Genomic DNA, 72,089 nt, shown 5'->3' with positions numbered 1-72,089 from the left:
AAACTTCTATAAATTTTTTCCAGAATTCTGAGTACTGTCCGTGATACTTTTTTTATTTGCACTAACATACAATTTTTCAGGTCAAGCTTTCGGGGTATGTCCCCTTCAAGGTCCAAGCAGTACTGATTCACAGATTTTTAAGCAGAATGTTAAAGAAGAAAAAAAAAAAAAAGAGAAAACCAAACACATACAAATTGCACACAAACATACAAATTCTACAATCGCACTAATACGGCTACAATCAATTCCAGAATTCTAACACAGATTCTGCTGCCAAGCTGGTAGGGAAGATTTGTTGCTGCGTGTCTTCATGTGATGAGGTCCTTATCTGGTTGTGGAATATAAGGGGGAGGAGGTGGGGCACATGGTACAAGCATAGAGAAGGTTGATTTAACCCTCAACTTACCATCCCATGACTCTGCTAAACCCATCGTGGACAATGTTTGGGCTAGGATGCTATAGGGAGCCTCGGTCAAGCCGGGGATCTCCACAGCATGCATTTTTATTTTTATCTTTATTTTTTTTTCTAAACATTCTAATTAGATTCTTGTAGATACTGAGTCTTATTTTTTTCTTTTTTTTTTTTTCTTCTTGACAAAATGCCAATAAGCATTCCTTATGGCCAGAGGTTCCCCTGATCATAAGCAAGCTTTGTACGTTATTACTTTTCTTATGTTTATAACCAAACAATTTTTATTTTTCAAATTTTTGGCAGAGTGCCAATAGGTTCAAACAGTGCCTTCAATTGTGGTAGTAGTAATGCCGCAAACAATTCCCCACTATCTATTACAGTTAGTGAGATATTAGCACTTGAACCCTGTTGGCAAAAAGCCAAAAATCCAAATTTTGCACCTGACTTCCCCTTCGCAAGAGATGTCAGTAGCAAAAAGAATTATTCAAATAGCATGTTTTGATCAAAAGTTATCTTCAGAATATCCTGCCAACTACAATACAATACAGGTTATATCTTATACCTTAGAGTCAAAGCATTCATATGTAAATAATTAAAAGTAAGCATCAATACATCACCGGATAATGTAGCATCACTCTACGTTTCATTATAACACAGTGCAGTGGAAAGGTGTCGTCTTACCTTACGACACTTGACAAATTCCACACAGACAGATTACAAATTATCTTATGACTGCTACGCAATAGGAAGATAAGCAAAGAGATCGGGTTTTGTCCGGCACACCTTATCAGACTTTTCCTTATAATTACAGTACTGTATAAATCATAGATTTCTCAGAATCTACAGACTTCACAGAGCCCTTAAAAACTCTCCTGGAGTTTTTATCTCACTGTTTACCCAAAATAGTAGCCACTGCTACACAGAGCAGTCTTTGAAGCCCTCCCAGGGCTTATGTCGCTGTTAACTCAGAACAGCCTTATTATTGCTTCTCAGAGCAATTAAACTTATGAAGGTCTAAAAAATGAAATACAGGTCCCTTTAAAGGAATCGATCTCTAAATAAATCACGGCAAGAGAAAAATAGATATAAATTTAGCTCACCGGATGTATTATGATCAATTTTGGACGAGCACCCAAGCTGTTAGGAATGTAGATTGTCTAGGGGTATTTTTAGACCCTCGATAACTCTGCATAAGGTGTACTTTACAATCCCCAAAGGCCTGTGAGATTAGCCCATTGAGACAATGATAAAAAAAACAATGACAAATTCTCGCCGAGCAAATCTAAATCTTTATTCTGTCTCTGTAAATATAAAGGGGAGCTTTCAGAGGGTACAGCCCTTTTTACATCATTACAGATTGTCCAATCAAACACAAAGACATTTTATGACAAACCCGAAACTCATACAACGTCATTTCTGGGAAATCACGTGCTTTACAAGAAAAAGGAAGTATCATATGAAAAACGAATCTAGAAAGAAAGATAACAAGAACAATGAACAGTACATGCACACAACTGTTTGTGAAATAGAGTACAGGATAAAACACAAAATGGAAACTGAATATTGTAAAATGGATGTGGTTAAGCTAAATATGCCTTCAGTGAGAAGGACCATAATTCAGCTTTGCATAATGTGCAGCTAGAGTAGGGACAGCTCAGATAGTTTCACTGTAGTGTAGTGAGACCATGTCATTCATACATACATTAGTGTGGAGTAGGGACAGCTCTTATAGTTTCAGTGTAGTGTAGTGAGACTGCGTCAGTATTCTTGACATTAGTGTATAGAGCGTCAGTGTAGTTGAACACGTTTATTTGATTGCGTTAATGCCAGTTTAACGCCATTTACTTCTGTGTGCGTTACTGCCAGTTTAACGCCATATTGTTTTGTGTGCGTTACTGCCAGTTTAACGCCATATCGTTTTGTGTGCGTTACTGCCAGTTTAACGCGTATCGTTTTTTGTGCGTTACTGCCAGTTAAACGCTGAATCGTTTTGCGTGCATTACTGCCAGTTTAACGCCATATAGTTTTGTGCATTACCGCCAGTTTAACACCATATAGTTCTCTGTGTGTTACTGCCAGTTTAACGCCATATAGCTTTGTGTGCATTACTGTCAGTTTAATGCCATTTACTTCTGTGTGTGTTACTGCCAGTTTAACGCCATATAGCTCTGTGTGCGTTACTGCCAGTTTAATGCCATTTACTTCTGTGTGTGTTACTGCCAGTTTAACGCTATATAGTTTTGCGTGCATTACTGCCAGTTTAACGCCATATCGTTTCATGTGCGTTACTGTCAGTTTAACGCCATAACATTTGCGTGCGTTACTGCCAGTTTAACGCCATATAGTTCTGTGTGTCACTGTACGTTTGGCGCATTATATTGCAGTATATTATAGTGTATCCGTGGAGTGTGTCTGTGTAGCTTGAGTACTCAAATTAAAGTGCACCAAACACCTCTTTACATTGATTAAAGTGCATCTAAGTACAGATTTCAACTTCTTCTTTACATTTGCTTATAAGCACCGCCCCCTCCATCCCAATAATGTCTGGGAGGACAATAGGGAGAGGCAGACGTTCCCTTGGCACTGTAAGGGGGCCAGCAACAAATGTATCCACAGGCAAAGATGGACTTGGTGGTCACTCCTCAGGCAGGGCATCATTTCCTCTGTTTAGTGAGTTTGCCCGTGCTATCCAGCCACAGCATGCAGAGGATGTGGTGGACTGGCTTACTAAACCTTCCTCATCCTCCTCATCCACTTTCACGCAAGCAGAGACAGGTGTGCAATCCCCTGCAGTTGCCAGAGTGGATAAACCTGCCTCCTTGTCCACATCTATTGCCGCCATAGCCCCAACATCAGCCATTGAGGAGTCAGCTAAATTATTTGACCACAGCGTCAGCCACTTGCTCCTTGATGATGCCCAGCCATTACTGGATTCAGATGTTGGTTCTGAGTTTGAGGATGACAGGAACATGAGCCCAGAGAGAGGGAGGAACACTGGTAGACAAATTGGCATTCATGTTCCCCAAGCCGCAGCGTATTGCCAAGTTGTCTCCAGTGGTAACGATGAAGATGAAGGAGATGGAGATGATGATGATGATGAGGTCACTGATGCGATTAGCTAGAGCAGAGGAGGAAACTGACGGTGAGGCGGCACAACCCCAAGGAGGCCGACATCAAGAAAGAGTAGAGAGCAGCCACCCTATTCCATCATATTCTGCAGCTGTTATCTCCCGGCCCACTCCCCAAAGCTCAGCTGTCTGGACCTTTTTCAGCACATCTGCAGCAGATCACACTGTTGCTATCTGCAAACAGTGTCTCAGGCACATCAAACGTGGAAAAAACACCAACCATTTGGGTACCACATGCCTAACAAGATATTTAACGTCAGACCACTCAGCCAGTTGGCAAGAGCACCTAAAAGCCACACAAAAGGGGCACAAATCTGTCCCTCCTCCTCCTTACCCACTTCAGTCTGCCCCTGCTATACCAAGTCATTACCTCTCAGTAGCCTCCACTGACAGGGATGATGGTATAGCACAGGGGGTCCCAGGTCCAAGCAGCACATCTGTCAGCAGCACACCACCAGCTGTAGACTGTAGCCGTCAAATTTCTCTGTCCCATCTGCTGCAGCAGGAAAAAAATACAGTCCCTGCCACCCACATGCCCAGCATCTAAATGCAAGCTTGTCAAAGCTGTTGGCTCTCCAACTTCTGCCTTTCAGCCTGGTGGATTCTGCCCCCTTTCTGTGAATTCATACAATGTGCTGTACCACAACGGCAGGTTCCTAGTTGCTGCTACTTTTCACGTAAGGCCGTTCCATCTTTCTACCATCACGTGGAAGGGAATGTTCTGGCATCGTTGGGCAAGGCAGTCAGCCGTAAAATCCACCTTACTGCTGACACGTGGTCCAGCAAGCATGGGCAGGGACGATATATTTTGTTCACAGCACACTGGGTAACGTTGCTTGCAACTCGAAAGGATGCAGGACAGGGCTCGGTGCTGCAGCTTGTTGTGCCCCCATGTCTTCATACAGCTGGTGGTGATGATGCCAGACCTGTGAGATATACCCCCTCCTCCTCCGCCACCTCCATGCCCTCCTCTGCAGAATTGTCCTATGAACATCAGGTACCCCTTAGCGTTCAAAGGGCTATTCCATGAGTCAGGCTAAAAGGTGCCATGCAGTGCTTCAGCTGGTGTGTTTAGGGGACAGGAACCACACCGGAGCAGAGATTCTTGCAGCTCTGCAGGGACAGGCCCAGAGGTGTTTCACACCATGCCAGCTGGAGCCAGGAATGGTGGTGTCTGATAATGGCTCAAACCTCCTGTCAGCCCTTAGACAGGGAAAGTTGACACATGTGCCATGCCTGGCATATGTCCTCAATTTAGTGGTGCAGCGTTTCCTAAGCACGTACCCAGGGTTGCAAGATGTACTAAAACAGGCCAGAACAGTCTGTAGCCATTTCAGGCGGTCATACACAGCCAGAGCTCGGGTGGCTAAAATTCAGTGGGAATTCCACCTTCCCGTAAACCGCCTGATTCGAGACATGCCCACCAGGTGGAACTCGACTTTGGCAATGCTTCAGCGGCTATACATGCAGCAGAGGGCCGTCAACGAGTACCTGTGCCAGTACGGCACGACAATGGGCTCAGGCCGCCTTGGCTTTTTTTCCCCACGCCAATGGCTGATCATTAAGTATACATGCACTGTATTGTCACCATTTGAGGAGGCCACAAGGATGCTTAGTATTAACAGTGCATGCATCAGTGACACAATCCCTGTTGTGTTCCTGCTGGAGCAGACTCTGCGTGGCATTATGGACAGGGCACTGGAGGCAGAGCAGCAGGAGGAAGAGGAGGACTTCCTTTCCTCTCAAGGCCCACTTTATCCAGAAACCATCACTCCTATGTCACAAAACACACAGGAGGAGAGAGGGGAGGAGGATAGGGAGGAGGATAAGGAGGAGAATGAGGAGGAATTTTCTGGCACTTTCATAGGCTTCGAAGAAGAGGAAGACATGCGTCAATCTATAAGCAATGGCTTTCCAACCCCAGGACCCTTTGGGAGTAGTACGTGGCTGGGAGGAGGAAATTCCAGATGCTGTCATCCTGAGTGACCCCGAGGAGTCTGCTTCTCAAGCCTTGGCAAATTTGAGGCGCATGGGCAACCTCATGTTTCCAAGCCTGCGAAAGGACCCAAGAATACGTGGCATAAAGGAGAAGGATGATTACTGGTTGGCAACCTCCTTGACCACCGTTATAAGAGGAAGGTCTCAGAACTCATCCCCCCCCACAGAGAGTGCAGAAGATAAAATCTCTTGAGGACACGTTAAAGAGGATTTTATTGAATGTTTTTCCTGACTCCAGTAGGTTACAGTGTGGTGGAAAATGTCGTTTTGAGTCTTCTGTTGGTGAAGAGAGGAGCGTTGGAGAAGGCGTCCGCTTAAGTGAGGCATTTCTTGCCGCCCAGGGCTGTCAGCTTCCACATCCCATCAGCAGCGCCTGCATCACATGGTGGATGATTACCTCGTGGGCCAAAACAGAGATGGAGAGCTTTCCAGCTGACGATCCACTGACTTACTGGGTCATGAGAATAGACCACTGGCCAGAATTTGCCCAGTATGCTACTGAGTTGTTGGGCTGCTCTGCATCCAGTGTGCTTTCAGAAAGGGCATTCAGTGCTGCAGGAGATTTCATTACTGATCATAAAACGCGTCTGTCCACAGACTCCGTGGACCGTTTGACTTTTAAAAAAATGAATCAGTCCTGGATTACCAGCTATGAAGCCCCTGATGCTGATGTCACTGATTAAGTCTTTTTGGGATGTGGAATCTCTGCAGGACTTCGAGGCTGCCTAGCTTTGAGGGTGTTCAATCATTTCATCTGGAAGAATGTTTTGTTATAGGTTTCATGGGCACAAGTAACACCCAAAGACCAATTTTTCTGAACCTGTTTGACAGGTGCATATCATTGCAATTTTTTACAGCAAGGCCAATTCTTGCTTTCATCAAGAGTACCTCTATAGCGTTATGGTGGGAAGGCACCACCAACACCCAAAGACCAATTTTTCTGAACCTGTTTGACAGGTGCATATCATTGCAATTTTTTACAGCAAGGCCAATTCTTGCTTTCATCAAGAGTACTTCTATAGGGTTATGATGGGAAGGCACCACCAACACCCAAAGACCAATTTTTCTGCACCTGTTGGACAGGTGCATATCATTGCAATTTTTTACAGCAAGGCCAATTCTTGCTTTCATCAAGAGTACCGGTATAGGGTTATGGTGGGAAGGCGCCACCGACATCCAAAGACCAATTTTTACGCACCTGTTACTTCTATCCAAAGTCAAAATGACACCAGAATGTATCCAAAAAATCTCTAATCTTGTTCCCAGTGCACTACATTGTGGCCTCATGATTCACACTGGCTCCCCAGCTGTTGCTGAGCAAAATAAAGGCAGCTTGCAGAGAAAATGTCATTTTTTTGGCTTTATAAATGCAATTATTGCTGCAGATGACATGGTGCAGATCTGCCACTTTACAGGTAGACTAAGGGGACCCCACAGGCACTATATTGGAAGGATTTTTTTATTTTTATGCTTTCACTTTAACCTCCCTGACTGTATTCCCGAGTGTGGCTCGGGGTTAAATTTCAGCATTGCAGGATCCTGGTGCGGTATACTTACCTTGTCCCCAGGATCCTGCGATGTCCCCCCGCAGTGTCTGCGGGCTCTGTCCTCCTCCAAAGCCTCTCTGTGCCAGGCTCCGTTCCCTGCAAGCGTCGCGCCGCATGGGGGTGGAGCCTGGCGGCAAATTAAAAAAAATTAAAAAATCATAACACATACAGTACTGTAATCTTACAGATTACATTAGTGTATGAAATCATTTCACATCCCTTTTGTCCCCAGTGCTTTGTCCAATGCCCTGCATGCAGTTTTATTTTATATATACTGTTCTTTCTGCCTGGAAACTTGAGATTGTCCATAGCAACCAAAAAGTGTCCCTTTACGTCAAAAGTGGCTTTAGACCAGCTAGAAAACAGCGATAGTAAATTAGAACACTTGCAGAATTGAGCGATAGTGAATTGTGGGGAAATTTATTTTATTATTATTATTATTATTATTATTATTATTATATTATTATTTGTTTTAATTATTTATATTTATTTATTATATTATAATCTATGATTTTGTGTTTCAAACTTCATCATACCCGGGATATCTACTAGACTCTTGGTGGACAGATTTAAGTGTGTTATTGTTAAGAATTACAGGCCTACAATATAAAACGCCAAATTTCTATGCAAAATAATTGTACCGCTTTCAGCACCTAAAATCCGAAAAAATCATACCGCCAGGGAGTTTAAAAAAAAAAAAAATCACTGCTCATTTAAAAATGACGTTTTTTACAAACTTTTTATTGATACATGTCCCCCAGGGCAGGACCCGGACCCCTATAACCATTGTATGCCCAATTACTTGCATATAAGCCTTCAAAATGGGCACTTTGATATTTGATGTTCAGGCCCCATCGACTTTACATATGGGATTTTGCTACACACAATTTACCAAGTATTTCTATAAATTAGGACAGCGCCACACCCACACACTAACCCTTCACTTACCTTCTGTTTTTTCCACCTAGGTGGAAATCACATCTGTGGAGGCAGCAGTCCTTTATGCGATTTCTTCCATTGTTTCCATTTTTTTCCATTTATTTTCCATTTTCTCCACTTTTTTAATTTTCTGTTCCGTTGCGCGGATACACCACTCATATTTCATTAATATATTGTACTTTGTTATAATAGGATAGGATGCATTTGCATTGCTGTTGATTTTTCTCTTTCAGGTGTTGCTGTATCGGTGCATCTTCCTTGGCTAAGGAGAGATAGATAGATAGATAGTAAGGAAGTAAGGTTGCTACTTATGCCTGCCTTTAAAAATGTACATAAATATTTTGATACTTTGTCATATATAATTCACCATATTTTTCTTATATGTATATTTGATACCTATGTTTATTTAATGTGGTACGCCACATTTATATATTGTTAGATTATTAATCCTTTCCTGTTTCCCTACCCATCCCAGTTTTTGCCAGGACAATCGTTCTCAGGCTTGAGAGCTCAAATTGTTTTTCTGCAAACTCAGAGATGTAGTTTTGTAGGCAGGGGGAGGATGTAGCACGCTGGTGTTTAGGCAGGGTTGCTCCTAAATTTACCTGCCAGGTATTACCTTGGCTAATTGTTGAGGATCAATTGATTTCACTCTAATGCCCTGTACACACAGTTGGACTTTCCGATGGAATATGTGCGATCGGAGCTTGTTGTCTCCATTGGACTTTTTCCATCGGAATTTCCGACACACAAAGTTTGAGAGCAGGCTATAAAATTTTCCGACAACAAAATCCGTTCGCGGAAATTCCGACCGTGTGTGGACAATTCCGACGCACAAAGTGCCACGCATGCTCAGAATAAATGAAAAGACGAAAGCTATTAGCTACTGCCCCATTTATAGTCCCGACGTAGGGGTTTTACGTCACTGCGTCAGAACGATCGGATTTTCCAACAACTTTGTGCGACCGTGTGTATGCAAGACAAGTTTGACACAACATCCGTCGGAAAAAATTCATGGATTTTGTTGTCGGAATGTCCGATCAATGTCCGATCATGTGTACAGGGCATAAGTCTGTAATTGCTACACTTCTCTCTTTTGTTGCCAGGTGGTGGGGTACCTGGTGGTATAAGATATGAGAAGGGCACTGCAAGGTCAGATCATTGGTATATGGGGTATCTCAGCCAATGGGCAGGGGTTTTCTTAAATCCCTTGTCCTGCTGGCAGAACCTATATATTTGGGTGGAATCAAGTGATCAGGGTTCTGTGCCACCTGGACGGCTGTCTGGGTGGACGTGTGTTGTACTGCCTGGGCTGCTAGGCCAGAGATTGGGCCTATCCCGGGCACATCTGGCTGCTGGGCTGTCTGGGGGCCTATCCAGAAGCAAGAGAGCAGTGCAGGGTTGACATTGAGGCTTGCAATCCAACCAAAAGTGACAGTTCTGATGGCCAGAGAACCTATCGCGGTCAGAGGTAGAGGGGAATCTGTTGCCGCTGAGGGACCAACCAACTTATCATCAGGGACCACAGTGAGTAACTGAATCAAGTACCAGAGCAGTATTCTCACTAACTGGGGATGGTGAAGAATCGGGAAACTTCAGTGGGTATCAAGCCAGGAACCCAGCCAGCGGAGGTGACGCTTGAAGAGCAGCCTTGTGTGTTGAGCCAGGGACTGAGCAGGCCAGTGGGGTGAAGCTTGAAAGGTATCTTGAGTGCCAAGCTAGGGGCCCAGCAGAGAAGTGGGGGTGATGCTTGAGAAAGATACCACCGTGAACTTTGGTGGAGCTCAAGGGATTCAGTGTCGGTGAATCGTCTAGTGAGAAAGACTGGGAGCTCAGTGGGCTGAAGAACTACAAGAAGTGATTGTAGTGGAAGTGAAAGAACTGTTACGCTTTGTGTTAGGAACTGTTAAAGATTGTTGCCATAGGAGACAGCATTCCTACATATGCAGATCTGCATGGATGCCTTTCCCTGCATGGCTGTCCTCCTGTTGAAGTCTCTGAGTCTGTCAATTAATCTTGCAACTACCTAATCTGGCCCTAACCCTCTCTCCCAAAAGTTCTGTTAAGAGAAATAAAAATCTCATTTGCCTTCAAGAAGTGTCTGGTGCCCAATAACTTTAACTACCTTGCACCCACTATGCCTCACAACCCAACATATTCAGAAGGATGTCAGCTATTTCTGGCCCTGGAGGTTCTCATTAGACCGAAGGAGGCCTGGGACCTTGCTACATTTAAACCACTCCTCCAATTCTGATTCACCCTTCTGGGGGCACACCTCCCACCTCAAACTCCGGGGAGCCATGTTAAGCTATGTCTCCAAGAAAGCGATATCCCACTGAGTATGAATTTCAGAGATGGTTAGATTTTTTAACCTGTGAACAGCCCACCCAAATCACCCTCAGTGTCATTAAAGGTTTCAAAAACACCATCAGTGTTGACCACTTTCGTGGCCCGAAAATCAAAAATATCTATCTGGATAGAGGATATACAAGTGAATTCAAACACCTATATAAGTGCAAACGGCTGCTGTAATCAGATATCACATAACTTTAAAAACAATGGGTAATACAGTGCAATCAAAAGTCACGCAAAAAATGATCGCAATCAAAAAAACAGCACATAACAATAGATCAAAAATAAATTGTGCTAAATTAAATAAAAGGTTTTAAATTATTGATGAATTAGTGTTCATAAGCACATTAAAAAAGAGAAAAGAAAGTCCATAAAGTGACGTGAAGTCCAATGTATCCCTCAGTGTTTTACACTTTCACCAGAATATTCTCGAATTAGCAAGAAAAGCCTCCACCTCATAAAATTGGTTATTTTTTGTAATATAAATTACCAATTTTTATATGATTAGAATATTTTGCGGGTTTGTTTAGTCGATTTATTTAGTATAAACTATTGATTAATTTAATAAACTGCTGCTATTTAGGTTCACTTCTGCTAGTGGCCGCTATCCTGTCTTTTAGAATAGGTGTCCCCGTATGGGACTTTTAGGGTCTTCCGGTTTTATTAGGCTATTGATAGGAGACCGTTAGAACTATCTGTCTAAATATAGTGTTATATTTATACAATAGGATTGGTTTGACCCTCATAGATTGATACAATTTGAGTGGATGCCCACGATTTAGTTTACTGAGGCTATAATATTATATAGGTGCAGATATGTTCCTTTATATGAGGTTAGATGTATGCCAATTCAGCTTGTGTGTTGTTGCGTCTTGTAACAACTACATATTGTCGATCTTTCCTCTTCTTTGAATAGCGACATCAACGTTGGATCATTAGTTTTAGCCCTTTCCTAAAATTGAGGTTTTTTTAATGAAATTAGAAAGAAACCCTGCGAGCCACAATGATCTAATGCCTAGAGAATGTAACCACCTAGCTGCCTGCATAGATCACGTCTCATATACCGTGCACCAATGTGAAAAAGAAAAATACGCTGCGCTAAAGTGTATAAATAAATAACAAATGTATAAAAAACATATTTACTAATCTGAAAAAATTTTTAAAAATGCAATCATATATATTGTGCTAAAAAAACACATAGAATAGAATAATAGCGATACATCTAATGCAATATGAGAATAATGAATCAAAAAAATATATATTAAAAACATCAAATGTGACTTTACACAGTAAAATATAACACAACACAAATATAACACAGCAAATATACCATAGTGTGTTATATAATACAGTAAGTGCCCAGTGCCACACAATACACGTGATATACAATCATGAAATCAATACTGCAAAGTGATCCGTGAATCCAATAATTAAATTACATAAGTGTAATTAATAAACGTCCAGAGATGCAAATCCAACATGCTTCTAATGATCTTTGTGCTGTAAAACCATGCTCCGGTGCCATCCAGTGACCCCCCAGGTGTTGTGCTCACCTCAGAGCGTGTGACTCAGCTGTTAAACTAAGTCTAAACACGCTTAGGAGTCATCCCACGGCTCAGTGATGATTACCAGATGCACAGTTCCAATAGCATCTCCAGAGAATTTATGAGAGAAAAAAAACTTGATGGTGTAATAACTTTTAAAATATTTTATTTAAAATATAAAAATCCACTCCCCACAATGGGGTACTCACAAATTAGAGGTGCGTAAGTGCACCAATCTATCCAAAGACCTTGAACAGTAAGTGGCAGTAAGGGTAAAGTATGTGTCGCATCACAACAAACAGTCTGCTCCATGCTCCGTCCTGGCCCCTCCCCTACATGTGTTCGACACAGGGTCACGTGTCTTCAGGGCCGCCATCAGGGGGGTACAGGCATTACTCCTGTAAGGGGCCCCAGTGTCCCAAGGGGCCCGGTCCTCCTTCAGCAACACATAAAATTAAGCTGTCATGCGCCGGCCGGGCCCGCACGGCATCCGCTATAGAGGAGGAGAGAGAAGCCTTGCTATCGGGAAGGAGAAGGGAGCTTAGTAGTCAGAGCCACTGCCGCCTTTCACTAGCAGCAACCCCCTCCCCCCTTTCACCAGTAAAGCAGGCTCTTTTCCTTAGCTCAGTCTGCCCAGTGAATACAGGCAGTGCTGTGACAAGGAAGAAAGGTGAACTGCAGGATAGCAGTGTATCTCCCCCGCTCGCCCCCTCCTTTCTCCTGTCAGCAGTGGAGAAGAGAGAGCGGCTCTCACCTGGTTCGCCGCTTAGCTTGTTGCCCGGTCTGTTTCTCTCCCCATTGGCCACAGCAGAGCCAATCAGAAGAGACTAGGGTCTAGGGGAGCATCATGGGACATCAAGTCCCCAAAGATTGACTGCCCCATTGTTGTACAGGCAGCAAACTCTATAAAAAATGTAGCGCATAAAAAATCGTGATATTTAATAATCACAGACACCACAAATCTATCAACCGGGTGTAGTGAATACCACAGAAAAAGGGGGGGAAGTCCATATATAATAAAAACGTGAAAAAAGTAAAAAGTCTGCAGATAATTGTGCACATAGAAAAGTCACTGGCAGTGAGAATGTTCCAAATGTGGACAGAAGACTGGGTTGGTCAATACACGGAAACGGCTTCAACCTGCAACAGCATCAAATCAGAGAATGGTAGTCATGAACTCTTACCGGATCCTGTGGACTCCCCTGTCTTATGACATGGAGTCATACAGACATTATGCCACTCAGGGCATGTAAACTGATATCCAGACCATCAGGGCTCACAGATGTCAATTTCCCAAATCCTCACGGAGTCGTCAGAAGGATCTTCGCAATGGGTGTAGATGGAATTCTGCTGACTGGAATATGTTGTTGGTGACAACAGGAGATTTACAGCCCATATGGGGGGTCTTCTGAACCTGGAGAGGCTGAACCTGACAGGATGGATGGATGGATGTATGGAGAAGGAAAAAAATAAATAAATAAAAATAAACTTTAAAAGGCGTCCGGAGTGAGGACGAAAAAAGAAGAATGTACACAGGCAGCAGACTTCAGCCCCCAGCATGCACTCTGCTGGGGGAGAGAGAGAGAGTGTGGAACCCAGGAAGAAGCTGATGGAGTGATTGCTACAGGACACAGGAAAAAGAGAGGACTGTGCTGGGGAAAGCCAGAGAGGGAGCCACACTATATCATTGCCATCGGAGAGGGAGCCACGCTGTGCCCATGCCATCAGAAAGGAAGCCAAGCTGTGCCCGTGCCATCAGAGAGGGAGCCACGCTGTGCCCGTGCCATCAGAGAGGGAGCCACGCTGTGCCCGTGTCATCAGAGAGGGAGCCACGCTGTGCCCGTGCCATCAGAGAGGGAGCCACGCTGTGCCCGTGCCATCAGAAAGGAAGCCAAGCTGTGCCCGTGCCATCAGAGAGGGAGGCACGCTGTGCCCATACCATCAGAGAGGGAGGCACGCTGTGCCCATGCCATCAGAGAGGGAGCCACGCTGTGCCCATGCCATCAGAGAGGGAGCTACGCTGTGCCCATGCCATCAGAGAGGGAGCCACACTGTGCCTGTGTCAACAGAGACGGAAGCCACGCTGTACCATTGCCATCAGAGAGGGAGCCATGCTGTACCCATGCCATCAGAGAAGCAGCCACGCTGCCAAGCACCACCAGAGAGGGAGAAAGACTGAGCCACTGCCATGGTACAGACATGCTACACTACTGACCAGAGTCGGCCTGGGAAACCCTGAGTGAGCGAATGTCCAGCTGCAGTTTCGCTGGGTCTGGCAAGAGGGCCTGTTGGCCATTATCCATTACTGCTCCTGGGGTATTATCCATTACTGCTCCTGGGGACTGAGCCATTAGGAATTGCCTAACCCTTTGCTTTATATATATAATATCCTCCTCTTTGGATGGGACACCTGAGGCTGCCAAGCTGGCATGATGGAGTTGCATTGTGAAAATGGATGAGGATGACTCTGGGTGGAGATGAGTTTCATTATGAAGAGCCTCTTCACTATGTAACTCTCATCCCCACCCAGAATCCTCATCCATTTTCACAATGCAACTCCATCATCTTTATCCCCACCCAGCATCACCCATCCCTCTCTCCACAATGTATCTCCATACACACCCAGCATCACCCATCTTTCTCCAGGATGCTGGCCGTGGATGGGGATAAAGGTATTGTGCTTTAGTCTGTCAAGAGTTGTTATATTGATTTATTCATGTATCACACCACACCGAAGGACTCAGTGGGATGGCCAGTGAGTGGATTTGGTGGGATGGCCAGTGGACGGGCCATGGGAAATGTTAGTAGTCAGGCACCGGGGGGCCCAGACCTAAAGCTGTGTAAGGGGCCCCAAAATTTCTGATGGCTGCCCTGCGTGTCTTCATCATGGGAATAAGATAAGAGTTTTTTTGATGGTAACTACCTGAAGCTCAGAATAAGGTGTGGTTACTTCCTTTTTGTATTTAATGTGGTGAGTCAGTACGCCGCCCGTGCCCCAGGATGCCATCATCTGTGATGAAACACGTAGGGGGCTGACGTCACCCCATTTGCGCAAGTCTAATTCCACGGGCTGCTACTATTAGCTGGCTGGCTTAATATTTATGTTGATACATTCCTTGATGTAAGTGCAACCCAATTTTGACCACTTCCCGCTTGGGAAATGACGGCCAGGTGGTGGTTCAGTTATCCTGACTGGGCGTCACATGACGTCCTTCAGGATAACAGCCGCCGCACACCCGTTGGGGGTGCGCATCACGGTGATCGTGGTGCGGTGTGTCAGTCTGACACACCGCTACACCGATCTCGGTAAAGAGCCTCCGACAGAGGCTCTTTACAACGTGATCAGCAGTGTCCAATCACGGCTGATCATGATGTAAACAGGAAGAGCCAGTGATCGGCTTTTCCTCACTTACTTCTGACAGACGCAAGTAGAGGAGAGCCAATTAGTGGGGGGTCTGCGCTGATTGTTTATCAGTGCAGCCCCCCCTCAGATGCCCACAATGGACAACCAGGGAAGCCGCCAGAACCACCAGGGAAGTGGGCAACATGTGGATGGCCAGGTATGTACCCCATGGCAATTCACATGTGCAAATGAATGCCCAATCTGTGCCAATCAGTGCCCACAAATGGGCACTGACTGGCACCATTATGTAAAATTACATCAGTGATGCCCAGAAATGCCACCCATCAATGTCATCAGTGCCACCCATCAGTGTCCATCAGTGCCACCTACCAGTGCCCATCTGTGCTCACCTATCAGTACCCATCAGTGCCCATCCGTGCCACCTATCAGTGCCACTCATAAGTACCCATCAGTGCCACCCATAAGTACCCATCAGTGCTGCCTATGAGTGCCCATCAGTGCTGCCTATGAGTGCCCATCAGTGCCACCTATCAGTGCCCATCAGTGCCGCCTATCAGTGCCCATCATCAGTGCCCGTCAGTGCCACCTCATCAGTGCCACCTCATTGGTGCCACCTCATCGGTGCCCATCAATGCCGCCTTATCAGTGCCCATCAGTGCAGCCATATCAGTGCCCATCATTGAAGAAGAAAACGTACTTATTTAAAAAAAAAATTTAACAGAAACAAAGAAAAACGTGTTTTTTTCAAAATTTTCTGTCTTTTTTTATTAGTTGCGCTAAAAATAAAAATCGCAGAGGTGATCAAATACCACTAAAAGAAAGCTCTATTTGTGGGAACAAAATGATAAAAAATTTGTTTGGGTACAGTGTTGAAAGACCGCGCAATTGTCATTCAAATTGCTACAGCGCTGAAAGCTGAAAATTGGCTTGGGCAGGAAGGTGTCTAAGTGCCTGGTATTGTGGTTAAACCAATAAACACTGAAGATTTTACACTATGGAGGCCTTATCTCTTTCTGGGATTTACATGTGATCAAACCCATTTCGGGTGGTGGAAGCTTGACAGCATGATCCCCCTGGACGATCAAAGGCCCTGGCTGGGTATAGAGCCACAAGCGCGAAAGACCTCCTGTAACAGGAGGTCATGAGGAGCTGGTAAGCGGCCATTTTATGAGGTGGAGGCTTTTCCTGCTAATTCACGAATAGTCTGGTGAAAGTGTAAAACACTGAGGGATACATTGGACTTCACGTAACTTTATGGACTTTCTTTTCTCTTTTTCAAAGTGCTTATGAACACTAATTCATCAATAATTTAAAACCTTTTATTTAATTTAGTGCAATTTATTTTTGATCTATTGTTATATGCTGTATGTATCTCGCAGGATAATTACTACTTTTATACTCACATTTTTTTATTGCAATCATTTATTGCGTGATTTTTGATAGCGCTGTATTACACATTGTTTTTAACTGGTAATTTCAGAAGGAGGGCTTTTTAATGACAGTTTCTATATGTCTTCAGTAAAAATGTCCTGTATGATTGGTAGTAACAATGAAGTAGTGGGTGACAGTATGGGGTGTGTTCATAACAAATTTGCATAGCAATTCCCCAGTGAAAGTGCATGTACATTTGTGTAGAAATGGGTGGAAAAAGCCAAATATTATAAGGGTATTTTCTGTGCTGTTCAAATGTTTTTCCCTCGTTTAAAATGAAAAATATTGCATTTGGTCACTAGATGGCATTAAGTATCAAAAGAAAATTCCTATGATACTTACTACAATCTAGTGGCCAAATGTGGTATTTTCTGCTTTAATTTCATGAAAAACATTAGTCCAGCACATGAAATAGCCTAATAACATTCTTTTTGTTTGCCTCATTCACACAGAGCAAATGTGCATGCACTATAACTGGGTGCATCGCTATATAAATACTATATAAATACAACCCTTTTTGTATAAACTAAGGTGCCAAAATGGTCAGTGACTGCCATGCACCTGACTATATTAGCTACATAAAATAAAGGCTGTAGTTGAATTACTTCAGTGTGCTAAACTGTGATTAAAGCGTCTTAGCTTACATAGTTTCTTCTCTTATATGGAAAAAATCTTGCGAGCCACAATGATCCAATGCCTCAGTAAAGAACCAACCGAATAAATACCCGGCTGCAGACGCAGATCACGTTTTCATGATCGTGCGATAAACTATAAATGAAGAATGCGTTGCGCCTGGGGATATATCTGAGTAACTAAAACCCTAAGTGTGAATCGAAAATAATAATAATATAAAGTGCAAATCACAAAGAGTATAAAACTCAAATCACTTGCTGTATAGATCTTATAACCATGTACACCAAAGTGCCGTGTACATTAAATCACAAAGTGCAATGTGCATATAAAGCGTACCTAAATCTTGCGATATGACCATGACAATATAGATCTAAAACCATCTGTGATTAAATGTATAAAATACCAAAAATCCTTGAATAGGTGTGCATACTGAAAAAGTGTTATACATATAACACACAAAAAGTCCACTGTGATTATAAAAGTGAGGGTGAAAAAAATGATACAAAATAAAAAAAATAAAAAACACATATAAAATAAATAAATCACACGTGTAGAAAAATAGAACTATAATCGTCCTTATTGTGGTATTGAAATCACAGTCGTGGAAAAAATCTTCCAATCCAACAACGTGAAGTGACAAAGTTCCGGCAAAAATCAATATACTAGTGATGTTTTAAAGAAAAAGTTCCAGTACTGAATCAAACGTGCCCAAAAACATGCCGTGAAGTGCCTTGGTGACCCCCAATGTGATTGCGCTCACCTTGGAGCGTGTGACACAGTGTTTAATTGTGTCAATGCACGCTTTTGGAGCCACCCCTGGGCTCAGTGATTGGTACAGCTGATTCCCCAAACAGATTCGTTATGGCTCCACTCACTGCTGTTTGTTCCTGGTTCCAGGAACCAGGAACAAACAGCAGTGAGTGGAGCCATAACGAATCTGTTTGGGGAATCAGCTGTACCAATCCAGGAACCAGGAACAAACAGAAGTGAGTGGAGCCATAACGAATCTGTTTGGGGAATCAGCTGTACCAATCACTGAGCCCAGGGGTGGCTCCAAAAGCGTGCATTGACACAATTAAACACTGTGTCACACGCTCCAAGGTGAGCGCAATCACATTGGGGGTCACCAAGGCACTTCACGGCATGTTTTTGGGCACGTTTGATTCAGTACTGGAACTTTTTCTTTAAAACATCACTAGTATATTGATTTTTGCCGGAACTTTGTCACTTCACGTTGTTGGATTGGAAGATTTTTTCCACGACTGTGATTTCAATACCACAATAAGGACGATTATAGTTCTATTTTTCTACACGTGTGATTTATTTATTTTATATGTGTTTTTTATTTTTTTTATTTTGTATCATTCTTTTCACCCTCACTTTTATAATCACAGTGGACTTTTTGTGTGTTATATGTATGACACTTTTTCAGTATGCACACCTATTCAAGGATTTTTGGTATTTTATACATTTAATCACAGATGGTTTTAGATCTATATTGTCATGGTCATATCGCAAGATTTAGGTACGCTTTATATGCACATTGCACTTTGTGATTTAATGTACACGGCACTTTGGTGTACATGGTTATAAGATCTATACAGCAAGTGATTTGAGTTTTATACTCTTTGTGATTTGCACTTTATATTATTATTATTTTTGATTCACACTTAGGGTTTTAGTTACTCAGATATATCCCCAGGCGCAACGCATTCTTCATTTATAGTTTCTTCTCTTCTTTCCCCTAAACTGCCTGGATGTTAAAAGGTTTCCACTTCCCTTTTTTATTCTTTGAATCTCTTTCAGAACATTCCAGGAAACTAAATTAAAAAGAATCTGACGAAATCTGAAGGTTAAAACTACTGAACCACATAATGAAACATCCAACAACAAAGGTGAGTTATTAACCTACACGGGCTTGGTCTCCAAGGTGTGAACTGTATATAAGGGTTCAGGATATTGTCAGATATCGTCAGATACACAGCCCTCCACTGGAAACCCGAAGACGGGAGGGTATCCAGAATTCTGACATCATCAAATTCTCCAAACCAAACATCTGACAACTCATCAGGTGATCATACAATAAAGTGAACTGTGGCAGGTAGTAAACGGTGTTAGGCATCCTCATAAGCGGCATCATCTTTACCTGTTCAGTGTGCATAGCGTGTATTAATGATACATTTTATTGCTTGAATGAGTTGACACTAGAACAGGAATAGAGGGGAAATCATTCAATGGGGACACTTGTTCTGGTGATACCTGTCTAAGAGGGGATTTTTGTATTTTGGAGAAATCCATTTATTTTCTGTTGTATCTGGTAGAGGAAGTGAATTTAATTCACCCTTGAGGGTTGCAGCTGGCAAAAAAAACAAAAACAAATGAAGGGGGTTTTAACTATTCTCTTCTCTATCCAAAACAAAAAGGTAAAATAGGCATGGGTCTATAAATCAGGCACATAGCTAGAAAGTGCTCTGTATTCTCTGCATAGAGTTTGATTTGTTCTTATTAACCAATAAATAACTAGAATTTGCAAGTACTACTTGCTGACCCAATCAGCTACCTACCCAGGAGTGGGTGCCCAAACTTACTGTGCTAAACAATTGCTGCATTCAGTATTTGACAAAAACTGTCTTGCTTATTATTCTTGCATTCCCTCCTTGCAATATAGATTTGGCAACATGGCATTTGCAGATCTTCTTGATCGACTGGGTGGAGTTGGCACATTTCAGATCGTGCACAGTATATTTCTGGCATTTCCCGTCCTCATGGTGGCAACTCACAACTTCCTACAGAACTTCACCGCAGCTTTCCCAGCTCACCACTGTGAACCAAAACCTGGCATCAATGGCACTGATGGTCTAACGTACCAAGAATTTTTAAGGATAACTGTGCCCACTGATCAGAAAGGCCAACCAGAGAAATGCAGGAGATTTACTGAACCCCAGTGGAGCTTCCTTCATCCCAATGCCACCCTGGCAAATATCACAGGAATAGAAACAGAGTCATGTGTTGATGGTTGGGTATATGACAGAAGCGTTATCCGGTCATCTATCATCACAGAGGTGAGTCACTGGTACCATCATAACATTCCTATCTAATGTAAATGTGCCCACCTAGAATATCTGTTAATGTATGATCTCTGCTGGCCCTGATCAGGTATTGTCCTAGCTTTGATCATTTATTGTCTAAAAGTATGTCAATGGCATATATGGGGTCTAGGAAAAAGAGCAGGTCTGTCTAGTCACTACAGTAGTGGGGAAATTTACCTGTTGAAAAGTTTAATCTGTTGACAGTGTGAAATGAGTTGAGCCATTATATCATGCCCTGTAAATATGCAAATTTCATACCGTTCCCCAGTTGGCTGCCTTTAGTGCTGTCCGGAGACATTAGTCTTCATCGAGCCTTAGCACAGGCCCCCTAGTGCATTCTATCATGATTTTATTAACATCAACTGTTCAAGCCCTGAGGAAGGGTGATGCTTTTCCCATCTGAAAAGCATTGGCTGTATTTGATGCTCTTAACCAGTAAATGTTTCAAAAAGTAATTAAAGTGAGATGAACTCTTGTACTAGGCATTCTTCAGTACACATTCGAGAATCTAAAGCAAGTATGGCTGTAAGATGTGGGGCTTAGAACACCAAAGCTTATAAAGGCTGAAATTTATTTAGCTCTTACTAACTTTATTTAGATTTATTTAGATCTAACTGGCAGCTCTATGAGTATTTAAATTTATCCTTTCCATTTCAGTGGGATCTGATATGTAACCTGAGTTCCATGAAGCAGATGGCACAGTCTGTGTACATGGTTGGCGTTTTGCTGGGTGGAGCCATTTTTGGAGGCCTTTCAGACAGGTAAGATTTTTTTCATTGTAACAACTTTCAGATATTTCAATTTTTCTAGCAGTTATAGTTATTGAAAAGTTTTAGAATTGTAGTTGGACTTGGACTTGGGTAACCCAGTCTTGCATAATCTGAACTTGTAAATCGACTGAATGATATTTTACCTTCCACAGCTAGTAATGAATTAAAAGTAGATCAACAAGCCTAGGGCCGTATTCAGGCCAAGAACCCCATCTTTATACTATACAGTTGAAATAGTTACATGCCTTCATTCGTGTTTTTATATACAAAGTATTCAACTTACTGCAAAACACGATAAGAACATCTCCATAAGAAGTCACTGGAGGATATTCTAAAACTCTCACTTTAACTGTATTTTCCTTCTCAGAAATGTCACATTTGAACCTCTGATTTTAAAGATGAAAAAATAAAAATAAATATAGAGTTAAAATAATGCTAAAATCTAATAATTCATGCAAATTCAATTCAATCACTTTATCATCTGTAAAGCTGATATTTGCTAACAAGCCAAACTGTGCTTTCCAAAGTAAAATTCTGTTTAATTTGTAGCCCTGGACCCCTCTTGTAATATCTACCATTGCCTGGATTAAAAAGTGAATCTTCTGTTTGGCTGCAGGTTCGGTCGTCGGACAATCCTCATCTGGTCATATATGCAGATGTCAGTAGCCGGTACTCTTGTTGCCTTCCTGCCCAACTTCCCATGCTATGTATTCTTCAGACTTATTAGTGGAATGACCTTCTCCAGTGTCCTACTTAACACACTGTGCTTAAGTGAGTTTCCATCATTCATGAGAAAAAAGATTTCTATACGTGTTTTGATCCTTTTGCAATTCTTAAAGAGTGACTAATTCTATATTACTGAGCAGAACAGCAAAAAGCAGCCCAAAGCAGTTATGCAGAGTACAGGCGGTCCTCTAGTTACAAACATCAGACTTACAAACGACTCCTACTTACAAACGGAGGAAGACAACAGGAAGTGAGAGGAAATCTACCCCAAGGAAGGGAAATTCACTCCTGTAAGAGTTATTATGGGAAAAAGGTACCTCCACTGATGCTTTATCACCAAGGCTTGTTTCCACAACAACCCAAAATTTTCAAAATCCAATTGTCATTGGGACAGAAAGTGAGGGGAAATCTTCTGAACAGGGGCACAGACAGCAAAACAAACATTACAGGGGTGTTATACCTTCCCTATGCTATCCAAAAAGCTTAAAAATAGTTTTTTTGGCTGGAGCTACACTTAAAAATGTACCTGTTCCGACTTACAAACAAATTCAACTTAAGAACAAACCTACAGACCCTATCTTGTTTGTAGTGCATAGACAAGTGTAGCACTTGTAAATTTAAAAACTTATATAAATTTATAAGAGTAAAGAAACGTCTATATCGATCAACAATAGATACAAAATATGACAAATTAACAAATAAAGTCTTTGATGATCTTCAGGTGTTTTTTAGACTGAAAGAGGCTGGTGTTAGTCCAAAAAAGTATATAATTCCTTATTCACCACGTGGGTAACGCATGCAAAGATGTGATGGACCCTCCACATAGAGAAAAAGTGAAGGCTTACCAGAAGGATTGAACTCATAGGAACATACGTTCAATGAGTCAATCTAGCTTGTAGCCCCAACGGGCAATGAGAAGGAAGGGCCTCACGATTAGATGGCGACAAGACTCCCAAACATATCCAGACTCCTGACGGAACTTTAGAATGGATGGCAGACCTTCCCATAGATCATCTCAGATGGATAGCCCATATAGGAATAAAGAAGGGGGGCCACATAGCATAATACCGTTTTGTAAAACAGATTTATTAAAATAAGTAAACAACTTACATTTCCGTAGTAAAAAAAGCGCTTCAAGTAAAATTATGGCAGGCAGTGGAGACTCCAGTGGAGACTCCACTGCCTGCCATAATTTTACTTGAAGCGCTTTTTTTACTACGGAAATGTAAGTTGTTTACTTATTTTAATAAATCTGTTTTACAAAACGGTATTATGCTATGTGGCCCCCCTTCTTTATTCCTATATGGGCTATCCATCTGAGATGATCTATGGGAAGGTCTGCCATCCATTCTAAAGTTCCGTCAGGAGTCTGGATATGTTTGGGAGTCTTGTCGCCATCTAATCGTGAGGCCCTTCCTTCTTATTGCCCGTTGGGGCTACAAGCTAGATTGACTCATTGAACGTACGTTCCTATGAGTTCAATCCTTCCGGTAAGCCTTCACTTTTTCTCTATGTGGAGGGTCCATCACATCTTTGCATGCGTTACCCACGTGGTGAATAAGGAATTATATACTTTTTTGGACTAACATCAGCCTCTTTCAGTCTAAAAAACACCTGAAGATCATCAAAGACTTTATTTGTTAATTTGTCATATTTTGTATTAATTGTTGATCGATATAGACGTTTCTTTACTCTTATAAATTTATATAAGTTTTTAAATTTACAAGCGCTACACTTGTCTATGCACTGAAATTTTGACAATATCCTATTTGTTGTGTGAGCCGCTTTTCTGTTGGGTGAGCGCAGGGTTAAATTTTTCTCTTTTTGGTTTATATCCTATCTTGTTTGTAACCCGGGGACCTGCCTCTACAGTACAGCAGCATGGTAACTCAGTACTAGACTGGGCGTAAAAAAGAAGCCCTTGCATAAAAACTATGTTAGCCTATATCTCTGCATGTAACCAAAATTTCCTGTGCCAAGCAGAACAACAAGGCTCATGAGCTGGTTTTATGATGATTTGGCAAAATATTTGAGGCCATATAGATTATGTAGGTGATAGAATGATATAGTGTATAAATATTGATAAGTAGACCAGAAAGCTCATACCAGCCCACAGAACATTCCACATACACCAGAATGTTTGGCATCTGCCAGGTCTTATATTGTTGTATATACTCAGGTCAGGAGATATTTGATCAACAATCTTCAAATCCGTTGGATTACATTAGTGGAAAACCACATATATTGCTAAAAACCAACTCACTGTTCTGTAGTGTAACACCTAAAGGTCATACGGTTGTTTACAGATAACAAGATTTAGACAACTAACGCTTAATAACTTATATTTAATTATTTCAATTGACACAAAGCAGCATATTATAAATCTGTGTTAGATTGGTCATAGCTGATATCCATGGTTACATGAATCTATAGCCCTTTACCCAATGTCTCTATTTGTTTTACAGTGCTGGAATGGATGCCAGTCAAAGGACGCACTCTCGCTGGTACCTTCATTGGATATGTTTTCACTTCTGGTCAAATGGTGCTTGCAGGACTGGCATATGCTATTCGTGACTGGCGCTGGCTGCAGTTTTGTGTCACGGCTCCTTTTTATTTTTTCTTCGTATATTCATGGTGGGTAAAAATGTCCCATTAACTCTTCGATTTATGTAAAAGTGGAATAGAACAGTGTTTGGAATAATTTATTTTGGATCTTTATGAACCTTTGGATATAAATGGTATATTTATTGCAATAGCAATTGATCTTGCTGTTATGGAGTCTGGGTTGGGGGTAATTCATTGACAGGTCCTATGCAGTGATTAAAAAAAATGAATTGTCTTTCTGCTGTATTCCTGGAGCCAGGTAGGGTGATAACCAAGTAAGACAAGGGTGGGCTCTGAAGGGTCAATTTACCAAAGGTAAACAGTCTGTTCACATTGCATAGGAAGTTGCATTATGCAAGGGAATTTTCCCCCAAGCTTAGTGAATGAGGTGAAGCTCTGCTGACATCCATCATCCAATCACGTGCAAGCAAAAATGCATTTTTTTAAAATTTTCCTACCATGTGATTAGGTATCCTTTGCAAAGTGAAATATACCTGCATTCACTAAACTCTGGGGAAAATTGATTCCAAAATGTAACATCCCTTGCAAAGTGAACACCCTTTTTGCCTTTTGTAAATCAACCCCTTTGTCACTGAAATATTCTGCCTGCACACTAGTTTCTGCCAAATGGCAAAGGGGATTTAGAGGAACCTTCTTGTTTCAACAAAGCAGCCAAAGCAGTCACAGCTATTTCACCAACGTAAAAGAGGGCTTTAGAGTGTCTCTCCACTGCCTGACCAATGTAAACCTAAGTGGACACACCGCTGATCATTAATGTTACAGGGAACCTTTTCATTGTCAAACTACAATGTAGAGCAGGTGTAATGTAACAAGGGCTTACTGTATTATAAAGGACCCTTTACACTATAAAAGAGGTGGAAATAGGGTAGCGTGCAATAAGTAGGGGTGCAATATTGGCTGTTAGCCACCATTGGCAAATGGGACTATCATTAAATGTGCAGCTCTAGTTAAGTAACTGCCGAGATGCTGCTTCTCTCCCCTAGTTATTATGCTATTACATTGTAACTCTTTAGTAAATCACAAGCTAAGAGGTCTAATTTTTATAGGACAACATGTGAAAAACAGCTAAAATCTGCCCAGGCAAAGGCAAGACTGTGTCACCATCCCTGTCACCATGTAATCCACCATCAAAGGTCAAGAAATAGATGCTGACTCATTCACACTAGCGGTAATCTCTGAAGAGAGATCCATGTTTGGATTTCTCTTAATACAGAGCATTTGATAGGTGTTTGATCACCACCTCACTTTAACCGATCAATCTTTGCACTAGCGTGTCACAACCGTATGCATTGCATTCACTTGAATGGTTTGCATCCTGGAAAAGTGACAGGGGATATAGTTCTTGCCACTGCGTGTGTACACCACCGGCCTCTGCCTCTGCAACTAAAGAAGGTAGTGACTGGAGGGCAGTAAAAGCTTGGCTCAACCCCCTCAACAAAATGTGATTATCATGCATGAAATTAGCATTAAGTACTATGTCTGATGCTAGGTCCACCTTAGCACGATAATATTAACTTGCATTTGTTAGCAGCAATATGTCCTGATATTTCTTGAAATCAACAGAAATATTTGTGCCCTAAGGGTAATGGGTGAACCAGTGAGCTGTCGCTTTGTCATTGCTACGTCTTTTTTTTTGGAAATCTTTTTATTGTTTTTTCCAATCACAATAAAAGACACAACAACACTATAACAGTACATCCATAGACCCCCTTTCACCCACACAGGGGTGTAAATACAGCATTTGTGTTGCTTATGATAAAAGGAGGAGACTTCATCAGAGGGTCAGTACACTGATGTAACCCTTGCAACTAGGTGGCAGTAAAGAACCAAATCAATAGACCGACTCACATCTTTCATATTCATTCTAGATCAACACAATTATTGACATGGCAACTCTGGGCTATATTTTGTTTATGTATCTAGGAGGCCGTGGTAGGGTCTGCAAGCCACTTGGTCCATACTTTGTCATATTTGATAGGGCATCCCCTATTTGTGTAAGTGTCCTTGTAAAGTAGTAGATTGTTTGTAATCAACTTTTTCCAAAAGGAGGTGGAAGGGGGGGCTTGTTTCTTCCAATGCAAGGTTATGGCCTTTCTAGCATAGAATAAAAGGAGGCTGACAAGGGTTTTTTCTGCTTTTCTGCTGGAGTACATTGTCTACCAGACCCAATATGCAAACTTCCATAACTAGAGGTACTGGTGTTGATATGTGCTTATTAGTGCCTGTTAGTACCTCTGACTAATAACTCCTTATTCTAGGACATGACCAAAAAATGTTCGTAAAATCGCCCTGGGAGTCACCGCACCTCCAACACTCCGAGGTGGGAGGGATTCATCACCTGAAGCCTAGAAGGGGTGAAATAAGCTCTGTGTACAATTTTAAATTGGATTAATCTGTCCCATGTGGAAACTAATGTTTTAAACTGTAGATCCCAGATATCATCCCAGTCATCATTGTCTAGGTGTGGTATATCCCTCAATCACTTGTTTCTCAATGTATCTAGGGGAACTGATGCAATCGTAACCAGATGAGCATAAAGGAGAGTTGTGGGCTTCTCTGCGCAGTCATTTCTTTGTGTCTGTTCTAACTCTGATTCCATCATGTTAAGCGAGGCCCAAGGAAATTGACTCTTAAAGGCATGGGAGATTGTCTAAAGTCAAAGTTGTGTGTCTGGGGTACATTAAGTCTTCAGAAAGACTGGTTAGTGGGCATAAGGAGCCTTGGTTGCCTATCTGCTACGTGTTTTTTATTTTGTATTTTGTCCATGTTATCGGTTCGTGTGGTAAGGATGGGTTCTTCCAAATTGGAGTATTGGGTGACACAGCCGTGTCAGGATATTTTTCACTGGTCAGACCAACTTTCCAGGCTCTAAGAGTTGTCAGGATAGATGGAGTTAGTGGATAGGGGGCTTTGGGGCCTCTAAACAGCAGAGCCTGAATAGCCAACTGAGGACCCAATAGCCTGAGGACCCAACTATGGCCGCCTCCAACACTGTAGAAGAGTTAGCTAGGTCCAGGGTGAGCCACCAGGCGGCAACCAGTTGAGTGGCCAGAAAGTATTTGTGGGAGTCTGGGAAGGCCATGCCCCCCCTAGGGAGGAGGTCTGGCAAGTGTAGACAGTTTATATCTTAGGGGGTGGGGGCCCCATAAGAAAGCCAAAATAATTTGATTTAAGCGGGCAAAGAAAGATTTGGGAATCCAACTGGGAGAGTGTCAGAAAAAGATACATATACTTAGATAATACTTTTATTTTGAGCAAGTTGACCCTTCCCATTAAAGAGGGCGGTAGTGATTGCCATGCCTTCAGCTGGAGTTTAGTATCCTGCATAACCTGTGGTAAGTTTATGGGGCATATTCTGAGGCCTGACTAGAAATCCATACTCCCAGGTATTTAAAGCGGTCCACCCACTGTAGTGGGAGACCTGGAGGTGTGGAAGACTGAGCCCCAGGGTCATTGGGAAAAGTAGGGATTTGCCCCAGTTAACTTTGAGTCCTGTGAGGATAGAGTAAGAGTCTAACACCTGCAATACTCCCAGCAGGGAGGGCCCTGCGTCGTTCAAGAACAACAATAAGCCATTCGCGTACAGGGCTACCCTCTCCTCCAGCCAGCCCACACGTAGGCCCTTGATGTGTAGAGAGGTACAAAGTGCCTCTGACACTGGTTCTATGGCTAACACTGCTACGTCTTTATTGTTAGAGATTTCACAGTCTTCTGACCTCTGCAGGTAAAGCAGAATGGTATTTTTGTGGTTCTATTTTCAGTAAGGTGTCACCGGTGGCAAAATCATGGCCTTATTTAAGTCCGCCATTAACAACAATTCTGAAAAATTAGTTTTCGAATGTATATATGCATGAATGAAGTATCACTACAAGTGCTTATAACCGACAGCTTCTGTGTGTGTTGTATGAAGGTTCCTGCAGGAGTCTGGTCGCTGGCTTATTTTAAATGGGAAGACAGATCAAGCACTGACCAATCTTCGACGTGTGGCAAGAATGAATGGCAAGCTTGAAGAGGGACTAAAGATGACTAAAGATGTGAGTTTGGAATAACAAAGACAAGGCTGGATAATAATAATGTTGTTATATGTTGTATGAAGTCATACTATCATCAACATACAGTATGTTAATATTACAACTATACAGTATACAGTATGGTAATAATAACACTATGCTGTATAGTCCCTATTCCTTTTGTCACCAACCGTCTGATTATTATGACAAAATGAAATTTAAAAAGTGCAGATAAGCAGCAAGAAAAATAAGTAATTTTCCTGAATTACAGTCTGATTTCTAGCGACAGCCCCTGCCACCTCTCCCTCATCAGTTCTTATGCTGAGTCTACCCCCAAATATCCACAGTTGGCCAAGGAAGTACATAGGAAGTATAAACACAATTGTTAAATGTTGTGTTCCCCTTCATACACTGCTGTCTCAGGCACAGGTAAACACATGACTGATGGCAAATACGGCCCTTCCTGATAGGCAAACTGACACTGGCTATGAGACTCATTAATTATGCTCTTTATTTGTAGGAGATGATTGCAGAGATGCAACATGAAATTTCTAGCAGAAAATCTTCTCACACCGTACTGGACCTAGTGCGAACTCCAGGAATGAGACGTATCACGGGGTGTTTGATGATGGTCTGGTGGGTCTTTAGAATTACTCAATTAAAAACAAGTGTTTTTCAGTTGATAGATTAAACACAGTAGTGGAGCTGATTACTGAAAATAGTAGCAAAAAAAAGAGAAAGTTAACCTTCCAGTTGGGTTTTTGTCATTTCTCTGTAACCTGCACTTAGGAGTTAAACCATTGTACTGTTTTGGGAAGAATGTGACTCACTGTCTTGGCAATTGGCTGCTCAGGCAACCATTGCTATTACATGGGTTTAAGGAATAGAATTCTGCCCTGTGTAAGCTCTAATTCATGACTTGAGGCTTAAACAGGGCCAGCAATCCCAACAGCCAAACAGGGTGAAATAGCGAAGAGAAGGTAAGTATGTGCTACTGGTGAAGGCCAGCATTAAATTGAACCTGTTGCTGTCCTCTACATTTTTCAAAGCATATGTTTCTTTTAATAGATTGGGGGTTGTGCGCCTGTTTGATGTGGATCTATTCACATGCTTGAACGTGCTTCAGCCTTCAGTTATAGATAGATCGATGGTAGAATACCTCTGGAAAGGTGATGCCTGTTCATTCAACCCCTACCTGCAACTGTGTTCGAACACTTAAAGCAGAGTTCCAGCTGTAAATGTTTTATTTATTTTTTTAAAAACACCTCAGATGTTCATCTAACCTAATTTTACAAATGCTAAATATACGGTAGGATGTTGTATTATAGCAAAGTTTTTGAGAAAACTGACATTTATTTTCTGCCTGCAGCATGCTCCCATCTTAATTGTGGGCATGTGAAGCCCACAAGTGTTTTGTTTCGGGAATCGGTGCTGCTGGTTACCCAGCATGCACCTCCGGATATCATGCATGCGCATAATACACAAGGCGGGGCACCCGATTGTGTCTCTGGTTGCCAGCACAAAGGCGGGGTCGTAGGAAGGTCCCACCCCATTGTTATGGCAACCAAACATTAGCTAGACAATAGACTTCTAAATATGCACACAGATTGCCACCACAGCTGCCTCTTCTGTATACAAAAACTGACAATGGCAACAAACACCTTGTTTCCCTTTTCAAAAATGGCGCTTGGCACCGCCTTGCATCGCATCATTTCCTGTTTGGAAATAACACAATGCTAGCAGGCAGCAATGCCCACTGACTCCTGGGAATGATGACACACATCTCCCAAGAGCAGAGGCGCCGCAGGATATGACGTACTTTGCCGCTGCGCCGAAAGAGGAAAAAAATAGAAGACACCCTAGCAACAAGGTAAACAGAGCTTAAAAACAAAAACGCCCAAATGTTGTTCAACTTGTGGGATTGTAGCGATTAAAGCAAAGATGAAAATGTGGATGGGACTCCACTTTAAGTGTACATTTGGTTAATGCTATGAAGGCAAATTACCTATTTAAAAGGAAAAAGACATGTTAGAATAGTTAGGACTTGAAAAATAAATCACAGAAGAAAGCATTTGCAATGATTATAATACAAAGGATTCTGTAATTACATATAAACACATGGGGGAGATTTATTAAAACTGGTGCACACAGAATCTGATGGAGTTGTGCATGGTAGCCAATCAGCCTCCAGTTTTTATTGTAAAAGTTTAATTTAACGCGTTGAAGTTAGAAGCTGATTGGTTACTATGCACAGCTGCACCAGATTCTGTGTGCACCAGTTTTAGTAAATCTACCCCATAGTACATGGCGTGAGAAGGTAATACACATTTGAAGTAAAGAATAGTAGTAATATGTGTATTCTAAAGAGTATATTTCCTTGTTTTCTTATGTGTAGGTTCTCCACTAGTTTTGCATACTATGGCCTAGCTATGGACCTGCAAAAATTTGGAATCAGTGTCTACCTTGTGCAGTTCTGTTTCGGTGCCATTGATATTCCAGCTAAGTTTGTGGCAGCCTTAATAATGAGTTATGTAGGACGACGAGTGGCACAATCCACATTCCTTATCCTTGCTGGTGCCATGATTATCATCAATATTTTTGTACCAGTAGGTAAGATGCTCTAAATCATTATATTGTCTAGTCTAATTTCTGTCCACCAATTCCTTAACTTTCAAATTTCCACATTGTATATACTGTAAATTTGCTCCAGCTTGAAGGGGTCAATTTTTTTACCAGTTTTCCAACTATGCTAGTATGGAAACATCAAAGCTAAACGTCAAACTGATATAAAAGATTCACATTGTTGCAGCTCTGTATTTATGAATATATCATTAAACCTACTTTATATTGGTTTAAATACAAGTAAGTACCTGAATTGGACTTGTTGTCAACCTCTTGTAATCCACTGTACAGCAGAGTTCAGACTCAGAAAGGGAGGATCAGCCCAAGGAGCCAGACACTTGTGCTGTAGTGCTCATGTGCTAACACAGAACATGTTTATAGGGGGGAGAACAAAGCTAGGCAGCCCATACTTTGATCATTTTTTTCATTCAACCAGTGGGGTGAACAAAAAGAAAATTACCCGGTTCCCCCTTGCACACATTTGGTGGATGGGGGAATCGCTCCCTCCGTACTATTGTGTACTGACAGTGGGGAGACTTCCCCACCATCAGAAGGCAATGATCAGTGGCACTGATTAATCAGGAATGACCTAACAGGCTGAATGTACAGAAATCAATCGGTACATCGACTTCTGTACTATTAGGTTGCCCATACATGGATTGAAATTTGGCCAGTTCCTGCTGAACCAGTTAAATTTTGATCCATGTATGGATTAACAGAGAGATAAGCTCATTATTGTGCAGCTTCTGTATCACTGTTCATGTATAGACTAGGGGTAGAGAGAAGACATAAGTGTAGCAGAGAAAAATCAGGTCTCCTACCTTGTCATACAGAGTTGTGTGGCAGATATGTGTAAATCTCAGAATGAGATGGATCAATAAAGGAGGAAGAGATACCATATAAGTATTTCATATTATGTTTCCATATATCTATTAAGCTGTCTGCCTGAAGGTCAGCTTTCAACTGCAAAGTCTTCCAGCAACTGTTTTATTATGATCCTCTTACTCTTGTCTTAGACATGCGAGTACTGAGGACCGCATTGGCTGCTCTAGGTAAAGGATTCTGTGCCTCGGCCTTCATGTGTGCCTACTTGTATTCTGGAGAACTCTTCCCCACCGAAATACGGTAAATGCTGCATCTAAAATTCTATTATAGGACTGTTACAACTAGCTTACAATTTTGCCTTTGTAAAAGAAGTCATAACCCATGGATGAATATGTAAAGATTCAAAGAGATTATTTATTATTACAGACGAAAAAAACTATTTATTTCAGTGGAAAAGGATTAGCACTTTTGTGAAAAAAATTTTTTTTGCAATGTTCCATTTGATAAACTTCCCTTACTTCCTGCTCCACTAATAGAGATCACAACACAGGAAACTATTTTTAAACACAGTGTATTTCCTGTCTAATAATCTCGGGAGAAAATCACCAAATGTAATCTTGGTGTCACCTGTTTCCAAAAATAAGAGCTATGTAAAGTAGTAAGCTGCACAGCAAAGGTATATACTGTAAAGGTCAGCTGCTTCTAAAGAAATAATTTCTATTATTGAAATATCCACACTGTAATACACGCCGTGCATAATGCTTAAGATTTAATATATCTTACAGGCAAACTGGCATGGGATTCTCAGACGTCAATGCTAGAGTTGGTTCTGTTGTGGCACCAGTGATTCATTTAATTGGAGAGCACATCCCTATCCTACCAGCCATCATCTTTGGTACAGCCCCCATTCTGTCGGGTATTGCTGCTGCATGTGTGCTTACTGAGACCCGCAACCAGCCTTTGACTGATACCATACAGGAGGTGGAGGAAAGGTGAGACATTGGGTGAATAGCGACATACAAGGAGGTTGTAGTACTCTGGTATTTTGCAAATAGTTGGACCTGCTACTAGCCCATACTACTGTTTTTTTCACAGAATTTGCATAAATGTTTTCAGGAGAGCAATCAAGTCAAGAGAATAAAAATGCAGGACTATGAGGTCTACCTAAAAGCTTGTGCCCACAATAGCTGTTTTTTTCACAAATGTATCTTATTGTGTATATAAAGCCAAAACATTTTGTGTTTTTGTATAGAGTAGTGAAGGGTTAGACCCCCTGTCTGTTTTTATTTAGTGTTGTCTGCATATCTCATAGGGAGATGCATCCTCTCTATATGCTCTGACAATCACTGTCTCAGGGACTAAAAGTGACTAAAATCCCAAAATTTTGAGTTGTCAGCAGAACAGAAATTGAACATTTTTTGTAATGATCCAGTGACAACAGTATAAGGTCCCGTTTACACCTTCACTTTTTAACACATATGCTGTACAGCAAAACAATGCATGTGTCATAAGAAGCAACGTTTTTCAATGGTGCTGTTCAGACCCTTGCAATGTGTTGTGCTGCAGTTTGAAAAATGAGCCATGTCTGTTTTTCTGAGCTGTGATTTATAATAGAATAATGAAAATACATGTAAACACGCTACAATGCATGTTAAAAAATATTTTAAAAATGTACAAAAGCAAACATGGATAGATGAGAACCTAGCCTAAGAGGAAATTTCTCTTTCACATCCCATTGTGTATACAGGACAGGACATTTTATTTAGATTAGGGAGGGCCTAAAACCACCATCTAGGAGATTCGCCCTCTCTATCTGTCTTGATGACCATAGTCACTGGGACAGAAACCTATTGGAAATCCAAATTTGCAGTTGTCATAGGAGATGAGGGAAATCTTCCAATGGGGACATCTGTCCCTATAACAGTTAATCTAAAAGCATACTTCCCCTCACTTTAGAAAGATCTTCTCTCACTTACTGTTGTGTCTTCGGAAGAGAGTAAAAGAAAATCTCTCAAATAAAAAAAAAAACAGCAAAAGAAAACTCTATCCAACACAAAAACATAAAGCTATACAGTTTAAATATACTTTAAAGCAAGGCCATGATATTAACAAGTTTTTTATTTTGCTTGAAAAGCCGGAAAAAAAAATCCAAAATGTTACCAATAAGCCTTAAATATAGTTTGTTTCGTAACATGAAATTGGTGGTTACAAGAGAAAACAAGCAGAATAAAATGTATTTTTCTTTTTCAGGAGGTTAAAAAACAATTGGTTAAAGCAGGAAGCATTAAAAATGGAGATTACACCTCTTGCCCAAAAGCCAAACAACTGCTATAAGGATGCAATTTGAACTCCCGAACATTTGAGGATAATAGGACAGAACATATTTTGAGAACACTCTGTTGCACAGAGAATATTACAACAAGGAATTCTGGAGGTTGAGCCTTAACCACCACTGAATCTGGCATATAGGAGTACAGAATATGGCCTGTGTACCTCCCAGGGTACTGAAGACTGTCGAGTAACTTATAAACACAGGCACAAAATATAGTGAAAATGTATCATTTATAGTGAAAATTTATTTAAAAAAAGATTCCCCATATCAGTGAACCGGAGTTCTCTTAGAGCACTCATATACTTTATAATGAGTTTTGTTCACAAGTTTGATGACCTTTTTAGAAATCACTGTGTAGATATAGACAGTTCAAACTACAATCTTTAGTATTTGTTAAATAAATGATAAAGATAGGCAACATGTTCTAAAACACAAGGCAATTGTGTATATATCACTGTCATCATTCAACAAAATATAATATATATTAGCTTGACATTAACAAATATATATTATTACAATATTTTGTTACCGGTACACATAAGAATCATATTGTAGCAAAACATGAAGATTAAAATAAAAAATAAAAATCAGTTTATTTATTTTTTTACTCATGTCAAACATGATATTTCACAGATATTCATATGTTATGAATGTTTATAGATTTTTAGACTAATTCACAATTACTGATATTATTTTAAGATCGGCTGTATACAGCAAAATCTTTAAAGCCACTTATAACAACTTGCAAAAAAAGTCTGTCTTGAAGTAGTCCTTAAGCTTGGGGCTTCACTACTTTTCTAATGAAAGTGGAATGTCCCTTTAATGAATCAATCAAATCACACAATTTGACTGCTGTAGATGATGTTGTAAGACTTTTGTAGTTATCTTTCAATGTAAAGACTAGCTAATCACCATTTTATCTTGGGTATGGTAAGTTAAATGTCTGAAAGAAAGAGATGTTTATATTTTGTTTCCTTACTCTAGTTTAACATGTTATATCAGAAAGAAGGCTGTCAAATTGTACATTGTTTAAAATAGTTTTAAAATATGTATATTGTATCCTGAGTGATGTTGTAAACATAAAGAGGCTATAAAAATAAAGGGATTATTTTTGCATTCAGGCTGTCAGATATATTTTTGTAGCAGTGTTATTAGCTTGACAATAGATTTCCAGTCAGTAAGACAAGGACTGGCAAGTACTGTTGCTGTTTGTGTTTGGGAAATGTAAATTCATCACAGATTCAGTTTTTAAAAAGCTAGAGTGCACTAAATTTGTGGCACAAAATGTAATAAAAATTGCACTGCATCCATACGTGTGTGTACATAGCAGACATTCTGCACATATAATTCTGCATGAAGCTCTCTAAAGTCTATCTATTTACATTTAAATTATAAACCAGTACAGGGCTGGTTTTCAATTCAACAATGTATTGTCATCAAAATGACACAGAGCCCCCCTTCTTAATGTTTCAGTCAGATCCTCATCTTGGCATAGTTAGTCCAGGCTAGTAGAGGGAAAGCAGTGAGCATGTGCCCCCAGCCTGTTAGTACCAGGCCACAAACTTTCTAACATTGGGGAGGGGTATTACCTTGCAGGATGGAATAGCAAGCCTCTCCCACCTTGCAGAGCATCCCTGTCCCAATTCTGAGGGACAATGGCCTCTTCCTATGTGTGCCCAAAGAATGAGGTGAGGGTAATAGTAAAACGGGGGGGGGGATTCATATGAAAGACTCTTTATCATTAGGGGGTGATCAGATATTTGCCCTCTCTCAAGAGAATGAATACAGGGGGACTAATCCTTTCCTGTTCGCAAAAAAAGAGTTAAAAATAAAAAAAAACACACACCAAATTAAAACTCCTTTAATCAGTCAAAACACAAACACAAATATGCCCCAGAAGTAATTCCATGCTGCATCCAGCAAAATAAATCAACATCAATCATGGCATCCAACGAGTTAATTCACGTCAGTCACAATAACTTGTCTCCCACTGATCTCTACATGCCGCACACCCGCCACTAAATGACAGATTTCTGGCTGTGGTAATTTATCTTTACCATGTGGAATCCCATATAACATCATTGACCGAATTTGGTCAATGACTTTACTCGGTATTGGCAGTGGTATTACCAGCAGTGTTGACTGTGGTAATACCACAGGCCAATGGAAATTGGATTTGGGATTAGTGTTTTTGACAATTTTCAGCCTGTTCAGGCAACCTGCCCATGAATGAAACATGGACATGTTTGAGCAACACTATTGGCCAGGATATAAAGGGCTCATATATTAACTTCACAGTATTCCACAAGAAAAAATACATCTAATATTACTTCCCTTTTCTCTATTCTCTAACAAGATGAATGTAAATACACAATGTCTTAGGTCATACCCTGAAATATAATTTTATTCCCCCACTGCAAACATTCTTAATAGTAAACATGGATCAAATGCTGAAATGTGACTAGATCCGACCAGTTCTGGGATATTTTACCAAACTCTAGAAAAAGTTACAGACATTCATACTATGGAAATGTTACGTTTCCTCTTCCCTTACATACTCTATTGGGAAAACAAAATAAAAAACACTGTAAATACCTACTCTTTTAACATATATTCAACTCCCCCACTGTTTTCCATTAAATGATTGCAGCATCACAAAGCATCTTTAAAGAACCCTCAAGGGGTTCCTCTATCTGCTAAGAACATCACAGTGACCAAATCTCCATGACGCTGTTACAACCTGTTCACAGCTATAAATCTTCAAGAGATCCTCGGTCAGGACTCATCTAGATACTGTGTTGGTCATCATGGAATTTCTTTTAAATGAACCATATAAGTGAACTCCTCAGAAAGTGACTCTTCAGAATCTGATAATTTGCCTATATTCCTGTGGAGAAAAAATCGTATCTGATCAGAAATTGGTAGTTGCCTATTTTTAGATATGTTGTACAAAGGGCCCCATAGCAAAACCATTAAGGCTCGGTTCACACCTAAACCGGCCGCGGATCGCACAGCAACACTGTCCGACCCTGTTCTCCGTTTCAGGGATGAATCAGGGCAGAATCTTTGCCTGAATTCGGCCCTGAAACGGAGCCAAAGACGCACAGCGTTTCTGTACAGAGCGCTCCGAAGCCGCAACGGAGATATGTGAACTGGCTCCATTCTCCTGCTATGCGAATTAGATGCAGGGAAACCCGCATCTAATTTGCATAGGTGTGAACCCAGCCTAAAGGGTCCACAGTCTCGCTAATCTTTATATCAAGGCAATTTCTCTTATGGTACTATATACAATTTACTTTTATAGAAATCATATAGAGATTTACAAACTCTTTGTAAATTGATTTTATCCAAAATGTACTTGCCCAATGCTACCTATTTAAGTCATTGCACAACCAGATAGTTTAACAGCCCATTGATTGGACAATACCTCATTTCAAGAGTCATTGTACTTGGAGATCCTCTCTATGTTTAATTATACAAAAGTTGTATGTTTAATTATACACAGGTTATCCACACGGAAGCAACACAGCTGAAAACATGCCCAGTTTTAATATTAACAGCAATCATCATCAGCATCATCATCAAAACAATAGAAAAAATTAGTTGACTACTTTTTGATCGTGTAGTGACATTGCATAAGATATGTAGATATGTAGATCTTACATATTCACATTGCATTAGATTAAAGAGACAGATCTTAGAAATTTGCATTACAAAAGCTAAATGGACATAAGCCTATTAAAGTAATATTCAACCCAGAATCAAACATTTATTATATTACAGCTTACAACTTTCTAGATGTGATGGCTGCTCTCTTCACAAGCTCACAAGCAAAATGTATCTGTTCACATGGATGAGACAAACCACTTAACCACTTCAGCCCAAGAAGGCTTTACCCCCTTAATGACCAGGCCATTTTTTGCGATGTGGCACTGCATAGCTTTAACTGACAATTGCGTGGTCTTGCGATGTTGTACCCAAACAAAATTGATGTGCTTTTTTTCCCACAAATAGAGCTTTGTTTTGGTGGTATTTGATCACCTCTGGGCTTTTAATTTTTTGCACTATAAACAAATAAAGACTGACAATTTTGAAAAAAAATAACAATATTTTTACTTTCTGCTATAATACATATCCCAAAAAATATATCAAAAAACAAATTTATTCATCAGTTTAGGCCAATATGTATTCTGCTACATATTTTTGGTAAAAAAATCGCAATAAGCATATATTGATTGATTGACAGTTATAGTGTCTACAAAATAGAGGAAAGATTTAGGGACTTTTTTTTTTAATTGTTTTTACTAGTAATGGTGGGGATCAGAGATTTTTAGTGGGACTGCGACATTGTGGCAGACAAATCTGACCCTAATTGTCATTTTTTGGTGACCAGTGACACCAATACAGTGATCAGTGCTATAAAAGTGCACTGATCACTGTATAAATGGCACTGGTACGGAAGGGGTTAACACTAGGGGGCGATCAAGGGGTTAAGTGTGTCCGAGGGCGGTGTTTCTAACTGTGGGGGGATGGGCTTACTAGGCTGTTCCAGATCACTAGGAACAGCTCATTTCTCTCTCCTCCCCTGTCAGAGCGGGGATCACCGTTCTGCCTCTCTTTACCATGATCCCGAGTGGCTAGCGGACAGTACCACGTGCACACGATGTACAGGTACCCTGGTTTGTGCAGACAAGCCACCTTGCTGCAGTATATATGCGGAAGGCGGTCGGAAAGTGGTTAAAGAGGAAGTAAACCTTCTTGTATTCTTTGTACCTATAGGTAAGCCTAGAATTAGGCTTACCTATAGGTACTGTAAATATCTCTTAAACGTGGGCAGTTTAGGAGATATTCACTGTTTTCTGTGCCGATTATGTCATCGGCGCATGCGCTCTGAAGGAACGGCTGCTCGTGCTGTTTCTTCAGAAGCTTGTGCTGTGACCAGCGCCTCCCATGCGCATTTACAGGAGTGACGTCACGCGGCTCCGGCCAGTCACACAGCCAGGGTCCGCGGACCCGGAAGGAAGATGGAAGAAGATGGATGCAGCTTTGAGCAAGGACGATGAGGGCTTCGTTTGCAGGTAAGTGTCACATAATGTGCTAGTATATGCCATGCATACTAGCACATTATGCCTTCACTTTGCAGGTAAGAAAAAAGAAGAATAAAACCCCCTGGTTTACTTCCTCTTTAACACTGGCAGGAACTGTTTTCTGTAACTGGTGATAAAGTTTGAACTGGAGTTTGACTTCAATTTGTTAGTGTATCTAAATCTGCTAATACATTTAACATTAAACCATCCCCCTCCCGCAGACTGACAATGCTGCTGTCTGCTGTGCCTCCTGTGCTCATTCCTCTAGAGTTGTGTATCAGTTATACAGGAAGTATGTTACTGGCCAGATCACCAGGTGAAAACAGAGGGAAAAAACAAAGAAAACTGATGCAGCCACCACATGATTGTGAGCTGCAATATATATTTTTTGGGGTTTTGGGTTTAATACTGCTGACTTCCAATAGCAATAAGCCTTCATTCACACCTGGGCATTTTGTAGTGTGTTTATTTACACTAGATTACACTCAACATGCAGAATCCCATAATTTGTAATTGTGCATGTTCACATTTTAACACTCAGTCCCTTGCATGGTCTACATACTACTCTCAAAGAAGTACGTGAGCTATTTTTTAGCTTAATTAGGCATTGTTGGCGCCATAAACTTCAATAGGAGTGTCTATAAACACGTAATACATCCAGGTTCACACTTTTTTGCACCTCATAAACTCCTCTTTTCCAGCACTGCTCTGCAGTCCTTGCCCAGCCCCAGAAGATCACATGTGGCCCGCAAAGCCCTCTGATGTGACCTCCTGCTCTGGAATGGTGGGTTGGCAAGCCCAGATCGTGGGTTGCTAAACCGCCATCCCAGACCATCAGTGTTGTGAATGAATCTGTCAGTAGAGGATGTAAGCGGCTGCAGAGCAGATCCACATAAACCGTTGCTTCCTGTATAGCGCCAACTCCTGTCACAGGTGGAGTAATACCAAATGCACTCTGCCTGGTAAAGCAACAGCCGGCGATACTTCAATGGACAACTGTTATTAAAGATACATTTATTACTAACGTCACAGTGTATATATGGGCATATATGTTCTGCAGTGGTTACTGGGCTGCTTTCAAACTGATCCACAGGTGCAGCGCAGAACACATGCGGGTTACCTGCACTGAGCCATAGACTTCTGTTATTACCTGCAGGTTTGGTGTGCTTTCAGAAAGTGCACCACACCTGCAGGATATAATAGAAGTCTATGGCAAGGTGCAGCTAACCCACAGGAAAGCCACAGGTGCACTGCGCTGCACCCTCAGTGTGCGTAAATCAGGGCACATCAGTGTGAAAGCAGCCTTATGCCGCGTACACATGAGCGGACTTTACGGCAGACTTTGCCCGGCGGACTTTTCAACGTACTTTACGACGGACTTTCTGAATGAACGGACTTGCCTACACACAATCCACCAAAGTCCGTCGAATTTCTACGTGATGACGTACGACCGGACTAAAACAAGGAAGTTCATAGCCAGTAGCCAATAGCTGCCCAACGTGGCTTTTTGTCCGTCAAACTAGCATACAGACGAGCGGACTTTTCGACCGGACTCGAGTTCGACGGATAGATTTAAAACATGTTTCAAATCTAAGTCCGTCCAACTTTTGAGCAAACAAAGTCCGCTGGAGCCCACACACGATCGAATTGTCAGACGAAAAGTCAGCTCGTGTGTACGCGGCATTAGGCCCCTTTGACACGATCGGTCCGACCCAATCAGACCCTCCGTTCACCTCTATGGAGCCACAGATGTAATCTGACTTGTGGCTATTTACACCCACCTACTTCCAATTCGATCCGCTGAAAAAAAAAACAAAAGGGGAGATCCATCCCCTTCCATCTGGGTAGATCGGATCGGAGGGCCCATAGAGTAGAGCGGGCTGTGTCAGCTCTGGACATGGACCTGTCATCTGCCCGCTCCACTTAATGTGGCCGGCGACCAGTTACCATGTCGCTTAAGTGGCCCTCGCTCTTCAAAAGTTTGGGCACCCCTATATTTGGTATTTCTATGCTACTTATTTATGATTTATGATTCATTTATATATGGTGAATATATACCCTCTCCCACAGCCCCCCCTCTAACCATATACTATCTTGGGTAAATAAATCAAGCTTTAAGTGTGTCAAGACTCATGAATTAAAAATATGGGAACTGCCCTTGCTGACCTTCTTAAAATTCTATCTGCCAGTTTACCAACCTAGAACAAAGTCAGGAAGGTCAAAGTTAAGTCAGAGGTTCTTATCTGCATATTGGTTTCAGGTCAGTAACTCACAGTATTGAAGTCAGAGGGTCAGCATGACAACCAGCATGTAGTATTTTCAGACACCATGTCAACTATGGCAGCCTCTATGTTCCTCTTGTAGTAGCTATTAATAATTAATCTGTCCTCTGTACTGATTGCTTATTTATGCAATTTATTGCAATATTTCCAGTTCAGATTAACGAACTGGTACCCAGCTGACCTTAATATTTCACATCATCCATCATAAATGATTGGAGATCTGTCATTTTATGACACTTTGCTCTAACTAATAACATTGCAGTCCAAACAACTCTAAGCTCCATGACTGGTGGTGGGGTTAGAAAACATACAGATTTAATATACTGTACCACTCCATTCTTTATAGAGCTTTTACAGTTGCGTGAAGGTAAGAATGTGTTGCTTGACAAAGGACTTCTTCCCAAAGCTAAGGGGGACGTGAGATAATTAGCAAAGGGAGAATAGTAGAACTCACCTATTTTCCACTTCATTAATAGTGTCAGGTAAGTGGGAATCTTTGGTTTCCATTAGGAAGCAGGAGAAAAAGCCTGCAATAATAGGAGAGATTCCGAACATCATAGGAAGTATTGTAAAAGAGAAATCTCCTGTTAGATGCAGAATAGAGGCAACAGCAGAGCCCAGACGAGCATTCATAGCACTAAAACCCATTCCAGTTTGCCTGTGGGTCACAAAACACAATGCATGTAAATCCTTCTAGCATTTATCCTTTGCATATGTTCATTTTCAGCTACACAAGGTTACTTACCTTATTTCTGTAGGATACAGCTCTCCAGTGTACAAGTACATGCAGGTTATAGCACATGCCAGGAAAGCTTTTCCTGTCACTGCCAGGGCTGTACACAGCAGATTCTTTTCTACAAGTAAAAATAATAATAATTATGAACAGGCTGCTCTTCAGGGGCGGGGTTGACACAATTTACAGATACTTCTTGCTATTGTATTAATGTACAGTAAGCAATAATAAATCTGCTTCCACACTACCACTTGTATTAGGAACATAAAAACTGATTGTTGCTACTTGCTTGTAATTTAAAGACTAGCTATTGAAGGAACCCTAGAGAATATTTTAATTTAGCAGGGATGTCATCACATTTAACATATGCTTCACATCTTTCTGTAGAAAGTAATTAAAATGTAAAATCCTTTTTTTTTTATGTTAATCAGAAAGATGACTTGTGCTTGAAAGTGTTCAAGTATCAAAGAGGAAAAATGTTTCCCCTCCAAAAAAAGGGACAGATGATATTGCAGTATGCTTTTTTTTTTTTTTTTTTTTTTTAGAAAATAGCAAAAGCGTGCCAATTTGTTGAATAAGATTAAATAGGAATACCTAAAAAAAACTTTGTAGTGGTATAAATGTTCAACACAGAGTTCAGCAGTCTGAGGAGTATAATGTCTAGCACAATGTACATAATGTATCAGTTTGTACAACATTACTATGGCAGCAATCAATAGAGATGTGTCAGTGGCGAAGTGTATCAGTAAGGTATCAGTTGGGAAAACACGTTGCTGGAACAATGGTGGTCAATGGGGAAGTGTCTGGTGGCAGTCATGGTCAGTGGAGTATTGCACTGGTTCACAGTGGTCAGTAAAGTGATGTGTAAAAACAGTGGTGATCAGTGGAGGCATGTACGTTGGGACAGTGGTGGTCAGTGAATAAGTGTGCATCAGCACAGTGGTGGTCAGTGGAGGCGCGTACATTGGGACAGTGGTGGTCAGTGGATAAGTGTGCATCAGCACAGTGGTGGTCAGTGTAGGCGCGTACGTTGGGACAGTGGTGGTCAGTGGATAAGTGTGCATCAGCACAGTGGTGGACTGGTGGTCAGTGGAGTATTGCGTTGGTTCACAGTGGTTAGTAAAGTGTATGTTGACACAGTGGTGGTCAGTGGACTAGTGTATGTCAGTACAGTGGTGGTAGGTGGAGAAGTGAGCAGTATGTTTGTAGTCATTGGGGAATTGCACATTGGCACAGTGGTAGTCAGTGGAGAAGTGACTGCTTGTAGAGTAGTGGCCAGTGATTAAGTACACATCATTACAGTGGTGATCAGTGAAGGAGTATGAGCTGGTACATTGGTGGTTAGTTGAAAAGTGAACAGTGATTTTCAGTGAAAAAGTGAACACATTGATACAGTGGTGTTCAGTGAAGAAATGCACATTGGTACAGTTATTGGAGAAGTATGTGTTAGTGCAGTAGTGGGTCTTCTGTGAAGAAGTGCACATCAGTTTAGTGGCAGTCCTTGGATAAGGTGTTGTCACTATAGTAGTGGTCAGTGGAGAAGTAGGTGTCATTGCTGTGGTGGCCAGTGGAAAGGTGGATTTTGGTACAGTAGTGGTCACACTGGTCAGTGGAGAAGTGCATGGGGGTGTGGAGGTGGTCACTAGAGAAGTATGTTCTTTTGGAGCTGATTGCTGGGGATCTGTTTGTCCTAAGCATTTTTAAATATAGGTGTTCTGTGTATGTATTTACATCTACATGGCAGAATTAGGGTTTGCTTATTGCTACAAAGGGTGCAAAAACTCTAGAGGTTCTCAAACAGAATTGCCTATTATATTTCATGTAGCAAAACCCCATTAACATAACATGCTTAAGTTGTTTGAGGTGTGGTGTACACAGGGCATTCTGTTCTACTCTGCCATAACATTATGTTTTTCTACCCTCCAGCCCAAAAATACATTCCAGTCTTTGGCCACTCTGTGCAGCCTTGTAACTACTAGATTTTCAGTTTTTGTCTACAGGTTAGCCATTGACAACAACAGCTAAAAGTGATAGTTTAGAATCCAGGAGCATAGTGTTTACTAGAAAATTATGATTATCACCTTATTTTATGCTGTTTAATATAAACAATTATACAACACTGCTGCTTAATAACTTTGAAAGTCAGTGCATTCACTATATTTAACTTTTTTTTATTTAAAAGACAAAATCCCAATATTATTTACTTTTGAAAAATGTTACTTAATTTAGGTGGGTCACCTTGAGGCATGAAGCTGTAAGATACAACCAATACTCCAGCCATGAACAGGGAAGAAAACTGCATGACTCGTCTGCCCACCAAGGTCATCACCAACATCACTATGAGCTTCGCAATCATTTCTACACCCCCAAACAGTGCTTGTGCTAGGAATACACCAAGCCCAAAGTCCTTCAGATCCATGCTCAGCCCATAGTAGGCAAAGTTACTTGAAAACCTACAGGAGAAAAACAATTTTATTATTAGTCTCTCTTTCCCTATTTTGAATGTGGTACAAGCAACCCCAAATTATTCCTTTTTTTGTATTACATACAGGAAACCAGATATACACTCAGGGACAATCCCTCCTACTTTGCATAATGACACATGGCGGGGCAAACTTTACCTCCTCCTAAGTAACATGACACACAGGTGTATTCAACTTTCCAACAGGAGACCGCCTTTAGGAGTGGCTGCTGGAGAAATCCCCCTCCCCTCTAGCATCTAATAGCTGACAGGGGTTTCATTAACAAGTAAGCCAATTCACATAAGCATATACATCCCATAATACTTTGCTCCCAAGGCAGACAGAAACAATAGAACAATGGGATACAACCACACCTCAAACGATCTAGTAAAAAGTATACAACAGTCTATGAGACCAAGCTAGCACAATATCCCAGCAGTTGGAAAGGTGGAATTAATTTATCTTCATATATTTCTTGAGGGATATTGTTCAGAAATATTATTGTTCCAAGTGAAAGAGCCCCTTCATTCTTTCAACACAAACCACACATATAAGACCCTGGATAACAGGGCTAACATGAAATGCTGAGTCTGGTGTGATTGCATGGTGAGTCTGGTTAGTGCAGGGTTCTCGGTCACCATGTGCCCCTAATAGATGCAGGGTAACTTACACATACGAGGGGCTGGAGGATCTAGCCAAGGAGTTTACAGAGCTCTCTACGGTAAGCTGGGTTCCACAAACCCCCTGCCCAAAGTGACTCCCATCACAGGGCTCCTTTCCTGGGACCACACACTTGGTATGGAGACCCCAAGAACAGGAGAGTGGGGGAGTTAAGTGAAAGTATGCATAAGGTCCACACTAGGTGCTTTGCGGGACCTCATTCTGTCATTGGGAGTGAGGGGCAAAGGTAAGCTGGACTGGTAGAGAGGGCATGGGCTCAGTAGTGTCCCTCCTAAATGAAACATACAACAAGAGGAAGGTGTGTAGTGACATGGGACAGCATTTTTACAATGAATGGCTCATCTCTAAACCAGGGTTCTGCAATAATGTTTTATTTTCACACGAATGCAGCCCTGCCTGTTCATGGGCTTTGATAAATGCATGCACTGCAAAAGGAACCCCCGCGTGTAGGGCTCCTCATATATCATGTCATATCGCAATATATGACATCAGTCATATCGCAATTGGCGTGAAGTGTGACACCGCCATCCCAGGAGGCAGTTTCCAAGATCTCCCAGATGCACATACATGCCGTGTTGTCTCTGCCGTTATGTCACCCTGGCCTAGGCTAGGGTTTAGCAAGAAAAAAAAAGTTTTTACTTTTCAAATATTTTTTTTTTGGTAATGTGTAAGAGGGAGGGAGGGAGGCAAGAGAGAAGCGAGAGGACCTTGCAAAAATGGGTAAAGTTCTGCTTTAAACACAAGCCCAGGATATAAATCCTTGGAGTTTTATATGTCATGTTATCCAGCAAATATTTGGAAATAATGCACACTAGATTAAACTGTATGTAAACCCCAACAATGAACATCTCTTATTTTCTCCCTTTTGGTCTGTTAAATATACCATTTTTTAAGTGCTTGGTTTTATCTGCTCAATAAGTGCAAAAAATTAGAGTGATCCTACAGGCTGAAGGAGTTTAACCTTCATGCATTCTATGCATAAAGGTAAAAAACCCTCAGTTTGCTGCCCCCTCCAGTTATATTTACATGAGCCCGATTTCAATCCATCGATGTGCATGAGAGCAGATGCTCTCCCGGCTCTCTGACTCCTCATCGGCTCAGGGATAGCAGTGTGAGCCATTGACTGCTGTCACTCACAGCAAGTGAAAAGGGAGCAGGGCTGGGCCCCACCCTGTGTATCTTATGGACACATGAAGCAGGGGACGGGGGTGATTGAATACTCAGCATGGGGGAAGAGTCAGGAGCTCCGGTGGAAGACCCAAGAAGAGGAGAGGGCTGCTCTGTGGAAAGTCATCACACAGAGTAGGTAAGTAAAACATGTTTGTTAATTTTTAAAAATAAAATGTTTACTTTTAGTATCACTTTAATTTTGATCATGTCAGACATATAAAGCTGTCCTGTTTCCTGTGCACACTGTCTAATTAGCCCCCCCTTGTTCTTATTTAATAACATAATGCAAATAGCAATGTTGTACAAGATCAATCAGATCAATGAAAATATTTCATGCTTGGTTTCTTAAGGTTACTGCACTTTTGATTTTACCCAATGTAAAAAGCTTGCATACATGTAAGACTTACCAAACTATAATGAGACTAAGGGACATGCGCCTCATAGTCGGAGTGCGGACAAGGTCAAACACTGAGTGTGATGCCCTTATTATCAGGATGTCTTTCTGCATCTCAGAGCACAGTATCTATCAGAAGAACAAGTGGATTGATTATGAAGATTGGCTGAAAACAATGTCTAGAATGTCTAAGCATACAAATGGATCAACATTTACCCTTTGATGGTAGATTATCATGCCAAGGTAAGCGGACTGACTTCTAGACTATAAAGATATCCTATTTTCACAATGACAGAAGCTGACAAGCTGCAATACATTTTATACTCTACTGTTATCATTATTGTGGTGATTATTATTATTACAGCTACTTATTGTAGAGAAACAGATAGCTTAGAGCCTGCTCATAAATGGAACTTGATGTTAGACAATCCATTCATGTCCTTGGTCAGGATTCAGTTCCGTAAGTGTCTAGTAACCAGATTTTCCTGTTAACTAAGTACCTACTTTACTTACCTGTACAGTTAATTTTTCACCTTCCTTTTTTTTCCCATTAACAGTGGCAACTTTTCGAAGGTGATTCAAAGCTTTTTCTGGCTCATCCCGGAGAATTAGCCATCGTGCAGATTCTGGTAACCACCTAAATGGAAAACAGGGAGATTGTGGAGGGTAGTATAATACTTTCGTTTACTGTGAAGATTATCTGCCAGTTTTCAATCCGGTAATCATAACAAGTGAGGTCTTACCAGGAATAGATGAAGAAGATACAAAATGGAGCTGAGACAGCAAACTGAAGCAATCTCCAGTCTCTGATCTTGTACGCAATAGCAGACAGAACCAATTGTCCAAAAGAGTATGAGAAACCAAAGAAGTTTCCAGCCAGTGTGCGGCCATCTTTGGGCATCCATTCTAGAACTTGGGGAACAATGAGATGAGTTAGTCTACTCACAGTCCTAGAACATTGGAGGACATATTTCACATCCCACAATTTAATTGAGCATTTTTTTTTCAGGGGATGTATAGAAAAATACCATTTAAAGGGTTGGTCCACTTAAAATGATATCAGTTTTTGGTAGTTTCTGAAGTTTCTGAAGCTATTGGTGAGATATGTATTCCTGGTTCTGTACACATGCTGTGGCCATTGTGAGGTGGTTGTCTCATATAAAGGATGCCAAAAGGGGTAATGAAGAATGCAAACGATGGACAAAAACTCCTATGTGAACAGGAACAGAGCTGGAAATTATGGCAGAGAATTACTGGAACAAGCATTCAAAGCATGTTTGCATTTAGCTGGTATAACTACCTGTACCTGTCCTGATATCAGCCTCCTTTAATCCTCTGTAAAGCAGCAGTTGTAATGTGTTTAATAATGTGTTTGGAGTTTACCTTTAATATATATTAAAGCTCTTAGATATTTTTCCCGTGTTCCTAAAATTACTTTTTATTCAAGCAGATTGAGCAACTGGTGAATTCATGTGTAGCGTCCTCCTCTAGTTAGTCTGCTAGCTTAAATTTAGTTTTTGGCTCTATTGTAGTGAGTGGAGCAGTAATTGATTGTTTTGGTCTGTTAAGGGTTTCCTGAACTTAGAGTTTGATTCCTTCCACCTTCCTCTGAAAGAAGTTTCCAGAGTATAGGGCAGGGAGATCCAAATGATCAGTGTGAATATTCATCATGCCCTAGTCAATTCCTGGAAGGAGGCAACCAGAAGGTGGCTGGTGAGGTGAAAATGTTTAGAAAGCTTTGCTAGAGTTTTTTTTCCTTGTCAAGGAGGGTTCCAGTCCCCCTGGGGCTGCTGTCCCTAGCAGAAGAAACATGGGACAAGAGACTGCAGTCTGAACCTGAGAGCCTGGAAAAAGATTGCCAAAGGAATTTACTTGCTGGGGGGCACTGTCTTTAAGTCCTGGAGAAGGATCTTGTTATTTAACTCACTGAGGATCTACCTGTGGATGCTGGGTGGTACACAGGTCTTGAGACACTGTGAGTAAAGACCTTGCTGTGGACTACTAGTTTTTCAAGTACCAGAAGGGAACTGAGTGCCAGAGGTTGCTATATGGACTGCTGCTGTAGGGTTGCAGATATACTGGCCATTCCCTACTACCTTCAGAAAAGCCGCTATTGGAAGTATTAGAGAGAAGATTTTTCCTCCTATTGTTGCTACTGATCAGTTTGGAGTATCCTGTGACCCTAAACCCCTCCCCCGTTGCAGTGCTTCAGCAATAAATACTGAAAAGTCATCCCCTAGACTTAGCCTGAATTGTCAGTGTGTGTGTGACTGAGCTGGCATGACTGGCAGCCTCTGTACTATTATGAGAGACCTGGGTACATATTTAGCATGGGGTAAGCGATACACGTGTATGCTGAAAGACATCCAAGCCTATTGGTCATTTTTGCTTAACACATCTTTATAAACCATATTAAACTACCATATGTGTAATGGTTCTGAACAAAAGCTGTGTGATAAGTGCATACACTTACTTAAAGAGATGCTATTGACAGAAATAGCAGAGGAAGCCACACCACATAGGAAACGGAATGCACAGTAGGCATCGAAGGTTGGCAGAAATGCAGCACAAGTGCCAGCTACACCCATTTGCAAGTATGACCAGGTCAGGATCTCCATTCGGCCTAACCTAGGAATAGAGAAATACATTATCATGGCAAAACCTTGATTAGTACAGAAAAATAGGATTATGTATAAAATAAATAGACAGCTCTGTCACCTAGAGTTATTAATATCTGATGACTGTCACTCTTTAATCAACGACTTTAATTAACGACTTAGCACCATCAGATATGGAAATTTCTCCCCTCAATTACAAATGTATGTTCTCCCTTTTCCAGTTCAGGACATTCATAGTGAACAGATTATTTCCTTTCTGACCTGTGTGAACTGTTTCAGTATACAGAGAGGGCATTAATATGTCTTGTCTATACAGCATCTGCTTATTACAAGAATTGATTAAAAGTTTAATTCATAAGGGTATAGTATCACCTTTAGCTAAACTACAGGGTTGATTTTAATATTTTGCTACTGAGCAATTTAAGCACTCGATGTTAATCATCTCATTTGTAATACACTATCAAGCTACATGCATAATCCAGTCAGTGACTGATCTTTCTAATATAAAACCTTTCTACAATTATGCATGTTTGTATTAAGCAAACATGCAGGCTTATTCCTATTAAGAGTGGAGAGGGAGCACTGTAGAAACAACCCCCTCGTTCAGGGATACAATAACAATAATCTCTGGCTGAGAAAGATCCACCTTGCTCAATTTCCTTTTGCCCAAAAGATAGCCCTGCAGGGGATGTTAATAAAGGCTTACAAACAACATTATGAATGTTCCCCAATCCAACCCTAAATGGCTAGAGCTGAAATTTTTTTGAATGTGTGGTGGTACCTTTAGGGCCCACATATGTATGGTGCCTTGTGGTGTGTTACCACACACTAATGTGCATTGCATTAAAGAAGCTCATTCATTTTGAATGGGCTGCCAATGTACAACACAGCTAAACCTGGACATGGGCGTTGCTATTACCAGGCATCCTGGGCATGTGCCCAACATCCAGCCTCAATCCTGGGTCTCAAGCCTGAGATTGGCCAACATTTTTTTTGTTTTCTTCATGGCACTGCAATTCCTGTGGCATTTGCACTACAGTGCCACTTCTGCCAGCCAGACAGCTGCAGTTCTATGGACACATGGCACACAGCTGAGGGGTGGACTTTAACTCACTGTAAACAGCACCTGAGGTCTCCATTGCAACAGGTGATTGAGTTTGGGGAAGGGGGGGGTCTGTATTGATGTGGAAGGAGGCAGTCTGTACAGGGAGATAATTCTGTACTGGAAAGGTGCTGGGTGGAGGTCTGTTCTGAGGGGGTGGTCTGTACGAGGGAAGTCTGTACTGAGGGGGTGTTCTAGGAGTAGGGGTCCTTGCTGGAGGGGAAGTTTAAAGCTCTGGGGGGGTAATCTGTCCTGAGGGGAACTGGAGCTGTTGGAGGATATCTGTACTGTGGGGGTTATGGGCCTGGGGGGATTTTACTGGGAGGAGGAAGTCATTTTTGTTGTACTCTGTATACTGGCCTTTGCGTTGCACTCTCCTGACCCATGCACTCTGTGTATTATGTACTCCTGACCCCTACACTCAATATGTATGCCTGACCCCTGAACTCTGTACGTTATGCACTTGTAAACCCCGTACTCTGTGCATCATGTACTCCTGGCCCCTGCACTCTGTGCAATTTGGTTGTACTCTGTACGTTGGCCTGTGTTTGACACTCTCCTGACCCCTGCACTCTGTATGTTACGCACTCCTGACCTCTGCACCCTGCAAGTTACACACTCTTGGCCTGTTAACTCAATGCTATAGGCACTCCTGAGACTTGCACTCTGCATTACATACTCCTGACCCCAGCTTCTGTGCATTACATACTTCTGATCCCTGCTCTCTGTGCATTATGCACTCCAAACTCCTGCATGCTGTGCATTTTATGTTCACCTGAACTTTGTATGCACTTCTGACCCCTGCACCCGGTGTCTTACATATAGGAACTATGTTGTGCATTTCATACTCCTGACCACTGCACTCTGCATGCTGGGTTTTATATGACTCCCGAACACTACATATAATTTATTCCTGAAAGTGGCTCTAAAGGCAGAAGGTTTATTTACCTTAATACATTCTCTGAATTATGCTAAAAAAACCTTCTGTATGCAGCCCAGCCCCCCAGCCCCCCTTATACTTAATACAGCGACTCTCGCACTGGCTCCTGTTGCTGCCAATCACAGCCAGTGAGGAGGGAGTGGGGTTGGGGCCGATCCCCACTCTGTGTATCAACGGAACAAGTCGCTTGCTATGGGGCACTCGTGGGGGGGGGGCTAGGAGTGCTGGCGGGGGACCCGAGAAGAGGATCAGGGTTGCTCTGTGCAAAACCATTGCAGAGAGCAGGTAAGTATAACATGTTTGTTATTTTTTTTTTAAAATCTACTTTTAAAATCACTTGAAGTTCTTTTTTAAGATCTTTTCAGGTTTTATTTAACCATGCCCCTTTAACCCATCCCACTGTGTAATGTGGTTACACTTACCCGTTATTCTCATCTGGTGCATTTGGGTGACTATCACAAGAAAACATTGCAACTCTGATTCCACTTTACTATGCGTTGCGGCAATGAGCGATTTACCATGAGTTACCGCAAAGGTGTGAAGCCAGCATTAGACTTTACATGAGTCATACTGTTTTTGTAAATAATTGCGTAGTACATAGCAGGACTAATTGTCTTTATCTGAATTTCTTTCCATAATCCAGTTTACAGTTAGTAAGTGGTCAGGACAGCTACATAAAGCTCATTAAAGTTAAATTTAAATTATGTCTAGAATAATACAGGGCACAATTTCATTCTAGCCATAATTTAATGTAACTTGAATCACTATCATCCATTGAACTTTTGGTTAAACTATTTTCTTTAAAATCAGAGTCTACAGAGCTCAAGTAATTGATTTAACACTATTGAGCTTGGTTATAGAACAATATGATTTGTGGCACTATAACCACACAGTCTACATGAGCATGCGGTGTCATACTTGTTATCATGCGACATTACTTACCTGTCAGCAAGGCTGCCAAAGACTAGAGCTCCCAGAAGCACGCCTGTCATGTAGATGGAACGTGCTATCTGTTTCAGCGAGCTATGGTTACAAACTAGATTCCACTGTAAGAAAAAAAAAAGTATTTTAGAGGATTTTCTCTTTATAGCAAAAAACTGTACATCCACCACATATTGTGAAATGTGAGAGATGGAAGTTGGCACTTGTTTCTCAAAAAGAAAACAGAAATGTGTGTACCAGCAAATTCAAAAAATAATACTATTTGGCACAAAAGCTTTGGCAGAAAGCAAGGTTATTTTACAAAGTTCATTATAATTTTATACAATCAGTAGTCTCAAGTATTTTATTAGGAACTAAACAGAAAAAAAAATGTATTGGTGCATTGAACTGCTGTTATTTTGAATGGCATCCCACTCACTGTAACAGTAGTGGCAAACAGTAGTGAGCAATGCGCCAACACTGCAGCACAACAATAACCCACATACTGCATTGTGGTGTGCTGCATTAAAAAAATTGTCTGGTCCAGTGTTTGGACAATTACCATGCTGTTCATCATAACTGAAGTTCATTTTTTATTATATTGGTTGATTCTATTATTTCCTGCGATAAGTGATGATTATGGTTTTTACCAACATACTCTATACTTATGCATATCATACCATATCTTATACTCTAATTTGTTTGTATGGTTTATTTTTCCTACACAGTAATCATAATTCATCTACTATCCCGTTTGCAGCAAGGCACCCTTTTTCTTTTAAAATCACTAATTTCTTTCAGATTAGACTACCGGTAATCCTCTACATTTATTCCAATTAGTCACACCTATACTGTACAGATTTAAATAAATTGGAGCATTTACCCCTTTACTCTTCCTCCTTACATTGAATCAGAGTCAGATAACAATGTGTTAGATTGATGGCTATTTGCTGTATTTCTCTGGGCTACAATGAAAAACATGTACCAGCATCCCTTGACTGTTATTGCTAATACCTACCATACCACAAAAAATACATAATTGTCCTCATACATAATTCGTACACAATATCACATAATTTAATTTAGGATAATGGAAAGCAAAGGGGTAGCAAACCTAGCAACCCCATTAGGGCCCAAAGACCTGATTGAAGATATTATTTATTGCTGCAAATTAAGTGTCTTCATGATGTGTTTACTGGCTATAGGACATTATGTTCTTAGGATAGGATATTATGGTCTTAAATGTTGTTATACCATGTGAGAAATTTGTATTCAAACGTGTTATTAAAAATGAGTGGCATGGGCTTTTTCACATTTGATATTAGGGCATAGAGAGCTTAGTCATTCTCTGCCTCATACATTGAAATTCAGTTGCATCCTTAAATCTTTAACCCTTGTAAGAGCCAGGTGAATCCAATTCATTGGGCCTCATGGTAATTTCTACCTCTTCTACCCTACTGCCTTAAAAAGAAATAGACTCTATAGAATTGTGGTCATCATCATTATCCTCTTTTACTGCTTTGTACTGTATGGGTTGTACCACAAGCAAGCTAAACAAGTTAGTTCACACTTCCTTTGCTTTGTCAAATTCTGCCATAGGATTCCTCCTCTTAAAATACAGATTGACCTTTCTAAGAAGCAGATCTTAAATGCAAGCTGCTTATGAGCAATGTGCGGGCTACAAAACTGGTTTCATACCTCAGTAACAATTGTAGAGGAAAAGACACTTCTGTCATAGGTCCATCCATCCTTGCAAAATTCAGTGCCCTTTTCTTCCCACTGATGCGCTGTGGCGTTGAGCAGAAATCCTTTGACAATTTGGTACCGGGCACACCTCTGTGGCTTTTTGTTCTTGTCCAGTGGGATGTACAACTTGAAAAGCCGTGTCTCATCATGGCTGTTCAAGACTCTGGCAGAGGGAAGTTTGCAGTAGTGATCAGGTATAGCTCCAGTGAAGTTCTGTAGAAGGTTATGGCAAGATAACAAGGCTACAGGTACCAAAAGAAGAATAGTATGCAATATTTGAAAGCACCCAACTCCACCAATAGACACCAGGACATCATTAAAAGCCATGGGAATTATTTCATTCAAAGCTTTTTACAATATACAATGGTATGAAATATATAGGTCCTTTTCAACTAAGCTGTATACAGATGTGGATGAGGAGCTGTGTAATTTGAAATGATGCTTGTGAAATTACTTTTATCATATACGTTCTTCCTATCCGTCACCCCCCCCCCCCCCTGTGCATACACACACCTCCTCGCATCATGTTCTGCACTTTTTTTTTTTTGTACCTATCTATGAAATATCAGCTTGCAGCTTTGGCCACTCTCCATGTTACAATTCTGAGAATGTCACTCTTCCTTTCTTTAAAACACATTGTCCCAGAGCATGATGAAATGACAGCTCTTGGATCCAAGGAACAAAGAGTTAAGTCAAAATGTTACTGGCTGTTTTACAAAAGGAAGAATGTAGATGTCATTATAAAACTGCCAAAACTAAGAATCTAGTGGATGACTGGTTTTCTGGCATATGAATATTAACTCTACATCATCAAGTACAGAAAAGAACAAAGTGAAGGTTTTCCCCAAATGGTTTATGTAGAAGGTTTACAGGGCTCCAGAGACATCTTAAAATGTATCTAACACCAAAACGTTTTGCACTAGGACAGAACTAAATTGTAAATTCAACAGTTGACACTGGAGCAGGAATTTTCCAATAGGGATACCTGTTCTGGTGACAACTGTCTAAAAGGGAATTTCTGCTCCAAAAAATAATACTCCTCAGCTTCAGCAATGATGCACCACAGACCACCCGTGCCCTACATTGCAATTGCATCTGTCATACTAACCAGAATGTAAGAGAAGCTACCTGTAACACCCCTTGCTTGGTATTGTGGTCAAGCCCCCCAGCCATGATGGTCCACTCCACTCTGGTGTTGTCACCAGATCACCACACATTCCTTGCCTGCTACATCGTACACAAACAGATGGCCAGGGACCTTCCCTTGCATTTTGGCTGGATACTGCTTACTAAGTGTCCTACCCTGCCAATACAAATAGCTTACTGACTGCCCTGACTTACTACTACATACTGCTCACCACCCTACCAGTACAAATTGCCCTGCTACTACATACTGCTGACTGACTGCCCTGCCACTGCATACTGCTCATTGTCTGCCCTGTCATTACATGCTGACCTGTCCTGCCACTACATACTGATTACTGCCATGCCAGTACATACCATTCACTGCCCCGCCCTGCCACAACATACTGCTCACTGCCTTTTTGCATTGCCCTAGGCATTGACCTTTCTGAATGTACTGCTCTGCACTGACATTACATACTGTGTCCGCACATTACACACACTAGTACCAGAAGTCACACCAAGTGGGAGAGATGAGGGGGGGCCCTGTCAGGTAGGCAGAGGGGCTCATAATTTCTAAACTCAGTCCTGGTTAACCACTTCAGCCCCAGAAGATTTGCCTGCTTAATGACCGGGCCATTTTTTGCGTTACGGCACTGCGTCGTTTTAACTGACAATTGCATGGTCGTGCAACGCTGTACCCAAACAAATTTGACGCCCTTTTTTTCCCACAAATAGAACTTTATTTTGGTGGTATTTGATCATCTCTGCGGTTTTTATTTTTTGCGCTATAAACAAAAAAATAGCGACAATTTTGAAAAAAACACAATATTTTGTACTTTTTGCTATAATAAATATTCCCATTTTTTTTGTAAAAAAAGCTATTTTTTTCCTCAGTTTAGGCCGATATGTATTCTTCTACATATTTTTGGTAAAAAAAAATAAAAAATCGCAATAAGCGTATTTTGATGGGTTTGCGCAAAAGTTATAGCATCTACAAACTATGGGAAAGATTTATGGCATTTTTATAATTTTTTTTTTTTTACTAGTAATGGCGGTGATATGCGATTTTTAATCAGGGCTGCGACATTATGGCGGACAGATCGGACACTTTTGTCACATTTTTGGGACCACTGACATTTATACAATGATCAGTGCTATAAAAATGCACTGATTACTGTGTAAATGTCACTAGCAGGAAAGGGGTTAACACTAGGGGGCGATCAAGGGGTTAACTGTGTTTCCTCATGTGTGTTCTAACTGTAGTGGGATGGGGGTGACTAGAGGAGATGACAGATCGTTGTTGCTAGCTAGTAGGAACTCACAATCTGTGTCTCCTCTCCTCACAGAACAGGGATTTGTGTGTTTCCACACACACGTCCCTGTTCTAGCTCTTGTGCCCACGATTGCGCGTCTGACTGTCGGCTACGCGCATCGGCTCCCCCGCAGTGCAGCGGTACGCCTTTGGCGGCGCGCCGCCTGCTATCCTCGCGTAGCCTCCCTGACGGTTTTCCCGAGTGTGGCTCGGGGTTAAATTTTAGCACCATTAGCAGTAACCCCGAGCCACACTCGGATTACATTGCAGGATCCTGGTGCAGCATTACTTACCTTGTCCCCAGGATCCTGCGATGTCCCCCGCTGTGTCTGCGGGCTCTGTTTCCTCCAAAGCCTCTCTGTGCCAGGCTCCGTTCCATGCGAGCGCCATGACGCACGGGGCGGGGCCTGGTGGCAAATTAAAAAAAAAGTAAAAATCATAACATATACAGTACTGTAATCTTACAGATTACAGTACTGTATGAAATCATTTCACATCCCTTTTGTCCCCAGTGCTTTGTCCAATGCCCTGCATGCAGTTTTATTATATATACTGTTCTTTCTGCCTGGAAACTTGAGATTGTCCATAGCAACCAAAAAGTGTCCCTTTATGTCAAAAGTGGCTTTAGACCAGCTAGAAAACAGCGATAGTAAATTCGAACACTTGCAGAATTGAGCGATAGTGAATCGTGGGGAAATTTATTTTATTATTATTATTTTTTTTTTTTTAATTATTTATATTTATTTATTATATTGTAATTTATGTTTTTGTGTTTCAAACTTCATCATACCCGGGATATCTACTAGACTCTTGGTGGACAGATTTAAGTGTGTTATTGTTAAGAATTACAGGCCTACAATATAAAACGCCAAATTTCCATGCAAAATAATGGTACCGCTTTCAGCACCTAAAATCCGAAATAATCATAGCGCCAGGGAGGTTAAAGGGGCGGCGTACAGCTACTATGGCTCGTGGGAACGTGCCGACCTGCCGCAGTATATGACGACGGCTGGTCGACAAGCGGTTAAAGTGCAAGAACAAGCATGCTGCAAGAACTTCTGAGAAACATAATTTTTACATAGCATTGCTACAGACATAACCAAAGCCAGAGGGCAAGCATTATGATGATAGCTGGCAAACAGGTATTTTCTGAAGAAGGTCAACATGGCAGCACCTGCATTTCTCTCAGACCAGGTTTTCTTTATAAGTAAAAATACTAAGCCATGTTTTATCTACTACTTACTCATTACCTAAGGCTGGCCATACTTGGCTAATTTTTTTCAATCAGACAGTAGGCTGATTGAAAAAAAAGAATGGATTCCCCTATCCAAACAAACAAGGTAGATGGAGGAATCCTCCCCACTGTGCTATCGTATCCTGATAGCGGGACTCACACGCTGTGAAAATACACTGATCAGCGGGTGTAACCGCTGATTGACAAAAGTTTTCCAACATTCCCATTCAACAGATTTTGATCATCATATTGACTTCTGTTGAGTGGGAAGGGCCATACATGGTTTGGAATTTGGCCAGTCCCTGCTGAACCAGATTAATTTTCAATTCACCTATGTCCAGTGTAAAGGTATCTCTCAGTCATCGTTAGGAAGTATCACATACTGTATCTACAAACATCAGCTCTGTTATTATTTTTTCTTATCATACTCGATTCTACAATGCAATAAACATAGTATTTTCACCCAAAATTACATAATGCCCCACATGTTGTTGAGGCATACCTGCAATAGACTTTGCAAAAAAAGTTTCTTACTATGTTATATTAATCAATGTATATTGAATAAACACTTTTTGCATAGCCTCACAGCAACCAGTTTTGTATCTGCAATTAAAAATTAACACAGATGAATGAAATTCTAGTTCTCACTAGAGTTGCTTATTGGTAACAATATACAGTGGGTATTGAAAAGAATCACCCCCTTTAAAATAATCACATTTTGTTTCTTTGCAATTGTACAAAAAGAACCCTTCTTTTCTGTGTTTCTTTGCAGCCTGAAATGAAGACAGACACAGTTTTTTGTTTTATCCAGCTGTATTTACGCAATGAAACTCATAACATCCAATTGAAAGATAAAACACCATGTCAGAAAATAAAAATAAAAAAACAGAATCACTGAGTTGCAAAAAGGATCGCCCCCTCCTAAAAATGACTCAAAACTCAATTAGGTGTAGCCAATCACCTTCATAATGGCACACAAAGCCATTTGACTTTCGACTGTGATCAGCTGTGGTCATTTTGATTAGCTCAGCATGAAAAGAGCTTTCCTGGAGCATTTCAGTCCCTGGTAGTGCAACTGAAGCAAACAATCAACTATGGGTGGCAAGGCACTGTCACCGGGATCTCCGGGATAAGGTTGTGGACAGGAGATAGATAGAAAAACCTGAGAAGGTCGGTAGTTTCCGATAGCCTTCATTGGTGGATGTCTTGTGACTCTGTATCAAGACTGTCTACTAGGCGACTCATGTCCAGATAGAATGATGCAGGAGGCATCCCGGCTCCTGGGCTTTTTACTGCTACACTGGCGGTATTTGGATTATCCACAGTTGGACTGCCTGCGACAGGGCTCTCTTGTGGTTACCCAGGGGACTTCTCACCCGCCTCCTCCGACAACTGTTCTGGGATCACATGGCCATCTAGGCCTTCTGCTAGACTCACCACCCCCTTTTTGAACTCCGCCAGAACGTCCTCTTTCCACTCTAGAAGAGCATAGGTGAAATCTTCCTCCAAGTCATGTTTCAGGTCCAAGAGGTAGGACCCCTGTTCTGGGATAGCCTTTCTCATCAACTGCCGTACCTCTTTATCGAACCACCGGACTCCTGATAGCCTCAGAACTGTGGTTTTCTCCAACCGGCTCCCACACTCCTGGGCCCATTCGGTGGCCGTAGCTGAGTCCATGACCTCCTCTACTCTGGACTCATCAACTAATCTGCTCAGGCACGCCAGATGGGATATCTCTGTGGGACCTCCAAATGTAGCGGTACCCCCATGAGGGCTGCTGATTGACTCTATACCCCACTGGCTACCCTGACTCTGCAGATCCTCTCTTACCTCTGACACCTTGGGTTCCATGCTGTAGTAGGATGTTATCAATGAGAAACTCACACAATGTCACTGAACCACTTAAAGAGTTTACTAGAGTGAATAATAAACACAAATGACCAATATGAATGAACACAAAAAAATAGATGACAGTTGATAACCACAAGCTTAGATATGAAACTGTGAATTTAATAATCACCATAAGAAGCGTATGCAGACAGGTGTACAATGGGATATGCTCCAAAACCTATATTAAACACCTTCCCACTGAGGCCTCAATACACACACCAAATTGCAATATAATATTACTTACATTCAATAGTACAATGCAATATTTAACCTGTACTCAAGGGCTCCCCCTAGGTTGTAATTCAATGTTCAAACTACAAAATAGAACTGTGATGCTTTACAAAAGATGATAAAAGTTCCTTGACTCCAGATATCTTCAGCTAGCCTGTAGTTTAAACTGCAGTATTTGTAATCCAACAGGGCAACAGAAAGAAAGCAAACTGTAGGATAAATGGTACATTGATAACTGTGTGACTAAAGAACTATGGCACTTGTAACTTCCTCTTTATGTGTGAGTGCAATACACTACTGACTTTACAGCACAGGGAATAACAAGCCCCAGAGTTCAGCTGTATTTGGCCTGTGAAGAAGTAGAATCACTTTTGTGGAACAACAAGTCTCACCAGCAGTCTGTAAATAACTCACTCAGCAAACAGTGCACTTTACTGAAATGGGCATGTGCACTCTCACCACAATAGAATCAGAGGCTGTGAGGCTCCATCCGGACTCCACTCCCGATGTCTCCGTCTGATGAAAAGATGGCGCCGCCCCGCTGTACCGCTTCTCCGGATGGCTGAGATGCAGGAAACTTCCAGATGTCCTGGCACTGCACACTGATCCGCTTGCTAAGCTGACAGGGCTGTACTCTGACGTCCCATAGAGGCTGGTGATCCTGCTCCACGCCATACATGCCACAGTCTTCTGGTCACACACACAGACCTCCTGCTGGCAGGTATTGAATGGCGTCCAGAGAGACTGAAACATGGCCACGCTGGTCCTTTTATTACTGCTCCCAGCATGCAGTGCTGTGCACTTTGCATTGTCTGTATTGTAGTTCAGGGCTGATCCAGCTAACAGAGTCACTTCCTCCTCCAGACTACATCGCCCACAATGCTTTGCAGCGCTGCTTCTCAGGAATTAAAAGAAAGTCCTAACAGCATTAAAAGGACACTAGAGGGAGCCAAACTCATTTGCAAACCATAGCAACTGTAATGCCTTATATATAGCAAACCCTTGGCTACACACATTCCACCCAGGGCTGTGTTTTGGCCTAGGCTGACAAGGCCTAGGCCTAGGGCGGCACTTTGCGGGGGCGGCAAAAAAAGCCACCCCCCGCATGAGGGAAAGTCCCCCACCCAATTCCCAGCTCCCGCGGCCGCCCCCCACACACATGCAGCCCACGGCGGCCGCCTTGCTGTAGCGGCGCCGCTGTGTATGGGCGTGCTTGGCAGAGGGTGGAGGGGCGTGTCATGTCCCTCCACCCTCTGCCAATCACGCCCATACACAGCGGCGGTGCTACAGCAAGGTGGCCGCCGTGGGCTGCATGTGTGTGGGGAGCGGCCGCGGGAGCCAGGAATCGGATAGATGGGTGGGGACTTTCTCTCATGCGGGGCGGGGGGCAGCGTGTGACTCACGCCCCCATAAGCGGCCGGTGACTGATGGAGGTGGAGCCTTACGCTCCACCTACCCTCCTCCACACTGCTTTCCGTGACTCTTCTTCTCGGCACTGGGGCGGAGTCTGGCAGTGAGGTCAGGAGGAAGGAGAGAGAGAGAGAGAGGAGCACGAGGGAAACCCCCAGGACAGCAGGTAAAATTATTTAATAAATTATATCGGTGTTATGGGCACAGTGTTGGCATTTGATGGCACAGTGACTACAATTGATGGGCACAGTGGGTGCGTTTGAGGGCACAGTGGCTACAATAGATGGGCACAGTGGCAGCATTTGATGGGCACAGTGGCTGCGTTTGAGGGCACAGTGGCTGCGTTTGAGGGCACAGAGGCTGCAATTTATGGGCACAGTGGCAGCAATTGATTGGTACAGTGGCTGCATTTGAGGGCACAGTGGCTACAATTGATGGGCACAGTGGCAGCATTTGATGGGCACAGTGGCTGCGTTTGAGGGCACAGTGGCTGCATTTGATGGCACAGTGGCTACAATTGATGGGCACAGTGGCTGCATTTGATGAAACAGTGGCTGTGTTTGATGGGGCACAGTGAGGCTGCAATTGATGTCTTTTTTTCTGAATTTTTTAGTTTGTTTGCGCCCCCCCCCCAAAAAAAAAAAATTTTGAGCACCAGCTGCCACTGGCATGTGCAAAATGCTCCGTGCATGCTAAAATCAATGCAAACCCATTAACAGTCCACATTTAGTGAAAGTGCATTAATATGCAGATCATGATATTGCAATAAAGTGCTCCATCAATGCAAACTCATTAAAGAGGTGTCCCGCCCCCACCCTGTGAAAACATTAAAACTTAGCAGCTACAAATACTGTAGCTGCTGACTTTTAATATTAGGACCGCGATGTCAACACCTCAGCCAATTTTCAGATTGGCTCTCGGGTTTTGCCACCATCATTCATGGTAAAGGAAACCGGATGGTTCACTACTGCACGTGTGAGAAGCGCGTTGCACTTTCTTAATGGCCCACTGGAGGAAGGAGGAGGGGGGCAGAACTTCAGAGGGGGCAGCGCAGTCTCCCCAGAGTGGGGAAGGGTACCTGTCAAAAACAGGTACCTGTTCCCCCCTCCCCCCTGAAAGGTGCCAAATGAGCCTAAAGAGGGAGGGGTGTGGTTTACAGATGAAAGGGTGGGTCTTAAACGGGAAGGGGTGTGGCCTCGGCAGGAAGGGGTGGGTCATATTTAAATTGGGGGGTGCATGAGTTTAGTCAGGCCTAGGGCAGCACAAAACCTAAATACACCACTGATTCCACCTATACTCAGGCCAGACAATACACATTCCACTTGTACTCAGGACAGACAATACATATCCTATTGATACCCAGGCCAGACAATACACATTCCACCGATACCAAAGGCAGACAATACACATCCTATCAATACCGACCCAGATTGTACATATGCCACCAATGTACCCAGGCCAGACAATCAATACACATTCCACGATACCCAGGAGAGACAATACACATCCTACTGACACCCCAGCCAGACAATACACATCCTTCTGATACCCAGGCCAGACAATACACATTTTATCTTTACCCAGCCAGACAATACACATTCCTACCTATACCAGGGACAGACAATACACATTCCACCAAAACCCAGAGCAATCAATACACATCCCACAATAACCAAAGCAGACAATACCCATCCCACAATAACTAAAGCAGACAATACCCATTTCACAATAACCAGAACAGACAATTCACATCTCACCAATAACCAGAACAAACAATACACATCTCGCCAACAATTTAAGTGGTGAGTGAAAAACAGGTGTTGTGCTTTTGACTGCTGGTGATTGCTTGTGGTTGCGACTGTTTTACTTTCTTCTTTGGGACCTCTGCCAGCAGCGTTTTAAAACACTTTTCTGTCACTTTTTAAACAGCATTTTTTTCTTTCCTTCCTTCAGTCTGCTAATTAGGGGGAGTGGATAATATTCACGGGTGCTACAGGTAGTATATATTTTTTTTGTCAAACTCACTTTGAGCTTGGCCACATTTGCTCGCTGTAACTTTGACAAAGTGGAAAATTTGACCAAGTGGAGAGTTAAAAACAGGAGATTGAAACAGGAGTCTTCTAACCTGTAAGTAAAATCTGAAATGTCCTGTAAGAAATATTACATTTTGTAACGATGTTAGCAAGAATGAAGGTTTTTTGGAGTGCACAGTGTTCCGCATGTATACAGTAAAGAAGCAACTGTTTCAGGATGAATACCAAAGCGATAAATTTGAGCGTGTTGCCCTTCTGGACGCTCACATTAGAGATCTGGAGCAGCAAATTGCAACACTGGGCAGAACTGACAACCTTGAAAGGCATCTTCTGCTCACTGAGCAGATCATTAATGAGGTTGATGTGGAGGGTGGAGGGGTCAGCATTATTAGGTATGAAGATGGGTTAATGTAGTCAGAGGGAGTTGTAGGGACTCACAGAAAAGGAAGACCAGAGGTGGCAGCCCTAACAGCTGGGAGAGCGGCCTATCTAGTAGGAGTTGGGAGGGTAGTGCAGGAAGGCATAGACAGTTGGTAGTAATAGGGGATTCTATAATCAGAAGGACTGATAGAAATATTTTTCACCAGGATTGCCTCAACCAAATGGTTTTCTGTCTTCCTGGTGCTAGGGTCTGGAATGTGGTGGGCCAGGTTGATAAATTACTGGGAGGGGCTGGGCATGACCAAATACATGGAAGTGTTAGGGTCCTTAATAATCTATTTAAAAAACTAGGCTGCAAGTTGAAGGATAGGACCCTCTCCAAGGTTATATTCTCTAAAATATTGTCTGTTTTATGTGCAACACAGGGAAGACAGGGGGAGCTTAGAGAACCAAATGCATGGCTAAAGACCTGGTGTAAGCAGGAAGGATTTGGGTTTCTAGAGCACTGGGCTGATCTTTCATTGGGGTGTAACCTACATGCTAAAAAATGGTTTGCACCTAAATGGAAGGAGATCTGATGTGCTGGGGGAGAGGTTTATGGGAAGGCTGGAAGAGCATTTAAACTAGGATTAAGGGGGAGGGTGAATTAGATTATAATGGGGCAGACAGGTCAGACAGGCATTAGTCCCTAATGGTGGGTGGAATGGGGGAAGATAGGGGGAGGACTATGGCAGTTGATAAGAAGGTTCCCTTGGTACAAATAAACATTGGAAATGGTACTAATTGTATTACACAAAAAAGCTTGACCTGGTAATCTCATACCATGCAGAGCATTACTAATGTTCCTATAAAAAAAACATCTGGTTAGCAATGACCATAACACAATTTAATTTAATGTTAGCTGTAAACAACAAGCACATATTGGAAAGATAAAAACACTTGACTTTAAGAGAGGACATTTTCCAGGGCTACTCTCCAAGCTACAATACCCAGAAGAGATAATACACATCCCACTGATAACCAGGAGAGATAATACACATCCCACTGATAACCAGAAGAGATAATACACATCCCACTGATAACCAGAAGAGATAATACGCATCCTACCAATACCCAGAAGAGATAATACACATCCCACTGATACCCGGAACAGACAATACACATCTCACCAGTCAGCAGCTCTCCTCTTGGGAAGGTGAGAGAACCAAGCCCTTGGTGGTGTTCGGTGGCTCGGTTCTCAGTGAAGAGGTGGCGGGATACTTCTCTTTTAACTATACATATGAGATTGCCCTGCCCTCACAGTGAGGCTGCTGTATTTTCTCTGGCTGCTGGCTGGCTCCCTGTACCTCTCCTCTGCAGGCAGTGGATATACAGCGTATGATACAGGGGGTGAAATGAAAGTGAGAGGAAATTAGGATTTCCTCTGCCTGCTCACTCATAAATGAGGGTCTTGAGAATTGCTGCTCTGGTATTGTAATGACAGAGGTCTGAAGAATACCCTTTCATGTGACATGACATTACACGGTGCAGGCTTCCCCCCTTGATACACCACTGCAGGGGAATGTCTGTTAGGCCTGTATCATAGGTTGTTTACATCAAACGTGTTTTGCATTCCCACGCAAGTTAACAGAAAAGCAGAGCCTGATTGAAGAAGGTCAAATGCAGATGAAAAGGAGAATGACTGCAAGTCAGATGACCTGTCAGTGCATTCTGAAAGGTCTCAGAACTGTTTAAAAGGAATGTCAACTAGGGATGAGCAATGTGTCCGGGCTTAATTCACAGAGAATTCACTTAACCCAACATGAAGTCTGAAAACTGCAAACTTAAAACCAAACCGCATTGAAGTCTATGGGGTGAATCTTGATCATCAGTCCTTGTCATTTTCAAGACTAATAGGCAAGGGATTGTCAAAAAAGCCCTGAGAAGTTGTTTACTGCAATGGGGAACGTGACCTGTCAGTACAAATGATTAAAAAAAAAATACCATAAAGTAGGGAGAGGGTTTTCCTTTTATTGCAAATTTGAGGGTGACATGGAAAACCCACCATTTCTTTAAATTATATGCTAGCAAGATGCCTTAAAAATGCATGCAGAGTTACAGAACAATACGCTCCTGACAAACTTGGTCATCGACACCATATTCTGGTCAACACATTTTAGATGTGTATTTTTTTTTTTTTACTTTTGCATACAGCAGCAGCAATACCCTAATCTTTTAAAACAAGTAGTTTGGCTGTGACATCCGATTTCTTTATCTAGCAGCAACAGGCCTGTATGTTACAATAGCCACGCATATTGTACAGTGGCTGGACAGTATGTAAGCACCTTGGTTAGGCTCCAGTGTAAGAGTGAAAGATATTAGGTAAGTTTTTCCTTAATTTAATCACAGTGTATTAGAAGCAAAAGTGACAAATACTGTAGAGCAGTGGTTCTCAACACCTGTCCTCAGGACCCACTAAGAGGCCAGATTTTAAGTATTACCTTGGGGAGATGCAGACTAGAATACTGCAATCACTGAGCAGCAAATGATATCACCTGTGATGTATTTCAGCTATCTTGTAAACAGAGGCGGCTCTAGGCTTTGTGAGGCCTTAGGCAAAACTTAGACATGAGGCCCCACTCATGCCCATTCAGGGAAAAATAATTCAAGCGATAAAAAATAACGGTGTGCCCCCCCCACAGCCCTGCCGACTTCCCTCCTCTGCTCTCCAGCTGACTGCTGTGGGGGGATCTTCAGGATGGAGGCCGGGAAAAGGGACTGGTAAATTACATTTACCAGCCCCTACCTTTTCCAAAAGAACACAGTGAGTGGTTGGAACTGATCACTCACTGTGTTCATTCATAGCATACTATGCTTTAGTTTATGAATTAACAGGAGCCTCTGTCTCCTGTTCATTCATCTGCAGTGCAGCTGAGCTATAGAGAAAGGAACTGGGGAATGTGTTTCCTCATTTCCTTTCTCTGTCTCAAAAGTGAGACTTCAGGGGTCCGTTTAGACCCCTGATATCTCACCAAAGAAACCAAAAACTCTCACCAAAAAACGTTAAAAAAAAAATAAAAAGATTGTAAAAAAAATTAAACATAAAACTGTAAAGAATATTAAAAAAAACAGACTAAAATTTCTAATCAAACTAAAAAGCCATGCCCAATAGGTAGCATAATTTATCCACACTCACTGTTTTTTCTGCCACGGGTCACCATCTCCCTGGTAAGGGGCCGTACTGTACAATGGCGGTAAATTTCAGTAGGAGAGGAAAGTGGAGGGTATGACAGCGGGTAATATGTACATGAGAGGGGTGCAGAGTCTATGGAGGAAAGTAGTATGTAGAGGAGAGGGGTGCGGAGTGTATGGAGGTGGGTAGTATAAACATGAGAGGGGTGTGGAGTGTATGGTGGGGGGTATGTACATGAGAGGGGTGCGGAGTGTATGGTGGGGGGTATGTACATGAGAGGGATGCGGAGTGTATGGTGGGGGGTATGTACATGAGAGGGGTGCGGAGTGTATGGTGGGGGGTATGTACATGAGAGGGGTGCAGAGTGTATGGTGGGGGGTATGTACATGAGAGGGGTGCGGAGTGTATGGTGGGGGGTATGTACATGAGAGGGGTGCGGAGTGTATGGTGGGGGATATGTACATGAGAGGGGTGCGGAGTGAAAGGTGGGGGGTAGTATCAAATACACCATTGATGCATTAGTGACCATTGGCAGTTAATTAACCCCTTTGTGCTGCATTAGTGGCAACAGTATTAGTGTTTATGAAGCCTTTCATGCTGCACCATATAGGGGTTAATTAACACTGATACTGTTGCCACTAATGCAGCACAAAGGGGTTAATTAACTTCCACTGGCCACTAATGTATACTAATGCATTAACCCCCTCCATGCTGCATATTACAAATACCATCTTCAAACTTACTTGCACTGTTGCATGGGGCTTCATTGGCTCCTCGCAGGTCTTGGAAGAAACACTCTCCTCTGCATTTTCATCCCGCCTCCCGGCCTGTGAATGACATCACGCCGGGCGGGACTAGGAAGCTCCTGTCGGGCGGAGATCACTCCGCCTGACAGGGAAGTTAATGCGTCGGTTGGACGGACCCATAGCATACTCGCACCGCTCTGCTGCAGATTTAACACAGTGCAGCGGCGGCCGGCGGGTGTTACGGCTGTCTGCAGCGGTGCAGAGCAAGCGCCATTTTTACGAGGCCCCCCCTGCCCTCCTGGCGGGTTCAGCCTCCTCTACAATTCGTCTGCAGCAGCGCTGTTTACTAAACGCTTTACCATCCCGCCCCGCTCACCTTGCCAAATTGGGGACACTGGCCGGGGACATTCCCTCCCATTCTTCCACACGCAGATCAGGCAAATAAGGCAGCCGTGAGGCCTCTTGGAGAGCGGGGCCTTAGGCGACCGCCTTCTTTGCCTAATTAGAGAGCCGCCTCTGCTTGCAAACTTGGTCTGTTAGTGGGTCCTGAGCACAGGAAATGAGAACCACTGCTGTAGAGAGTATATAGGTACCTTTTTTTTTAATATCTCTTTATTAATTTTTTTTCTATATAAAACAAGCAGCTTACATTTATCTGCTCTCTCCGGTGCTTCCATAAAATTCCACTAACGAGTATATAGATATCTTGATTGGGAGGGAGAAATGAGGCAGGTTATATCATTAAATAAAATTGAGTGTATTATTTCAGACACAGTAGCAATACATATTATACAGTTACTGGGCAGTATGTGGACAGATTTTTTATGTTGCAGTGTAAATGGGAAAAACATGGCTTTATCCTTAAATAAAAAAGACTTAGACTTACCGGTGACAGTATTTCTAAGAGCCTTTCAGGACAACCTTTGAGAGAGCGCAGCTCCGCCCATTTTCCAGGAAACACATGCAGCCTTTAAATCTCTCCTCTTCCACCATGGCTTCAGTTATTGTGTGGTCTCCAATATACTGGAAAACAAAGCACAGAAAACCACAAACAACCATGGCAGACACATAAAACCACTTCTAAGATAAAAGGGAGGGAAGTAGCGGTTGTCCTGAAAGGCTCTTATGCCGCGTACACATGAGCGGACTTTTCGACCGGACTGGTCCGACGGACAATTCGACCGTGTGTGGGCTTCATCGGACCTGCAGCTGACTTTTTCAGTCAAAAATCTAAAGGACTTTAGATTTGGAACATGTTTCAAATCTTTACATTGGAACTCCACCGGACCCAGTTCCTATCGAAAAGTCTGCTCGTCTGTATGCTAGTCCGACGGACGAAAAGCGACGCTAGGGCAGCTATTGGCTACTGGCTATCAATTTCCTTATTTTAGTCCAGTCGTACGTCATCACTTACAAATCCGTCGGACTTTGGTGTTATCGTGTGTAGGCAAGTCCTTTCATTGGGAAAGTCCGTTGGAAGTCCGCCGAAAGTCCGTCGGATAGTCCATCAGACCAGTCCGGTTGAAAAGTCCGCTCGTGTGTACACGGCATTAGAAATACTGCCGAAAGTTTGATCTGCGGTGAACAGTAAGTCCAACCTATAATGTTGGAGAAATGTCGAGTAGTTGGACCAAGTGCCAGCCTTGCAAATTTGTTCATGTGTAGCACCGGCCCTTTTTGACGCAGGAAATTGCCGTTGATCTTGTAGAATGAGCAGCAATACCTGATGGGGGTATTTCTCCCTTAGCTTTGTAGGCCTCCGTGAATGCCCATCTAAGCACCGTGAATGCCCAGCGTACTTTTGGAAGCTTTCTCCCCTTTACGTGAGCCTGAGAATTTAATGAAGAGAACATTTGATTTTCTAAATTCTTTGGTGATTGTTAGATTAGAAAGTGTAGTAGGCATCTCCTCACATTCAATGTGTGGAAAGCTTCTTCTCCTGGATTGGCAGGAGCTGAGGAGGAAGTGGGCAAGACTATTTCCTGTGAACAGTGAAAAGTTGAAGAAACCTTAGGTAGGAAAGCTGGATCTGTTTGGAGAATCACCCGGTCTGAAAAAACTTTTAGAAAGGGCTCTGTGACTGCCAGGGCCTGAAGCTCGCTGACTCTTCTTGCTGATGGCTACCAGAAATTTTTTTAAGAACTATGTTTTTTAAGGATGCTTCCTGTAAGGGTTTGAATAGAGCTCACGTGAGACCCTGTAAAACAACAGACAAATCCCAACTGGGAAAAACTTTAAGGGCTACCGGCCTATTTCATGCAAGTGCCCTAAAAAATCTTGAAATTAAGACCTCTCTGGATAAAGTCTTCTAAAAAAAACTGATAGAGCCGCTACCTGGGTTTTCAGGGTGCTGGCTGCCAGTCCCTTCTCCATTCCGTCATGGAGAAATTCTAAGACTGACACTAAACTTTTGACCTGGAGGTCTTTAGAAGTACACCAGGAATTGAACTTTTTCCAAACTTTCAGGTATATGGCCCGATTTACCTCCTTTCTACTAGAGAGTAGGGTCTTCACTAATTTATCACAGTCCCTTGGCTTTTAGGAGGTTTTCAGAAGCCAAGCAGTTAGATGTAACCGGTCTGCTTCCGGATGGTTCACAGACCCCTGCATTAGCAGGTCTTTTCTTGGCGGCAGCTTCCATGGAGGTTTTGCGGCCAGGTTTAGTAGTGTCGCGAACCAGGGTCTTTTTGGCCAGAAGGGAGTGACCAGGATCAGATTGGTATTTTCCTCCCTGAATTTCCTTAGGACCAGTGGTATCAGGGGAAAGGGGGAAAAAGCGTAGCACAGCTGGTAATGCCACAGGTGTGCGAGAGCATCTATGCCTACAGCCCGGTCTTCTCGGTGGAGTGAGAAGAACCTCTGTACTTTCGAGTTCTGTTGGCTGGCAAACAGATCTATTTAAGGTTGCCCCCACCCTTCGGAGATCATCAAGAAAACTTCTTGGTTCAGACTCCAGTCTGCTTCCACCACTCTCCTTCTGCTTAGTAGGCCTGCTAGCAGATTCTGGGATCCCTTTAGGTGGACTGCTGACAATGAGGCCACGTTCTGTTCTGCTCAGGCAAGTAGCTGACTAGCTGGTTCCAGGAGTCCTCTGCTCCTGGTTCTGCATTGTTTCAGTACATAAGCTACTGCAGTTGTATTGTCCGAAAGAACCTGAATGTGTTGTTCCTTTACCGCTTGTTGAAAGGCTAGGAGACGAGAAAAATCGCCTTTAGTTCCCACCAATTTGAGGACTTTCGGGCTTCCGCTTTGGACCAGGCCCCCTTGAGAGGTTTGGCCGTCCAGGTGGGCTCCCCAGTCCCAGGAACTTGCGTCTGTTGTTAGACGCTTGTCTAGTGGAAAGACCCAGGAGAGACCTCTTGCCAGGTTGGTTGAATTCCTCCACCACTAGAGCACCCGTTTTACATTTGAGGTAAGTTTGATCTGTTTTTCTAACGACTCCTGGTGCAACCATCTTTGTAAGATATTCATCCGAAGAGGTCTGGAATGAAATCTGTTCCACTGTACAGCTGGGATCGACGCCGTGGGAAGTCCTAAAAATGCCACGGCTGATGGAACTGAAATTAAGAGATTGGTTTGTATCTGTCTCACCACAGATTGGATCTTCTCCATCTTCTCTTGTGGCAGAAAAACTTTTTGAAGCACCGCGTTTATCGTATAGCCCAGAAACCTCATCTCCTGCATTGGTTCTAGATTTGATTTTTCTAGATTCAGGAGCCAACCTAGGTTCTTGAGGTGAGTCTGAGACACCTGAAGATTTGTCAAGACCTGTTCTTTGGAGTCCGCAAAAAACAACAGGTCATCCGGGTATGGGATCACTGAGATCCCTCTTAGCGTCAGAGGCTCCAGGGCTTTCCGCCATTATCTTTGTAAAGATCCTGGGGGAGGATGAAAGTCCAAACAGCAGAGCTCTGAATTGGAGATGCCAAACTGAAGTCCTCAGGTTGAGGGCTAGGCGGAGAAAGCGTTGGGAAGCTTGAGCTATCGGGACATGTATATAGACGTCCCTTAGATCTGGTCTGGAGTCAGCAATTTCGTTATTGAATCAGTCGTGTCCATCCGGAAATGTTTG

General features: G+C 42.2%; 2 protein-coding genes across 2 annotated transcripts; one reads left to right on the top strand and one right to left on the bottom strand.

Annotated features, from left to right (window-relative positions):
• The first annotated feature begins 20,022 nt into the window (after window positions 1–20,022).
• On the top strand, window positions 20,023–32,319 carry LOC141112995 (solute carrier family 22 member 20-like). Its single transcript, XM_073606071.1, has 8 exons — window positions 20,023–20,410; window positions 21,095–21,198; window positions 21,824–21,978; window positions 24,399–24,567; window positions 28,469–28,592; window positions 29,089–29,204; window positions 30,964–31,178; window positions 32,207–32,319. Exons 1-8 carry the CDS (start codon window positions 20,027–20,029, stop codon window positions 32,317–32,319), a joined length of 1,380 nt encoding a protein of 459 aa, XP_073462172.1. The 5' UTR covers window positions 20,023–20,026.
• A 3,704-nt stretch (window positions 32,320–36,023) lies between these two features.
• Window positions 36,024–54,909, bottom strand: LOC141112994 (solute carrier family 22 member 20-like). Its single transcript, XM_073606070.1, has 10 exons — window positions 54,436–54,909; window positions 52,759–52,862; window positions 49,630–49,784; window positions 47,900–48,068; window positions 47,670–47,793; window positions 47,170–47,285; window positions 44,688–44,902; window positions 42,462–42,570; window positions 42,171–42,374; window positions 36,024–37,234 (listed from the first exon to the last, which is right to left on the bottom strand). Exons 1-10 carry the CDS (start codon window positions 54,808–54,810, stop codon window positions 37,153–37,155), a joined length of 1,653 nt encoding a protein of 550 aa, XP_073462171.1. The 5' UTR covers window positions 54,811–54,909; the 3' UTR covers window positions 36,024–37,152.
• Between the last annotated feature and the right edge of the window lie 17,180 nt (window positions 54,910–72,089).

Source organism: Aquarana catesbeiana, linkage group LG11 (assembly GCF_042186555.1).
Source record: "Aquarana catesbeiana isolate 2022-GZ linkage group LG11, ASM4218655v1, whole genome shotgun sequence".
NCBI classification, from domain to species: Eukaryota; Metazoa; Chordata; class Amphibia; order Anura; family Ranidae; genus Aquarana; species Aquarana catesbeiana.
Note: the sequence above shows the minus strand (reverse complement) of the source record. Positions and strands in the feature narration are given on the sequence as shown.

What these genes read in the sequence shown, in the direction of transcription:
- LOC141112995 (XM_073606071.1), top strand. Translation starts at nt 20,027, where the DNA reads ATGGCATTTGCAGATCTTCTTGATCGACTGGGTGGAGTTGGCACATTT. An exon ending in GGTCATCTATCATCACAGAG is followed by an intron (nt 20,411 to 21,094) that starts GTGAGTCACTGG and finishes TTTCCATTTCAG; the next exon opens with TGGGATCTGATATGTAACCT. An exon ending in ACTTAACACACTGTGCTTAA is followed by an intron (nt 21,979 to 24,398) that starts GTGAGTTTCCAT and finishes TTTGTTTTACAG; the next exon opens with TGCTGGAATGGATGCCAGTC.
- LOC141112994 (XM_073606070.1), bottom strand. Translation starts at nt 54,810, where the DNA reads ATGGCTTTTAATGATGTCCTGGTGTCTATTGGTGGAGTTGGGTGCTTT. An exon ending in ATCTTCTTCATCTATTCCTG is followed by an intron (nt 47,794 to 47,899) that starts GTAAGACCTCAC and finishes TTTTCCATTTAG; the next exon opens with GTGGTTACCAGAATCTGCAC. An exon ending in CTTAGTCTCATTATAGTTTG is followed by an intron (nt 44,903 to 47,169) that starts GTAAGTCTTACA and finishes TTTCTCCTGTAG; the next exon opens with GTTTTCAAGTAACTTTGCCT.